Here is a 70,705-nt window from a genome sequence, read left to right as displayed (position 1 = left end):
TCTTCCCAGTAAAAAAAATAAAATATATTCATAACCCACACTGTGCCATCTCAAGTTACTGCACCAAGATAAAATTACAATGATTTTCAGTTGTTCCAAATGGACAGAATACCCTTCCTTATGATATCATGTCTTAGAAGATAGATAATTGGCTTGCTACCAATATACCCAGATGTGACTGTGGAAGAGACAGGAAAAAAATAATAATATTTATTTATTCCTTGGGTTGACCCTGTTTACACAGATGCATCACTATTAGAAAAGGTTGGTTTGGGACATTGGAATGAATTTACTTAATGGGTCTGTATGTAATTGGGTTGGAGGAAATTTTTAATTTCTACAAAAATTATTAGAATTCTATCTTATTCTCTTTTGTTAATTTTCACATGTTAACAAAGCCAACGTTTTTGTCTAGCAGACAAGATCTTAAATCCTAACAAAACTCAATTTTTTCCTTTTTTTTTTTTTTAAGTTTGAGAGTCTCATGTTCTCTCATGCTGCTTTAAATACAACTCAAAAAAAAAAAAAAAGGAGCTAAATGGGGCAGTAAGACCAGACTTTTTATTTTATTTTATTTATCTTATTTTAATTAAAAAATTAAAGATTGTTTTTATTTATTTGAGAGAGAGAGAGAGAGCATGAGTGGGGCAGGGGGATGTAGCAGCAGAGAGAGACTGAGAAGTATATTCCCTAATGAGCAGGAAGCCCGATATGGGGCTCGATCCAAGGATCCTGACTGAGATCATGACCAGAGACAAAGGCAGATACATGTGCAACATCCCTTTTTTTCTGGGAAACAATACTTGACAAGAGATGTTTGAAAAAGTACTGGGGAATCAACTTTAATCGGAGATACAAAAATTTAATGGACTTTTGTAAAGCTACAGGGATCCAAATGATGGGAATCCCAGCCCGTTTAGGTTGTGGACCACAGAGTATTCTTCTCTGTAATATTTTATTTTCTTCCATGTCTACTAACTCCAGTCCAAGTTCACTGATCTCTTTTTAGATAGTGCAAAACATGGCAAAGAATACCAAACAAGTGCCCAATATTCTACATTTATTACATCATTTCTAACATACAGAAGTGTTTTATCAAGGCTGGTTCTGTGAACGAACCTAGTTATGCTAAAGTGTATTTTGTTCTCCAAGAAATTAAATGCATGATTATCACACAATTATAAAATATTTGTGTCAAGAATTTTTATTCAAAAATTAATAAGAGAAGCAGATATTAAAATTAGTTCACATGGGTATTTGGGATATAAGCAGAGTTGTGCAGCAGAAGTGCTCTGGGCCCATAATTTGGGTTATAGAATTTATGTTCTCTAATGAAAAATCACTAACTAGCATTATTGTTAACAAGAATCTTGTGCATTATCATCAGTTTTCTACATTACAACCTCTTGCTCTACAGTTTGTAAATAACTTTGTCAATAGCAAGCTAATAAACGGGGTGACTCCAATGGATTGACATAATCTCCAGAGTTTCTGCTACATAATGCCCAGGACTCCATTGAAAGGACACCTAAGAATTTATTTTGCCCAAAAATTTGATCATTTTTTTCACTGCCCTTAACTATTTTCCAAACCTAGTCCTTTTGCTTCACCTTTCAGTCTACGGACAACCCTGTATCTGACTGACTTGTTAATTCTGGGAATGTTTTGCAGATTAATTTGCTTGCCGGAGGTGGTTCCTCTAATTGATGTCTAAGAACCCTAATTAGTTAAGAAAACATTTTTAAAACATTTTTATTGCTACTTATTATTATTATTATTATTGCTAATATCTCTATTATAAATAATTCACAAGGGCATCTTTCTGACAAAAGACAAAGAGCTGGCTACTAGTAGAAAAAGTACATTTGACTCTGTCAGTGAAAGTGGTAAAGGGATTTGAGAAAATAAGGCAAAGCACTGGAATTATGTGTTAAAACTTTAAATATTATAGACACATTTACTTAATTTCTAATACTGTTGTTGCTTATAATTAAATAAGATGTTTTCCATGAACCACGCATTACAGCAAATATATTGTTTATACAGATTAAATTTTCATCAAAAGGGACGCCTGGGTGGCTCAGTTGGTTAAGCAGCTGTCTTTGGCTCAGGTCATGATCCCAGTGTCCTGGGATCGAGTCCCGCATCGGGCTCCTTGCTCGGCCGGGAGCCTGCTTCTCCCTCTGCCTCTGCCTGCCATTCTGTCTGCCTGTGCTTGCTCTCTCGCCCACTCTCTCTGATAAAGAAATAAAATCTTAAAATAAATAAATAAATTTTCATCAAAAAATTGTAAGTGTATTTTATTGTAGGATCATGATAAGCATTTTGCAGATGAGAAAAGTGAAATTTAGAAAAGTATGTCTCTTCAAATCCCTCATACAATATCTGGCCTAGATAGAAGGATATACTATCACAATTGGGGAAGATAATTGAGATTACTTAAAATGATAAACTTTACTGTTTAGGGTTTTTTAAAAGTTTGCCACAGATTCAGATTCTTTTAAAATATATATCTATTTTGTGTAAAGAGAATGCACTGAGAAGTAAAAAGACAGTGATATATCAGTGCTACCAACTAATGGCTATAATATCATCACCTTATTTATGAACAATGAAACAGTGTGCAATATTTAAATAAATTTAAATAAATTCCTATTTATTTTATATATTTATAAATTTAAATAAATTCCTATTTATTTATTATTCAAGAAATTCCTCTAACAAACAGTATGTTTTGAAGGTTGCTAGCAGGAAAGTGTTGTACTACATGGAAGTAATCAGAAAATGGGATCTAAAAGTCTGCTTTCATGGGCGCCTGGGTGGCTCAGTGGGTTAAAATTCTGCTTTCAAGAAGCTATAACAGTAAGTACTGAGCATTAGCTATTATATGCTATGGATGAATAACTGAAATCTACATTTGAAACTAATGGTACACTATATGTTAACTAATTGAATTTTAAAAAGTTAATTTAAAAAACCACTATTTTATAAAACAATATTCCCAACAGGCTCTTTTGCTTTAAAATACTCACTTTGTAATGAGAGTCATTACTTTTGTCTAGCCAATTCTTACATCACTGTTTATCCCTTTCCTGCTTTATCCCTTCCCAGTATCAATAAAGGCTCACTTGGGTTACCTAGAAGCTATAAGAAAGCTTATACTAAATCTGGCTGTTTTTCACCAGCAATTTGACCACCATGTGCACAGGGAAGTCTATTGATAAAGGCTTTATTGCAATAAGTTGCAAATACATGGATGATTTTGAATTCTCTTTCTTGAGGGCTTGTTTCATGATAATAAGTTTAGGGTGGCTTATTGGAATGGATGTTATTAACATATCTTCATAGTTATAAGTACATGGAATTGTAAAATAGATGAATGAATGTGGCATTACTGACAACTGTCCTCATTTTGAAATCAAATTACAGTGTACTAAGATGAGGAAGCAAAGCAGATTTGGGATTATGAGTGAAATAATTTAAAAAAGTCTTAGGGGTATGATCAGACTATTGGGTAATTCAGTAGAAAAATGTCAACTGATTGAGATTCTGTGTTCCCTGATTTCAGAGAGAAGTTAGGATAAATAAGTAACACGAGGAGACTAGGAAGCCAAACATAAGTGATAATTTTGTGCCAGGGTGTGTATACATCTGTTTATCTTCTTGCTTTACCACTAAGGTTGCTCCTAGAGGAGAGTTTAAATATGTGTTGGAGCTAATCTCTGTGGATTACACAAGAAACCACATCCTACAGCTCTCCCTGAAACACCCCTTATGATTTCAATGTAATTTGGTTTTTACATTTTTAGAAATAACAAAATACTTTGAAAACTCATCTACTTTATTACCACCACAAGTGAGTCAGCTGACTCCACATTTTAACACAGTGACAGTCACAGAGGAATGGAGGAATGAGTAGAGTTATCAATATATGTGCTTTTAAGAAGTATGACAGGGTAGCAGCTACTTCCAGGAACCAAAACATGGGTCAGCAGCTGTGCAGGAAAAGTGATGGAAGAAATGACTCATTTCAGAGGAGTTCTATAACATATTAGTTCTATAATGTATCTTCAGCACCCAATTACCCGCTTTGATCTAAAGATAAGGATTTACAGTTAAGGTCCCATTTATGATTTGACTGGTAGGGTCTGAATCATTTTTACTATTGTTTTGACTATTACTTGAAACCTAGAGTAGTACTTGGGATATGTGTTGTGTATTCTGTGAACATGTGCTATTTTTAGATTAGATAACTTCTGTCTCGAACCCCTGTTAATTTGTTTGTTTTTGTTTATTTGATAGTGGTTTCAGTAAATGGATATATCTGAAAAATTGCAAAGCCACTATTAAAATAAGTTATTATTATATATAGCATGGAACTTCACATTCCTCCTTTGAATCCGACAGAGCTTCACCATATCCTTAACAACGTGGGAAAAACATGCTATTATTTTTCGTTATAAAATTTCTCCTGTTAGGCTGTGATGGTTGTCATCAGCAGTAACTCCTCTGAAGGCTTTGTCAAAAGAGTTGAAAATATTGGAAAGGTGTGAATGAAGCTGTTTGCTGAATATAAAGAAAAGAGCATTGAAATACAATTCACACTCTTACTTCTCCTTCTATGCTTTCAGATATTTGACATTTGAAAATATTGCTTCTAGAAGACATGCCCTATATAATTCTTACGTTAAGGAGCAAGTTGCTTTTATAATTTTTTTATTATTCTACCATTCAAGTATTTCCATTTAAATTAAATTCAATACCATTTAAAAAAAATCAAAAGTGCAGCCAGTATTCAATTCCTGGGCTAAATAATTTTAGAAAGCTTTGTGTTATTGAACCTACAGGGTTTTTCTGTAGTTTTAACTCTTTCTTTCTGTGATTTTTCCCATTAGTCACGTAAGTGACTGCAATATAACAGACATTGAGGATAAAGAAGGACTGAATAGAACAATCTTTGGCCTCATGAAGTTGAGAATCTAGCAAGGGAGTCAAAAAATTCACTCATTCAGAGACAATTTATTGAGTGCCTGGCCTAAGATGAGCACAACAAAACCCCAGCCCAGAGGAATCATTTTAATGGGAGAGATAGATGATAGGTAAGCCAACTTAAAAAAAAATGTACTGGTTTTTCTTTGATAGTGATGCATATTTGAACTAAATAAGCACATTTTTAAAAGAGCAGTGATTGAGAAGAGGCTTTTTAACTCAGTGGTCCGAAAGGGCCTCCCTGAAAAAGTCTGTTTTGAACAGATTTCTGAATAATATCAGCTAGGAAGCTGTGTAAAAATCTCAGGGATGGGTGATTTTTCCAGTCAAAAAACTGTAAAGGCTCCAAAGTCACAATAGAGCTATAAGTTTCTCTAATAAAGTAACTTCGGACAAAGAATGAGAAGAAATAACTAACCCAGGTTTGAAAGAAAAGGGACAGACTTTCTATGGAATTCATATTTAATTAAAGCTCTAAAGGACCAAAATACAATAGAGCAAAATTCTGGTCACGCTGATATACCTAATGAAAGTTCATAAACAAGGTGTGGGAAGCAAAGAGTGTGTGGGAATGTTGGTAAGAACAGTGGGGAAGAGTCATCCCTGAACATGTTCTTAAATGAAGCAATTCTTGTGTTGTTTTAAAGGGTAAATTGGAGTTTGCCTAAGTGATTAGAGAAGGATGCCTCAGCTTATGGAAGTTCAAAGCCATAAAGATGTGATAAACTACTGCGGACATTTTCATGTATATTTGGTGTTGATTCTAGTAATGGTGATCTAAAAACTCCTACTTAGGACAACTAAAAATCCAGACAAAATAGCTTTTAAAATTAAAAATATCAGAATGATTATAAAAATTAAGTGTGGGATTACTGGGCCAAAATACGAAATACAATGAGAGCCTAGAGATATATGCCCTGAAGCCATTTTAGCTATGAGAGCATTTGAAACTGCTAAAACACACTGAGCTGTGTTGTTAATAGACTCTTGATACTAGAGAAACAAAATTCAAAATCCAGCAGCAATCAAATTTGAGGACTTTGGTACAACCCAAATGTAAGTTGAGATCCCCAAAGCACAAGGAGAAGCAGAAATAAGACTTCTGTGTAAACTGAGAAAGTCAATCACTGAATTTGGAGTATGATTGTCTTGTAGAGTCTCAGATATAAGAGAAAATCCTGCCAAGGAGGACCATACCATTATTATTATTTTTTTTAATATAAATTTTATTTTTTATAAACATATATTTTTATCCTCAGGGGTACAGGTCTGTGAATCACCAGGTTTACACACTTCACAGCACTCACCAAAACACATACCCTCCCCAATGTCCATAGTAGCTCTTAATTATCCCTACTCAATAAGAGTTTCAAATATAATGTCTTGAACATAGCAAAATGGAACAAAGCACACAAAGAAAAACCATTAACAAGATTTGATAGACAAAATGGGATTAAGTATGATGTTAAAATGATCAACAAAGATTGTAAAATGGCTTGATTACTCTGCTCAAAGAAATGAGAGGGGAAGCAAATTGAACAAAAAACTGAAACTAAAAATGATATTGAGAAAGGTTTTATAAAATGAAACAAATGGATACTCTAGAACTTTATAGATATGACAGCTAATTTAAGATACCACAGGGGTGCCTGGGTGGCTCACTTAATTAAACCTCCTATTCTTTTTACTTTTTTTTTAACACCTTAATTTTATTTTATTTCTTTCACTTTGGCTCAGGTCATGATGTCAGGGTTGTGAAATAGAGCCCAGAGTTGGGCTCTGTCCTGAGCCTGGAGCCTGCTTAAGATTCTTTTCCCTTCTTTTTCTGTCCCTCCCTGCGCTCTCACTTGCTCACTCTCTCTTGCTTGCAAATAAATAGATAGATAGATAGATAGATAGATAGATAGATAATAGACAAAGCAAAATAAAAGCAGATTATGAAAATAAATATAAAGATTTTGAAATGAAAACAAGTTCAAAATAAAATAGAGAAGACCTACACAGCTAAAAGTTCATTCAGAAAATCTACTATTAAAGAAGTCAGTATGACACAATGTTAAGATATCAAAAGATTTGAGCATGTACTTTACAGAAAGGGTAATCCAAATGGCCACTTATATATAAAAACTGTTTATCTTTATTATGAATCTGGAATTAAATTAAATTAAATTAAAAATAAATTAAAACCTAAAATGACATACTATTACACACTTACCATATTGGGCAACAGTAAAATTGTCTTGCAAGAATGTGAAAGAATGAAAGTGCCCATAATGAAAACATTTGAGGTAAGTTGGACAATATTTAGAAAACTTAAAAATAAAAATAAAGATTTGGTCCATTCCTAGAAATACAACATGGAACTAAATGAATATTTTCACCAGGATATGCAAACAGATGATTATAGCTATTTCATTCATAACGGCAGATCAGTAGTGGTCTATTTGCACAATGTTACATTAAATAAGAGAGAATATTAACAAACTGGGACGAGGGGCTAGGTTGTTATCATAAACAGATCTTCTATGGTGCTGATTATGTTCTATTTCTCAAAATCTTTAAGTTAAAAAAGTTTTCAAATTTATATCTAGATAGATAGCTGATAGATAGACAGATATCGCAGAAGCTGCAATGCTAGGCTAAGACCAGGCTTTAAAGGGCTTTTCTAGACTCTACTAAATACTTGAAACCATTCATTATATCATAGCTCAGTGATCAAATCTCCATTTGTTTCCTCAGTTTCCTAATATTTATCTTAAGGTGACCTGATCCAGACTTTTGATCACTTTGTCTAAATATTTCTATTTTAACAAAGTCCTTTTTAACACTGAGAGACTAAAACTTAGAAAAATACTCTGATTGTTATCTCACTAGAGTGGAAAATAGATAGTTACCCATTAACTAATGATATCCATGTCTACATTAGATCCATGATATTTTTAATTCTTGGGAGCTTTTGGTTAAATGAATTTTTTAAGCTTCCTTTAAATGAAGCTTTAAGCCATCACCACATGAACAAAATTAAAGAACTAAATGAAAACAGGCCAAGTATTTACAGAGTAATAGAATGTGCCGTGGAAAGAGGACAATTCTGAAATCATAAAGCCTAAATTAGTGTGATGCATCTTTACTAGCCATGTAATCATAAACCAGTTATCTAAATGTGTTAGCCTCAGTTTTTTCACCAATGAAATGGTGATGATAATACTTATTATGCAGAGTTGTTTTGTGGGTGTGATGAAGCATGGAGCATGAGAGTCTCATATTCCATGCTAAAATGATAGCTATTTTTATACTTATAATAATTCTAATAATAGTAATTAAATTGTTCAAAATGGTAATATTCATTTATATTGAGGCATTGTATTGACTATTCATAGACACATTTACCAAAATAAATTTCATTTTACTTTACCCCCTCTGAGGATATATATTCCCTAATTCAATATGAATCTCATTATGAATAATAATTATCAGAATAAATATGCTGATTTTTCTTCTATTTATTTTGAGGGAAGTATCCTTTACTGTTGAACATAAAGAAACTTAAGCAAGTCTGTCTTATTCAAAATTTGCATGCTGCTTTCTTATGAAACTAGATGATAGAGTTGTATGAAATAAATTCATGCAGTTAAGACATTTATGTTTGGAAAACTGGGTGGTCAGTTTAGTATTTCAAAAGAAGATTTTAAATTTAAACCTTAAAGCTGAGCTCTTTCAGCCTTATTTATAGACCATCCTTCATGCTTCATAAGTACTCCTTCATTGTAAACTAAGTAATAGTTTTTGTCACAGTGTATATAACGAAAATGGATTTTATATTCTATTATTTCAGAGTTAGTTGCAGTTTCTACTTCCTTACTTCCTTTTTTGAAAAATAGATTAATTCTACAAAAAGTTTTTTCCAGCTTTATTGAAAAAAAAATCGACATATTATAATTTGTAAATTTAAGAAATGATTTCTTATAACATTGCAAACTTTTAACATTGTGTCAAATTTGTACAATTTCATAAATTGGTATACATCTTTATTGCAATATAATCTACATAAAAATGTTAATACATCTACTACCTCGTATAGTTGCCACTGTTTTTTATGCATGTATCATAAGGAATTTTAAGATCTACTCTCATAGCAACTTTTATGTATATAGTATAGTAGAGATAAACGTCAGAGGTCTTGTGGGTTTTGTTCCAGACTGCCTCAATAAAGTGATTATCTCAATAAACTAAGTCAAATTATTATTATTATTTTTTTTGGTTTCCCAGTGCATATAAAAATTATGTTTCCTAGTGCATATAAAAATTAAACACTATACTGTACTGTTCAAAAGCATTATGTTTTTAAACAAAACAATGTATATACCTTAAGTAAACTAGTTCTGAGTTTTCAGTGGGTCATAATTACTGATCACAGATCACCATAACAAATACAATAATAATGAAAAAACTTGAAATATTGCAAGAATTACCAACATGTGACAGAGAGACACAAAATGAACAAATGTTGTTAGAAAAATGGTGGCAGCAGACCTCTTTTATACAAGATTGCTATAAACTTTCAACTTGTAAGAATGTGATATATCCAAAGTTTAATAAAGGGAAGTATAATAAAAAAGTATGTATATTTTATTAACTATGATCATCATGCTGTACATTAGATCCCTAGAACTTTTTCATATTATAGTTGCAAGTTTGCACCTTTTGACCACCTTACTCCACGCCAGGTTCACCCCTTGTCAACTCAACTCTAAGTTTCCATTAGTTTGCCTTTTCCTCAGATTCTGTATGTAAGGGATATCATAATACATAAATTAAAAAAATATATAATATCTCTGAAATATTTCACTTAGTATAACACCTTCAAGATCCATCCATGCTGTTTTAAATGGCAGTATTTCTTAATTTTTCATGGTTAAGTAGTATTCCATAGTATATATTTACCATACTTATTTTATTCATTCATCCATTAATGGATACTGAAGTTATTTCCATCTCTTGCTTAGAGTTAATAATTTTATAATAAACATAAGAGTGCAGATATGTCTTTGAACAGTGACTTCGTTTCCTTTCGATATATACCTAGAAGTGGGATTACTGAATCATGTGGTAATTTTACTGTTAATAATATGAATAATCTCCATACTGTTTTCCATACAAATTTATATCCCTATCACAGTGCATAAGTTCCCCATTTTCCCCAATATTTACCAAAATTTGTTAGTTTCAATTTTTTGGTGGTATTACTCTAATAGGTAGTAATATCTTGCTGTGTTTTTCAGAGGTAAACAACAGCAACAACAACATAATGACTTTGCCCTGAGTTTTTTACGTTGAGCACTTTTTAATGCTCCTGTTGGTCATTTATATAACTTTTTTGAAAAAAAAAAAAAGTCTATTGAGATCTTATTGCTATTTTTTTAATTATATATATTTTTTCTATTTGTATCTGTTGGTTATTAACCTCTTTTCAGATATAAGATTTGTAAGTATTTTCTTACATTCTGTGGATTGTGTTTTCATTCTTTCTCTCTCTCTTTTTTTGGCAATGCAGAAACTTTAGTTTGATGTAATACCATTTATTTATTTTTGCTTTTTTTGCTTGTGTTTTTGGTCTGGTATCCAGAAAACTATTGGCAAGACCAATGTCAAGGATAATTTTTCCTATGTTTTCCTTTAGGAAATGATGTTTCATGCATCACCTTTAAGTCTTTCATCTATTTCAAGTTAAGACTTATGAGTGATATAAGGTTCCAGTTTCATACTGTTTATGTGACTATTCAGTTTTAAATATCATTTATTGAACAGACTATCTTTACCCATTACATATGTTGGCCCCTGTCAAATATTAGGTGACTGTATGAAAGGATTTATTTCTGGACTCTCAATTCTGTTCTACTTGTTTATTGGTCTGTTTTTATGCCAGTATACTTTATTGTTTTGAGCATGAGGGCTTTGTAGTATAGTTTCAAATCAAGAAGTGTAATTTCTCTTCTTCATTGTTTCTCAGAACTGCTTTGATTATTTGTTGTCTTTTATGGTCTCATATAAATTTTAGGATTCTTTACTTACTTCTGTAAAAAAATAATATTGGATTTTTTTTAAGATTTTTAATTTATTTATTTGACAGAGAGAGATGACAATCAGGCAGAGAGGCAGGCGGAGAGAGAAGAGGAAGCAGGCTTCCTGCTGAGCAGAGAGCCTAATGCGGGGCTCGATCCCAGGACCCTGGGATCATGACCTGAGCTGAAGGCAGCGGCTTAACCCACTGAGCCACCCAGGTGCCCCTAACATTGGATTTTTGATAGGAATTGGATTTACAGATGGTTTTCGGGAGTATGGACATTTTAACAATGTTAATTCTTACCATTCATAAATATGAGCTATCTTTCCATTTGTGTCTCCTTCCATTTCTTTATCAATGCCATAATTTATGGAGTACAGATCTTTCCTCTTCTTAGTTAAATCTATTCCTAAGTATTTTATAATTTTTGATGCTATTGTGAATTAGATTGTTTTCTTTAGTTTTTCAGATACTTCATCATTAGAGTGTTAAAATGCTCCTGTCTTGTGCTTACTTTGGCAGCACATATACTAAAATTGGAATGATGCAGAGAAAATTAGCGTGCTCACTGACCAAGGATGACATGAAAAACTGGGAAGCAGTCCATATTTAAAAAAATGAAACAAAACAAAATTCTTGTCTTTTATATATTGATCTTGTTATTGGCAGCTTTACTAAATTTGTTTATTCAAATTTTTTTGTGAAGTGTTTAGGATTTTTTAACATGTAAGTTCATGTTATCCAAAAAAAGAAAATTTTACCTCTTTTTTTTTTTTTTTTTGAAGTCTCTTATTTCTTTGTGTTCCATGTTTCTCTGGCTAGGACATCCAGTACTATGTCAAATGAGAGTAGTGAAAGTGGACACACTTGTCTTTTTTCTGATCTTTAAGGGGAAAACTTTCAAACTTTTTTGATTGAATATGAGATTAACTCTGGCTTGCAATATGTGTTTTTTCTTTAATGGATTTTTAAAATTATTTTTTTAAATTTTTTATAAACATATAATGTGTTTTTATCCCTAGGGGTACACGTCTGTGAATCTCCAGGTTTACACATTTCACAGCACTCACCATCACTCACCATAGCACCAGCCCTCCCCAATGTCCATACCCCCACCATCCTCTCCCAACACACCTCCCCCCAGCAACCCTCAGTCTGTTTTGTGAGATTCAGTCTTTTATGGTTTGTCTCCCTCCCAATCCCATCTTCTTTTATTTTCCTTTTCGTACGCCCAAAACCGCCTATGTTGCATCTCTACTTCATCATATCAGGGAGATCATAGGATAGTTGTCTTTCTCAGATTGATTTATTTCGCCAAGCATAATACCCTCTAGTTCCATCCACGTCATCACAAATAGCAGGATTTCATTTCTTTTGATGGCTGCATAGTATTCCATTGTGCATATATACCACATCTTATTTATTGATTCATCTGTTGAAGGACATTTAGGTTCTTTCCATAGTTTAACGATTGTGGACATTGCTGCTATAAACATTTGGGTGCATGTGCCTCTTCAGAATGCCACGTTTGTATCTGTAGGGTATATACCCAGTACTACAATCACTGGGTCATAGGGTAGTTCTATTTTCAGCTTTTTGAGGCCCTTCCACGCTGTGTTCCAGAGTGGTTGCACCAGCTTGCATTCCCACGTACAGTGTAGGAGGGTTGCCCTTTCTCCACACCCTCGCCAGCATCTGTCATTGACTGACTTGTTCATTTTAGCCATTCTGAAAGGTGTGAGGTGGTATCTCATTCTGGTTTTGATTTGTATTTCCCTGATGCCGAGTAATGTGGAGCATTTTTTCATGTGTCTGTTGGCCATTTGGATGTATTCTTTGCAGAAATGTCTATTCATGTCCTCTGCCCATTTCTTCATTGGATTATTTGTTCTTAGGGTGTTGGGTTTGATAAGCTCTTTATAGATTTTGGATACTGGCCCTTTATCTGGTATGTCATTTGCAAATATCTTCACCCAGATAACTTCTGACAGTCATCTTTTGGCTTTGTTAACTGTTTCCTTTGCTGGGCAAAAGCTTTTTGATCTGATGAAATCCCAATAGTTCATTCTTGCCCTTGCTTCCCTTGCCTTTGGCGATGTTCCTAGGAAGAAGTTGCTGCTGCTGAGGTCAAAGAGGTTGCTACCTATTCTCTCCTCAAGGATTTTAATGGATTCCTTTCTCACATTATGCTTCTTCATCCATTTCCAGTCTATGTTCATGTATGGTGTAAGGAAATGGTCCAATTTCATTTTTCTACATGTGGCTGTTGTATTTTCCCAACACCATTTGTTGAAGAGGCTGTCTTTTTTCCATTGGACATTCCTTCCTGCTTTGTTGATGATTAGTTGACCATAGAGTTGAGGGTGTATTTATGGGCTCTCTATTCTGTTTAATTGATCTATGTCTGTTTTGGGGACAGTTCCCTACTATCTTGATGATGACAACTTTGTAATAGATCTTGAGGTCTGGAATTGTGATGCCAACAACTTTGGCTTTCTTTTTCAATATTCATCTGGCTATTCGAGATATTTCCATATATATTTTAGGATTATTTGTCCCATTTCTTTGAAAAAAAAATGGATGGGATTTTGATAGGGATTGCATTAAATGTGTAGATTGCTTTAGGTAACATAGACATTTTCACAATATTTGTTCTTCCAATACAGGAGCATGGAACATTTTTCCATTTCTTTGTGTCTTCTTCAATTTCTTTCATGAGTACTTTAGAGTTTTCTGAGTATAGATTCTTTGTCTCTTTGGTTAGTGTTATTCCTAGGTATCTTAGAGTTTGGGGTGTAATTATAAATGGGATTCACTCCTTAATTTCTATTTCTTCAGTCTTGTTGGTTTAAAAAAAATGCAACCAATTTCTGTGCATTGATTTTATATCCTGACACTTTACAGAATTCCTATACAAGTTATAGCAGATTTGGAGTGGAGTCCTTTAAGTTTTCCACATACAGTATTATATCATCTGAAAACAGGGATAGTTTGACTTCTCTTTTGCCAATTTGGCAAAATTTGGATGTCTTTAATTTCTTTTTGTTGTCTGATTGCTGAGGCTAGGACTTCTAGTACGTTATTGAATAGCAGTGGTGATAACAGACATCCCTGCCATGTTCCTGATCTCAGCGGAAAAGTATTCAGTTTTTCTCCATTGAGAATGATATTTGCAGTGGGTTTATTATAGATGGCTTTGATAATATTGATGATATGTGCCCTCTATCCCTACACTTTGAAGAGTTTTAATCAGGAAGGGATACTGCACTTTGTCAAATGCTTTTTCAGCATCTATGGAGAGTATCATATGGTTCTTGTTCTTTCTTTTATTGATGTGTTGTATCACATTGATTGATTTGCAGATGTTGAACCAACCTTGTAGCCGTGGAATAAATCCCACTTGGTCGTGGTGAATAATCCTTTAATGTACTGTTGAATACTATTGGCTATTATTTTGGTGAGAATTTTCGCATCTGTGTTCATCAATGATATTGGTCTGTATTTCTCTTTTTTGATGGGATCCTTGTCTGGTTTTGGGATCAAGGTGATGCTGGCCTCAGTAAAAAAGTTTGGAAGTTTTCCTTCCATTTCTATTTTTTTTTGGAACAGTATCATTAGAATAGGAATTAATTCTTCTTTAAATGTTTGGCAGAGGGACGCCTGGGTGGCTCAGTTGGTTAAGCAGCTGCCTTCAGCTCAGGTCATGATCCCAGCGTCCTGGGATCGAGTCCCACATCTAACTCCTTGCTCCGCAGGGAGCCTGCTTCTCCCTCTGACTCTGCCTGCCACTCTGTCTGCCTGTGCTTGATCTCCCTCTCTCTCTCTGTCAAATAAATAAATAAAATCTTAAAAAAAAATTTAAATGTTTGGCAGAAATCCCCAGGGAAGCCATCTGGCCCGGGGCTTTTGTTTGTTTGGAGATTTTTGATGACTGTTTCAATCTCCGTACTTGTTATAGGTCTGTTAAGGTTTTCTATTTCTTCCTGGTTCAGTTGTGGTAGTTTATATGTCTCGAGGTATGTATCCATTTCTTCCAGATTGTTGAATTTGTTGGCATAGAGTTGCTCATAGTATGTTCTTATAATTGTTTGTATTTCTTTGGTGTTGGTTGTGATCTCTACTCTTTCATTCAAGATTTTATTTATTTGGGTTCTTTCTCTTTTCTTTTTGATAAGTCTGGAAAGGGGTTTATCAATCTTATTAATTCTTTCAAAGAACCAGCTCCTAGTTTCATTGATTTGTTCTATTGTTTTTTTGTTGTTGTTGTTCTTGGTATTTTGTGGTTTTTGTTTCTTTGTTTATTTGTTTTTATTTCATTGATTTCTGCTCTGATCTTTATTATTCCTCCTCTCCTGCTGGGTTTAGGCGTTCCTTGTTGTTCTTTCTGCAACTTCTTTAGCTGTAGGGTTATGTTGTGTATTTGAGATCTGAGAGAGAAGCGTGGTTGCACACGTCTGTCGCTGCGCTCCACAGGAGCAATTGTGGGGAAGGCGCAGCACGCCGCCACCAGAGAAGAGAAGGAGCCATGTCCTTGTGGTCGGGAAAAGGTCGGGAAGAAGGAGAGCCTGCCCTGGCAGGAACAGCGGGCCAATGGCAAGACAAATGTCTGTGCGGAGAGAGGAATATTGGCTGCTAAGGAGACATGAAGGGACGGTGGCAAGACAAATGTCTGTGCGGAGAGAGGAATCTTGGCTGCTAAGGAGACATGAAGGGACGACTAGGACAGGGATGCGTGCTCCACTCTGAGGAAGGAGTCTGGGCAGAAGGCAGGCCTGTCCTGTGCCTCTGGTCCCAAGGGGACAGAATCTCCTTGGCCACCTGTCCCAAGGGCAATCGAACTTGCCCCCAGGTGCCATACCCGGAACTCGCAGAAACAACCCCATGGAGAAATGGGCAGTCAGATGCCGACTTCCACCAAGAGGTGGCAGTGTTGTGGGTGGCAGGGGGTGTGCCTGGTAAGGAGTGGAGACAGTCACCCACAGTTCCCCATCCAAGTGCACGGGTCCTGTGCAGGGATCCTGTCGCTTCCTCTCTCCTGTGCTGAAGGCACTGGCCTAGACCCCGAGTCTGCCTGAGAGCCCGAGCAAAAGGCAAAGCCTTACCTACGCCAGGAGATGGTAATAGGCATAGAGTGCCATGCTAGGCCACGCACGCTGCTGCAGGGTTGTGACTGTGTCTGCTTTGTTCGGCATAGCAAGGTGAACCCCGGGCGCGAAATAGGAGCACGGGAATGCAAGGCCCAAGAGTAACCAGCTCTCCTGTGGCTCTTCATCCCTGCCACGACAGAGCGAACGACCAAAGCCTTGCTGAGGAAGCAGCAGCGAAGTGTGGTTCGCACCAAGCTGAAAACTTCTGCAAAAGCATAGCAGTCGCTGGGAAATCAGAGTTGGTTCTGTGGGCTGCTTTTGTTGCTTACCTTAGGCTAGTGTTCGCAGCACGATGGGAGAAACCCGCATAGAGCGAAAGCCTCATTGCCTGGGCATCCCCTCTGGGAGAGCACAGCATTCTATTGGAAATCAGAGTCGGGTCTGTGGGATGCTGCCTGCTGCTTGCCGGAGCTAGTTTCCACAGCATGGTGTAATAAACCCGCATGGAGCGAAATCCTCCTTGCCTGGGCATCCCCTCTGCCTGAGAGAGAAGCGCGGTGGAACCTGTGGAAAGAGCCTTAAGGAAAGGGACAAGTCTGTCACGGCAGAGCGATGGAAGCCTGGCTGCTAAGGATACACGAGGGGAAGATTAGGGCAGGGGAAAGGGCTCCACTCTGTGGAAGGAGTCTGGGCAGAAGGCAGGCCTGTCCTGTCCCTTGGTCCCAAGGGGACCCCATCACCTTGGCCACCTGTCCCTTCGGCAGTCGGGCTTGCTCCCAGGTGCCATACCCGGAACTCGCAGAAACAACCCCATGGAGAAACGGGCAGTCAGATGCCGTCTTCCACCAAGATATGGCAGTATTGTGGGTGGCAGGGTTTGTGCCTGGTAAGGAGTGGAGACAGTCCCCCACAGTTCCCCATCCCAGTGCACGGGCCATGTGCAGGGATCCTGTCGCCTCCTCTCTCCTGTGGTGAAGGCACTGGCCTAGACCCAGAGTCTGCCTGAGAGTCGGAGCAAAAGGCAAAGCCTTACCTACGCCAAGAGCTGGTAATGGGCACAGAGTGCCATGCTAGGACACACACGCTGCTGCAGGGTTGTGACTGTGTCTGCTTTGTTCGGCATAGCAAGGTGAACCCCGGGAGCGAAATAGGAGCACGGGAATGCAAGGCCCAAGAGGCACCAGCTCTCCCGCGGCTCTTCATCCCTGCCGCGACAGAGCGAACGACCAAAGCCTTGCTGAGGAAGCAGCAGCGAAGTGCGGTTCGCACCAAGCTGAAAACTTCTGCAAAAGCATAGCAGTCGCTGGGAAATCAGAGTTGGTTCTGTGGGCTGCTTTTGTTGCTTACCTTAGGCTAGTGTTCGCAGCACGATGGGAGAAACCCGCATAGAGCGAAAGCCTCATTGCCTGGGCATCCCCTCTGGGAGAGCACAGCATTCTATTGGAAATCAGAGTCGGGTCTGTGGGATGCTGCCTGCTGCTTGCCGGAGCTATTTTCCACAGCATGGTGTAATAAACCCGCATGGAGCGAAATCCTCTTTGCCTGGGCATCCCCTCTGCCTGAGAGAGAAGCGCGGTGGTGCCTGTGGAAAAAGCCTTAAGGAAAGGGACACGTCTGTCACGGCAGAGCGAGGAAAGCCTGGCTGCTAAGGAGACACGAGGGGAAGATTAGGGCAGGGGAAAGGGCTCCACTCTGAGGAAGGAGTCTGGGCAGAAAGCATGCCTGTCCTGAGCCTTTGGGCTCAAGGAGACAGCAGCTCCTTGGCCACCTATCCGTGGTGGAGACATGGGCTTGCCACCAGGCGCCTACCTTGAACTCGAGAAACAACACTCAGAAAGAACTGGCCATCAGATGCCGGCTTCCTCCAGGATGTGGAAGCTTGGAGGAGGCACGGGGTTTAAGGGGTAGGAGTGGGGACAGTCCCCCAAAGCTCTCTATTCAGTGCACGGGCGGTGTGCAGGGATCCTGTCACCTCTCCTTTCCTGTGGGGAAAGCACTGGCTTAGTCTGCGAGTCCGCCTGAGCGCCAGAGTAAAAGGCCAAGCGATGCCTACCCGGGAGATGTTTGTGTGCATAGAGTGCCATCCTAGGCTACGCACGCTACTGCACTTTTGTGGCTCTATCTGCTTAGTTCGGCCTGGCAGGGTGAACCCAGGACGTGAACATGGAGCCCGGGAAAGGAAGACAGAAGAGGCACCAGCTCTACCGCAGCTCTTCTTCCCTGACGAAACTGAAGCCTTGCTGAGGAAGCAGCGGCGAAGTGCTGTTCGCTCCAAGGCAAAGCCTCTGCGAAAGCACAGCATTCGCTGAGAAATGATCGGCGGGCTGCTGCTGCTTGCCTGAGCCCAGTCTCCCAGTGGGAGAAATCGCGGTGGGAGAAACCCGCATACAGTGAAAGCCTCTTTGCCTGGGCATCTCCCCTGGGAAAGCACAGTATTCGTAGGGAAATCAGAGTTGGGTTTGGGGATGCTGCTGCTGCTTGCCTGAGCTAAACTCCGCAGCACGGTAAAAGATACCCGCATGGAGCGAAATACCCTTTGCCCTAGCATCCCCTATGCCTGAGAGAGAAGCATGGTCGCACACGTCTCAGCGCGCTCCCCAGGAGCAAGTGTGGGGAAGGCGCAGCACGCCGCCCCCTGGGATGAGAAGGAGCCTTTGACCTTGGGGTCGGGAAACGCTCCGGAAGCAGAATAGCCTGCCATGGCACGAACAGCAGGCCAGTGGCAAGACAAGTGTCACCCACTCCCTGTGCTGAGAGATCGAAGCCTGGCTGATAAGGAGACATGAGGGGACGACAGGGGCAGGGGCGCATGCTCCACTCTGAGGAAGGAGTCTGGGCAGTTGGCAGGCCTGTCCTTTGCCTCTAGTCACAAGGGGAGAACATCTCCTAGGCCACCTGTCCGAAGGGCAGTCGGGCTTGCCCCCAGGTGCCATACCCGGAACTCGTAGAAACAACCTCATGGAGAAACGGGCAGTCAATTGCCGTCTTCCAACAAGATGGGGCAGTGTTGTGGGTGGCATGGGGTGTGCCTGGTAAGGAGTGGAGACAGTCCCCCACAGTTCCCCACCCCAGTGCACGGGCCCTGTGCAGGGATACTGTCGCCTCCTCTCTCCTGTGGTGAAGGCACTGGCCTAGACCCCGAGTCTGCCTGAGCGCCGGAGCAAAAGGCATAGCCTTCCGTACGCCAAGGGATGATAATAGGCATAGAGTGCCATGCTAGGCCACGCACGCTGCTGCAGGGTTGTGACTGTGTCTGCTTTGTTCGGCATAGCAAGGTGAACCCCGAGCGCGAAATAGGAGCACGGGAATGCAAGGCCCAAGAGGCACCAGCTCTCCCGCGGCTCTTCATCCCTGCCGCGACAGAGCGAACGACCAAAGCCTTGCTGAGGAAGCAGCAGCGAAGTGTGGTTCGCGCCAAGCTGACAAGCTCTGCGAAAGCATAGCAGTCGCTGGGAAATCAGAGTTGGTTCTGTGGGCTGCTTTTGTTGCTTGCCTTAGGCTAGTGTTCGCAGCACGATGGGAGAAACCCGCATAGAGCGAAAGCCTCATTGCCTGGGCATCCCCTCTGGGAGAGCACAGCATTCTATTGGAAATCAGAGTCGGGTCTGTGGGATGCTGCCTGCTGCTTGCCGGAGCTATTTTCCACAGCATGGTGTAATAAACCCGCATGGAGCGAAATCCTTTTTGCCGGGGCATCCCCTCTGCCTGAGAGAGAAGCGCGGTGGCGACTGTGGAAAGAGCCTTAAGGAAAGGGACATGTCTGTCACGGCAGAGCGAGGAAAGCCTGGCTGCTAAGGAGACACGAGGGGATGATTAGGGCAGGGGAAAGGGCTCCACTCTGAGGAAGGAGTCTGGGCAGAAAGCATGCCTGTCCTGAGCCTTTGGGCTCAAGGAGACAGCAGCTCCTTGGCCACCTATCCGTGGTGGAGACATGGGCTTGCCAGCAGGCGCCTACCCTGAACTCAAGAAACAAAACCCAGAAAGAACTGGCCATCAGATGCCGGCTTCCTCCAGGATGTGGAAGATTGGAAGAGGCAGGGGGTTTAAGGGGTAGGAGTGGGGACAGTCCCCCAAAGCTCCGTATTCAGTGCACGGGCGGTGTGCAGGGATCCTGTCACCTCTCCTTTCTTGTGGGGAAAGCACTGGCTTAGTCTGCGAGTCCGCCTGAGCGCCAGAGTAAAAGGCCAAGCGATGCCTACCCGGGAGATGTTTGTGTGCATAGAGTGCCATCCTAGGCTACGCACGCTACTGCACTTTTGTGGCTCTGTCTGCTTAGTTCGGCCTGGCAGGGTGAACCCAGGTCGCGAACATGGAGTCCGGGAAAGCAAGGCCCAAGAGGCACCAGCTCTCCCGCAGCTCTTCTTCCCTGACGCGACTGAAGCCTTGCTGAGGAAGCAGCGGCGAAGTGCTGTTTGCTCCAAGGCAAAGCGTCTGCGAAAGCACAGCATTCGCTGAGAAATGATCGGCGGGCTGCTGCTGCTTGCCTGAGCCCAGTCTCCCAGTGGGAGAAATCGCGGTGGGAGAAACCCGCATACAGTGAAAGCCTCTTTGCCTGGGCATCTCCCCTGGGAAAGCACAGCATTCGTAGGGAAATCAGAGTTGGGTTCGGGATGCTGCTGCTGCTTGCCTGAACTAGTCTCCGCAGCACGGTGGAAGATACCCGCATGGAGCGAAATACCCTTTGCCCTAGCATCCCCTCAGCCTGAGAAAGAAGCATGGTCGCACACGTCTCACTGCGCTCCCCAGGAGCAAGTGTGGGGAAGGCGCAGCACGCCGCCCCCTGGGATGAGAAGGAGCCCTTGGTCTTGGGTTCGGGAAACGCTCCGGAAACAGAATAGCCTGCCATGGCACGAACAGCAGGCCAGTGGCAAGACAAGTGTCACCCACTCCCTGTGCGGAGAGATCGAAGCCTGGCTGCTAAGGAGACATGAGGGGACGACTAGGGCAAGGGCGCGTGCTCCACTCTGAGGAAGGAGTCTGGGCAGATGGCAGGCCTGTCCTCTGCCTCTGGTCCAAAGGGGAGAACATCTCCTAGGCCACCTGTCCCAAGGGCAGTCGGGCTTGCCCCCAGGTGCCATACCCGGAACTCGCAGAAACAACCCCATGGAGAAACGGGCAATCAGATGCCGTCTTCCACCAAGATGTGGCAGTGTTGTGGGTGGCAGGGCGTGTGCCTGGTAAGGAGTGGAGACAGTCCCCCACAGTTTCCCATCCCAGTGCACGGGCCCTGTGCAGGGATCCTGTCGCCTCCTCTCTCCTGTGGTGAAGGCACTGGCCCAGACCCCGAATCTGCCTGAGAGTCGGAGCAATAGGCAAAGCCTTACCTATGCCAGGAGTTGGTAATGGGCATAGAGTGCCATGCTAGGTCACGCACGCTGCTGCAGGGTTGTGACTGTGTCTGCTTAGTTCGGCTTAGCAAGGAGAAACCCGGGCGCGAACTGGGAGTTCGGGAATGCAAGGCCCATGAGGCACCAGCTCTCCCGCGGCTCTTCATCCCTGCCGCGACAGAGCGAAGTATGAAAGTCTTGCTGAGGAAGCAGCAGCGAAGTGCGGTTCGCGCCAAGCTGACAACCTCTGCGAAAGCATAGCAGTTGCTGGGAAATCAGAGTTGGTTCTGTGGGCTGCTTTTGCTGCTTGCCTTAGCCTAGTATTCGCAGCACAATGGGAGAAACCCGCATAGAGCGAAAGCCTCTTTGCCGGGGCATCCCCTATGGGAAAACACAGCATCCTTGGGAAAACAGAGTCGGGTCTGTGGGATGCTGCCTGCTGCTTGCCAGAGCTGGTCTCCACAGCACGGTGTAATAAACCCGCATGGAGCGAAATCCTCTTTGCCTGGGCATCCCCTCTGACTGAGAGAGAAGCGCGGTGGCGCCTGTGGAAAGAGCCTTAAGGAAAGGGACACGTCTGTCACGGCAGAGCGACGGAACCCTGGCTGCTGAGGAGACACGAGGGGAAGATTAGGGCAGGGGAAAGGGCTCCACTCTGAGGAAGGAGTCTGGGCAGAAAGCATGCCTGTCCTGTGCCTCTGGTCCCAAGGGGACCGCATCACCTTGGCCACCTGTCCCGTCGGCAGTCGGGCTTGCTCCCAGGTGCCATACCCAGAACTCGCAGAAACAACCCCATGGAGAAACGGGCAGTCAGATGCCGTCTTCCACCAACAAGTGGCAGTGTTGTGGGTGGCAGGGTTTGTGCCTGGTAAGGAGTGGAGACAGTCCCCCACAGTTCCCCATTCCAGTGCACGGTCCGTGTGCAGGGATCCCTCGCCTCCTCTCTCCTGTGGTGAAGGCACTGGCCTAGACCCCGAGTCTGCCTGAGCGCCAGAGCAAAAGGCAAAGCCTTACCTACGCCAAGAGATGGTAATAGGCATAGAGTGACATGCTAGGCCACGCACGCTGCTTCAGGGTTGTGACTGTGTCTGCTTTGTTCGGCATAGCAAGGTGAACCCCGAGCGCGAAATAGGAGCACGGGAATGCAAGGCCCAAGAGGCATCAGCTCTCCCGCGGCTCTTCATCCCTGCCGCGACAGAGCGAACGACGAAAGTCTTTCTGAGGAAGCAGCAGCGAAGTGCGGTTCGCGCAAAGCTGACAACACCTGCGAAAGCATAGCAGTCGCTGGGAAATCAGAGTTGGTTCTGTGGGCTGCTTTTGCTACTTGCCTTAGCATAGTATTTCCAGCACGATGGGAGAAACCCCCATAGAGCGAAAGAGTCTTTGCCGGGGCATCCCCTATGGGAAAGCACAGCACCCTTGGGAAATCAGAGTCGGGTCTGTTGGATGCTGCCTGCTGCTTGCCAGAGCTGGTCTCCACAGCACGGTGTAATAAACCCGCATGGAGCGAAATCCTCTTTGCCTGGGCATCCCCTCTGCCTGAGAGAGAAGCGCGGTGGCGCCTGTGGAAAGAGCCTTAAGGAAAGGGACACGTCTGTCACGGCAAAGCGACGAAAGCCTGGCTTCTAAGGAGACACGAGGGGAAGATTAGGGCAGGGGAAAGGGCTCCACTCTGAGGAAGGAGTCTGGGCAGAAAGCATTCCTGTCCTGTGCCTCTGGTCCCAAGGGGAGAACATCTCCTAGGCCACCTGTCCCAAGGGCAGTCGTGCTTGCCCCCAGGTGCCATACCCGGAACTCGCAGAAACAACCCCATGGAGAAACGGGCAGTCAGATGCCGTCTTCCACCAAGATGTGGCAGTGTTGTGGGTGGCAGGGTTTGTGCCTGGTAAGGAGTGGAGACAGTCCCCCACAGTTCCCCATCCCAGTGCACGGGCCGTGTGCCGGGATCCTGTCGCCTCCTCTCTCCTATGGTGAAGGCACTGGCCTAGACCCCGAGTCTGCCTGAGCGCCGGAGCAAAAGGCAAAGCATACCTACGCCAAGAGATGGTAATAGGCATAGAGTGCCATGCTAGGCCACGCACGCTGCTGCAGGGTGTGACTGTATCTGCTTTGTTCGGCATAGCAAGGTGAACCCCGGGCGCGAAATAGGAGCACGGGAATGCAAGGCCCAAGAGGCACCAGCTCTCCCCCGGCTCTTCATCCCTGCCGCGACAGAGCGAACGACCAAAGTTTTGCTGTGGAAGCAGCAGCGAAGTGCGGTTCGCACCAAGCTGAAAACTTCTGCAAAAGCATAGCAGTCGCTGGGAAATCAGAGTTGGTTCTGTGGGCTGCTTTTGTTGCTTGCCTTAGGCTAGTGTTCGCAGCACGATGGGAGAAACCCGCATAGAGCGAAAGCCTCATTGCCTGGGCATCCCCTCTGGGAGAGCACAGCATTCTATTGGAAATCAGAGTCGGGTCTGTGGGATGCTGCCTGCTGCTTGCCGGAGCTATTTTCCACAGCATGGTGTAATAAACCCGCATGGAGCGAAATCCTCTTTGCCTGGGCATCCCCTCTGCCTGAGAGAGAAGCGCGGTGGAACCTGTGGAAAGAGCCTTAAGGAAAGGGACACGTCTGTCACAGCAGAGCAAGGAAAGCCTGGCTGCTAAAAAGACACAAGGGGAAGATTAGGGCAGGGGAAAGGGCTCCACTCTGAGGAAGGAGTCTGGGCAGAAAGCATGCCTGTCCTGAGCCTTTGGGCTCAAGGAGACAGCAGCTCCTTGGCCACCTATCCGTGGTGGAGACATGGGCTTGCCACCAGGCGCCTACCCTGAACTCGAGAAACAACTCCCAAAAAGAACTGGCCATTAGATGCCGGCTTCCTCCAGGATGTGGAAGCTTGGAGGAGGCACGGGCTTTAAGGGGTAGGAGGGGGACAGTCCCGCAAAGCTCCCTATACAGTGCATGGGCGGTGTGCAGGGATCCTGTCACCTCTCCTTTCCTGTGGGGAAAGCACTGGCTTAGTCTGCGAGTCTGCCTGAGCGCCAGAGTAAAAGGCCACGCGATGCCTACCCGGGAGATGTTTGTGTGCATAGAGTGCCATCCTAGGCTACGCACGCTACTGCACTTTTGTGGCTCTGTCTGCTTAGTTCGGCCTGGCAGGGTGAACCCAGGACGTGAACATGGAGCGCGGGAAAGCAAGACAGAAGAGGCACCAGCTCTACCGCAGCTCTTCTTCCCTGACGAAACTGAAGCCTTGCTGAGGAAGCAGCGGCGAAGTGCTGTTCGCTCCAAGGCAAAGCCCCTGTGAATGCACAGAATTCGCTGAGAAATGTTCGGCGGGCTGCTGCTGCTTGCCTGAGCCCAGTCTCCCAGTGGGAGAATTCGCAGTGGGAGAAACCCGCATACAGTGAAAGCCTCTTTGCCTGGGCATCTCCCCTGGGAAAGCACAGCATTCTTTGGGAAATCAGAGTTGGGTTTGGGGATGCTGCTGCTGCTTGCGTGAGCTAGCCTCCGCAGCACAGTAAAAGATACCCGCATGGAGCGAAATACCCTTTGCCCTAACATCCCTTCTGCCTGAGAGAGAAGCACGGTCGCACACGTCTCACCGCGCGCCCCAGGAGGAAGTGTGGGGAAGGCGCAGCACGCCGCCCTCTGGGATGAGAATGAGCCTTTGGCCTTGGGGTCGGGAAACGCTCCAGAAGCAGAATAGCCTGCTATGGCACAAACAGCAGGCCAGTGGCAAGACAAGTGTCACCCGCTCCCTGTGCGGAGAGATCGAAGCCTGGCTGCTAAGGAGACATGAGGGGACGACTAGGGCAGGGGCGCGTGCTCCACTCTGAGGAAGGAGTCTGGGCAGATGGCAGGCCTGTCCTGTGCCTCTGGTCCCAAGGGGAGAACATCTCCTAGGCCACCTGTCCCAAGGGCAGTCGGGCTTGCCCCCAGGTGCCATACCCGGAACTCGCAGAAACAACCCCATGGAGAAACGGGCAGTCAGATGCCGTCTTCCACCAAGATGTGGCAGTGTTGTGGGTGGCAGGGGGTGTGCCTGGTAAGGAGTGGAGACAGTTCCCCACAGTTCCGCATCCCAGTGCATGGGCCCTGTGCAGGGATCCTGTCGCCTCCCCTCACGTGTGGTGAAGGCACTGGCCTAGACCCCGTGTCTGCCTGAGAGTCGGAGCAAAAGGCAAAGCCTTACCTACGCCAGGAGTTGGTAATGGGCATAGAGTGCCATGCTAGGCCACGCACGCTGCTGCAGGGTTGTGACTGTGTCTGCTTAGTTCGGCTTAGCAAGGTGAACCCCGGGCGCGAACTGGGAGTTCGGGAATGCAAGGCCCAAGAGCCACCAGCTCTCCCGCGGCACTTCATCCCTGCCACGACAGAGCGAACGACGAAAGTCTTGCTGAGGAAGCAGCAGCGAAGTGCGGTTCGCGCCAAGCTGACAACCTCTCCGAAAGCATAGCAGTCGCTGGGAAATCAGAGTTGGTTCTGTGGGCTGCTTTTGCTACTTGCCTTAGCCTAGTGTTCGCAGCACGATGGGAGAAACCCGCATAGAGCAAAAGCCTCTTTGCCGGGGCCTCCCCTATGGGAAAGCACAGCATCCTTGGGAAATCAGAGACGGGTCTGTGGGATGCTGCATGCTGCTTGCCAGAGCTGGTCTCCACAGCACGGTGTAATAAACCCGCATGGAGCAAAATCCTCTTTGCCTTGGCATCCCCTCTGCCTGAGAGAGAAGCGCGGTGGCGCCTGTTGAAAGAGCCTTAAGGAAAGGGACACGTCTGTCACGGCAGAGCGACGGAAGCCTGGCTGCTAAGGAGACACGAGGGGACGATTAGGGCAGAGGAAAGGGCTCCACTCTGAGCAAGGAGTCTGGGCAGAAAGCATGCCTGTCCTGTGCCTCTGGTCCCAAGGGGACCGCATCACCTTGGCCACCTGTCCCGTCGGCAGTCGGGCTTGCTCCCAGGTGCCATACCCAGAACTCGCAGAAACAACCCCATGGAGAAACGGGCAGTCAGATGCCGTCTTCCACCAAGATGTGGCAGTGTTGTGGGTGGCAGGGTTTGTGCCTGGTAAGGAGTGGAGACAGTCCCCCACATTTCACCATCCCAGTGCACGGGCCGTGTGCAGGGATCCTTCGCCTCCTCTCTCCTATGGTGAAGGCACTGGCCTAGACCCCGAGTCTGCCTGAGCGCCGGAGCAAAAGGCAAAGCCTTACCTACGCCAAGAGATGGTAATAGGCATAGAGTGCCATGCTAGGCCACGCACGCTGCTGCAGGGTTGTGACTGTATCTGCTTTGTTCGGCATAGCAAGGTGAACCCCGGGCGGAAATAGGAGCACGGGAATGCAAGGCCCAAGAAGCACCAGCTCTCCTGCGGCTCTTCATCCCTGCCACGACAGAGCGAACGACCAAAGTTCTGCTGTGGAAGCAGCAGCGAAGTGCGGTTCGCACCAAGCTGAAAACTTCTGCAAAAGCATAGCAGTCGCTGGGAAATCAGAGTTGGTTCTGTGGGCTGCTTTTGTTGCTTGCCTTAGGCTAGTGTTCTCAGCAGGATGGGAGAAACCCGCATAGAGCGAAAGCCTCATTTCCTGGGCATCCCCTCTGGGAGTGCACAGCATTCTATTGGAAATCAGAGTCGGGTCTGTGGGATGCTGCCTGCTGCTTGCCGGAGCTATTCCACAGTATGGTGTAATAAACCCGCATGGAGCGAAATCCTCTTTGCCTGGGCATCCCCTCTGCCTGAGAGATAAGCGCGGTGGTGCCTGTGGAAAGAGCTTTAAGGAAAGGGACACGTCTATCACGGCAGAGCAAGGAAAGCCTGGCTGCTAAGGAGACACGAGGGGAAGATTAGAGCAGGGGAAAGGGCTCCACTCTGAGGAAGGAGTCTGGGCAGAAAGCATGCCTGTCCTGAGCCTTTGGGCTCAAGGAGACAGCAGCTCCTTGGCCACCTATCCGTGGTGGAGACATGGGCTTGCCACCAGGCGCCTACCCTGAACTCAAGAAACAACTCCCAGAAAGAACTGGCCATTAGATGCTGGCTTCCTCCAGGATGTGGAAGCTTGGAGGAGGCACGGGCTTTAAGGGGTAGGAGTGGGGACAGTCCCCCAAAGCTCCCTATACTGTGCACGGGCGGTGTGCAGGGATCCTGTCACCTCTCCTTTCCTGTGGGGAAAGCACTGGCTTAGTCTGCGAGTCCGCCTGAGCGCCAGAGTAAAAGGCCAAGCGATGAGTACCCGGGAGATGTGTGTGTGCATAGAGTGCCATCCTAGGCTACGCACGCTACTGCACTTTGTGGCTCTGTCTGCTTAGTTCGGCCTGGCAGGGCGAACCCAGGACGTGAACATGGAGCCCGGGAAAGGAAGACAGAAGAGGCACCAGCTCTACCGCAGCTCTTCTTCCCTGACGAAACTGAAGCCTTGCTGAGGAAGCAGCGGCGAAGTGCTGTTCGCTCCAAGGCAAAGCCTCTGCGAAAGCACAGCATTCGCTGAGAAATGTTCGGCGGGCTGCTGCTGCTTGCCTGAGCCCAGTCTCCCAGTGGGAGAAATCGCAGTGGGAGAAACCGGCATACAGTGAAAGCCTCTTTGCCTGGGCATCTCCCCTGGGAAAGCACAGCATTCTTTGGGAAATCAGAGTTGGGTTTGGGGATGCTGCTGCTGCTTGCGTGAGCTAGCCTCAACAGCACAGTAAAAGATACCCGCATGGAGCGAAATACCCTTTGCCCTAACATCCCCTCTGCCTGAGAGAGAAGCACAGTCGCACACGTCTCCCCGCGCGCCCCAGGAGGAAGTGTGGGGAAGGCGCAGCACGCCGCCCCCTGGGATGAGAAGGAGCCCTTGGCCTTGGGGTCGGGAAACGCTCCAGAAGCAGAATAGCCTGCTATGGCACAAACAGCAGGCCAGTGGCAAGACACTTGTCACCCGCTCCCTGTGCGGAGAGATCGAAGCCTGGCTGCTAAGGAGACATGAAGGGACGACTAGGGCAGGGGCGCGTGCTCCACTCTGAGGAAGGAGTCTGGGCAGATGGCAGGCCTGTCCTGTGCCTCTGGTCCCAAGGGGAGAACATCTCCTAGGCCACCTGTCCCAAGGGCAGTCGGGCTTGCCCCCAGGTGCCATACCCGGAACTCGCAGAAACAACCCCATGGAGAAACGGGCAGTCAGATGCCGTCTTCCACCAAGATGTGGCAGTGTTGTGGGTGGCAGGGGGTGTGCCTGGTAAGGAGTGGAGACAGTTCCCCACAGTTCCCCATCCCAGTGCATGGGCCCTGTGCAGGGATCCTGTCGCCTCCTCTCACCTGTGGTGAAGGCACTGGCCTAGACCCCGTGTCTGCCTGAGAGTCGGAGCAAAAGGCAAAGCCTTACCTATGCCAGGAGTTGGTAATGGGCATAGAGTGCCATGCTAGGCCACGCCCGCTGCTGCAGGGTTGTGACTGTGTCTGCTTAGTTGGGTTTAGCAAGGTGAACCCCGGGCGCGAGCTGGGAGTTCGGGAATGCAAGGCCCAAGAGGCACCAGCTCTCCCGCGGCTCTTCATCCCTGCCGCGACAGAGCGAACGACGAAAGTCTTTCTGAGGAAGCAGCAGCGAAGTGCGGTTCGCGCCAAGCTGACAACCTCGCCGAAAGCATAGCAGTCCCTGGGAAATCAGAGTTGGTTCTTTGGGCTGATTTTGGTACTTGCCTTAGCCTAGTGTTCGCAGCACGATGGGAGAAACCCGCATCGAGCGAAAGCCTCTTTGCCGGGGCATCCCCTATGGGAAAGCACAGCATCCTTGGGAAATCAGAGTCGGGTCTGTGGGATGCTGCCTGCTGCTTGCCAGAGCTGGTCTCCACAGCATGGTTTAATAAACCCGCATGGAGCGAAATCCTCTTTGCCTGGGCATCCCCTCTGCCTGAGAGAGAAGCGCGGTGGCGCCTGTTGAAAGAGCCTTAAGGAAAGGGACACGTCTGTCACGGCAGAGCGACGGAAGCCTGGCTGCTAAGGAGACACGAGGGGAAGATTAGGGCAGGGGAAAGGGCTCCACTCAGAGGAAGGAGTCTGGGCAGAAAGCATGCCTGTCCTGTGCCTCTGGTCCCAAGGGGACCGCATCACCTTGGCCACCTGTCCCATCGGCAGTCGGGCTTGCTCCCAGGTGCCATACCCGGAACTCCCAGAAACAACCCCATGGAAAAACGGGCAGTCAGATGCCGTCTTCCACCAAGATGTGGCAGTGTTGTGGGTGGCAGGGTTTGTGCCTGGTAAGGAGTGGAGACAGTCCCCCACAGTTCCCCATCCCAGTGCACGGGCCTTGTGCCGGGATCCTGTCGCCTCCTCTCTCCTATGGTGAAGGCACTGGCCTAGACCCCGAGTCTGCCTGAGCGCCGGAGCAAAAGGCAATGCCTTACCTACGCCAAGAGATGGTAATAGGCAGAGAGTGCCATGCTAGGCCACGCACGCTGCTGCAGGGTTGTGACTGTGTCTGCTTTGTTCGGCATAGCAAGGTGAACCCCGGGCGCGAAATAGGAGCACGGGAATGCAAGGCCCAAGAGGCACCAGCTCTCCCGCGGCTCTTCATCCCTGCCGCGACAGAGCGAACGACCAAAGATTTGCTGAGGAAGCAGCAGGGAAGTGCGATTCGCACCAAGCTGAAAACTTCTGCAAAAGCATAGCAGTCGCTGGGAAATCAGAGTTGGTTCTGTGGGCTGCTTTTGTTGCTTGCCTTAGGCTAGTGTTCGCAGCACGATGGGAGAAACCCGCATAGAGGGAAAGCCTCATTGCCTGGGCATCCCCTCTGGGAGAGCACAGCATTCTATTGGAAATCAGTGTCGGGTCTGTGGGATGCTGCCTGCTGCTTGCTGCAGCTATTCCACAGCATGATGTAATAAACCCGCATGGAGCGAAATCCTCTTTGCCTGGGCATCCCCTCTGCCTGAGAGAGAAGCGCGGTGGTGCCTGTGGAAAGAGCTTTAAGGAAAGGGACACGTCTATCACGGCAGAGCGAGGAAAGCCTGGCTGCTAAGGAGACACAAGGGGAAGATTAGGGCAGGGGAAAGGGCTCCACTTTGAGGAAGGATTCTGGGCAGAAAGCATGCCTGTCTGAGCCTTTGGGCTCAAGGAGACAGCAGCTCCTTGGCTACCTATCCGTGGTGGAGACATGGGCTTGCTACCAGGCGCCTACCCTGAACTCAAGAAACAACTCCCAGAAAGAACTGGCCATTAGATGCCGGCTTCCTCCAGGATGTGGAAGCTTGGAGGAGGCACGGGCTTTAAGGGGTAGGAGTGGGGACAGTCCCCCAAAGCTCCCTATACAGTGCACGGGCGGTGTGCAGGGATCCTGTCACCTCTCCTTTCCTGTGGGGAAAGCACTGGCTTAGTCTGCGAGTCCGCCTGAGCGCCAGAGTAAAAGGCCAAGCGATGAGTACCCGGGAGATGTGTGTGTGTATAGAGTGCCATCCTAGGCTACGCACGCTACTGCACTTTGTGGCTCTGTCTGCTTAGTTCGGCCTGGCAGGGCGAACCCAGGACGTGAACATGGAGCCCGGGAAAGGAAGACAGAAGAGGCACCAGCTCTACCGCAGCTCTTCTTCCCTGACGAAACTGAAGCCTTGCTGAGGAAGCAGCGGCGAAGTGCTGTTCGCTCCAAGGCAAAGCCTCTGCGAAAGCACAGCATTCGCTGACAAATGTTCGGCGGGCTGCTGCTGCTTGCCTGAGCCCAGTCTCCCAGTGGGAGAAATCGCAGTGGGAGAAACCGGCATACAGTGAAAGCCTCTTTGCCTGGGCATCTCCCCTGGGAAAGCACAGCATTCTTTGGGAAATCAGAGTTGGGTTTGGGGATGCTGCTGCTGCTTGCGTGAGCTAGCCTCCGCAGCACAGTAAAAGATACCCGCATGGAGCGAAATACCCTTTGCCCTAACATCCCCTCTGCCTGAGAGAGAAGCACGGTCGCACACGTCTCACCGCGTGCCCCAGGAGGAAGTGTGGGGAAGGCGCAGCATGCCGCCCCCTGGGATGAGAAGGAGCCTTTGGCCTTGGGGTCGGGAAACGCTCCAGAAGCAGAATAGCCTGCTATGGCACAAACAGCAGGCCAGTGGCAAGACAAGTGTCACCCGCTCCCTGTGCGGAGAGATCGAAGCCTGGCTGCTAAGGAGACATGAGGGGACGACTAGGGCAGGGGCGCGTGCTCCACTCTGAGGAAGGAGTCTGGGCAGATGGCAGGCCTGTCCTGTGCCTCTGGTCCCAAGGGGAGAACATCTCCTAGGCCACCTGTCCCAAGGGCAGTCGGGCTTGCCCCCAGGTGCCATACCCGGAACTCGCAGAAACAACCCCATGGAGAAACGGGCAGTCAGATGCCGTCTTCCACCAAGATGTGGCAGTGTTGTGGGTGGCAGGGGGTGTGCCTGGTAAGGAGTGGAATCAGTTCCCCACAGTTCCCCATCCCAGTGCATGGGCCCTGTGCAGGGATCCTGTCGCCTCCCCTCACCTGTGGTGAAGGCACTGGCCTAGACCCCGTGTCTGCCTGAGAGTCGGAGCAAAAGGCAAAGCCTTACCTACGCCAGGAGTTGGTAATGGGCATAGAGTGCCATGCTAGGCCACGCACGCTGCTGCAGGGTTGTGACTGTGTCTGCTTAGTTCGGCTTAGCAAGGTGAACCGGGCGCGAACTGGGAGTTCGGGAATGCAAGGCCCAAGAGGCACCAGCTCTCCCGCGGCTCTTCATCCCTGCCGCGACAGAGCGAACGACGAAAGTCTTGCTGAGGAAGCAGAAGCGAAGTGCGGTTCGCGCCAAGCTGACAACCTCTCCGAAAGCATAGCAGTCGCTGGGAAATCAGAGTTGGTTCTGTGGGCTGATTTTGGTACTTGCCTTAGCCTAGTGTTCGCAGCACGATGGGAGAAACCCGCATAGAGCGAAAGCCTCTTTGCCGGGGCATCCTCTATGGGAAAGCACAGCATCCTTGGGAAATCAGAGTCGGGTCTGTGGGATGCTGCCTGCTGCTTGCCAGAGCTGGTCTCCACAGCACGGTGTAATAAACCCGCATGGAGCGAATTCCTCTTTGCCTGGGCATCCCCTCTGCCTGAGAGAGAAGCGGTGGTGCCTGTGGATAGAGCTTTAAGGAAAGGGACACGTCTGTCACGGCAGAGCGAGGAAAGCCTGGCTGCTAAGAGGACACGAGGGGAAGATTAGGGCAGGGGAAAGGGCTCCACTCTGAGGAAGGAGTCTGGGCAGAAAGCATGCCTGTCCTAAGCCTTTGGGCTCAAGGAGACAGCAGCTCCTTGGCCTCCTATCCGTGGTGGAGACATGGGCTTGCCACCAGGCGCCTACCCTGAACTCAAGAAACAACTCCCAGAAAGAACTGGCCATTAGATGCCGGCTTCCTCCAGGATGTGGAAGCTTGGAGGAGGCACGGGCTTTAAGGGTAGGAGTGGGGACAGTCCCCCAAAGCTCCCTATACAGTGCACGGGCGGTGTGCAGGGATCCTGTCACCTATCATTCCTGTGGGGAAAGCACTGGCTTAGTCTGCGAGTCCGCCTGAGCGCCAGAGTAAAAGGCCACGCGATGCCTACCCGGGAGATGTTTGTGTGCATAGAGTGCCATCCTAGGCTCCGCACGCTACTGCACTTTGTGGCTCTGTCTGCTTAGTTCGGCCTGGCAGGGTGAACCGAGGACGTGAACATGGAGCCCGGGAAAGGAAGACAGAAGAGGCACCAGCTCTACCGCAGCTCTTCTTCCCTGACGAAACTGAAGCCTTGCTGAGGAAGCAGCGGCGAAGTGCTGTTCGCTCCAAGGCAAAGCCTCTGCGAAAGCACAGCATTCGCTGAGAAATGTTCGGCAGGCTGCTGCTGCTTGCCTGAGCCCAGTCTCCCAGTGGGAGAAATCGCAGTGGGAGAAACCCGCATACAGTGAAAGCCTCTTTGCCTGGGCATCTCCCCTGGGAAAGCACAGCATTCGTAGGGAAATCAGAGTTGGGTTTGGGGATGCTGCTGCTGCTTGCCTGAGCTAGTCTCCGCAGCACGGTGGAAGATACCGCATGGAGTGAAATACGCTTTGCCCTAGCATCCCCTATGCCTGTGAGAGAAGCATGGTCGCACACGTCTGTCACCGCGCTCCCCAGGAGGAAGTGTGGGGAAGGCGCAGCACGCCGCCCCCTGGGATGAGAAGCAGCCCTTGGCCTTGGGGTCGGGAACGCTTGGGAAGCAGGATAGCCTGCCGTGGCACGAACAGCAGGCCAGTGGCAAGACAAGTGTCACCCGCTCCCTGTGCGGAGAGATCGAAGCCTGGCTGCTAAGGAGACATGAAGGGACGACTAGGGCAGAGGCGCGTGCTCCACTCTGAGGAAGGAGTCTGGGCAGATGGCAGGCCTGTCCTGTGCCTCTGGTCCAAAGGGGAGAGCATCTCCTAGGCCACCTGTCCCAAGGGCAGTCGGGCTTGCCCCCAGGTGCCATACCCGGAACTCGCAGAAACAACCCCATGGAGAAACGGGCAGTCAGATGCCGTCTTCCACCAAGATGTGGCAGTGTTGTGGGTGGCCCAGTGCATGGGCCCTGTGCAGGGATCCTGTCGCCTCCCCTCACCTGTGGTGAAGGCACTGCCCTAGACCCCGAGTTTGCCTGAGAGTCGGAGCAAAAGGCAAAGCCTTACCTACGCCAGGAGTTGGTAATGGGCATAGAGTGCCATGCTAGGCCACGCAAGCCGCTGCAGGGTTGTGACTGTGTCTGCTTAGTTCGGCTTAGCAAGGTGAAACCGGGCGCGAACTGGGAGCCCGGGAATGCAAGGCCCATGAGGCACCAGCTCTCCTGCGGCTCTTCATCCCTGCCGCGACAGAGCGAACGATGAAAGTCTTGCTGAGGAAGCAGCAGCGAAGTGCGGTTCGCGCCAAGCTGACAACCTCTGCGAAAGCATAGCAGTCGCTGGGAAATCAGAGTTGGTTCTGTGGGCTGCTTTTGCTGCTTGCCTTAGCCTAGTATTCGCAGCACAATGGGAGAAACCCGCATAGAGCGAAAGCCTCTTTGCCGGGGCATCCCCTATGGGAAAACACAGCATCCTTGGGAAAACAGAGTCGGGTCTGTGGGATGCTGCCTGCTGCTTGCCAGAGCTGGTCTCCACAGCACGGTGTAATAAACCCGCATGGAGCGAAATCCTCTTTGCCTGGGCATCCCCTCTGCCTGAGAGAGAAGCGCAGTGGCGCCTGTGGAAAGAGCCTTAAGGAAAGGGACACGTCTGTCACGGCAGAGCGACGGAAGCCTGGCTGCTGAGGAGACACGAGGGGAAGATTAGGGCAGGGGAAAGGGCTCCACTCTGAGGAAGGAGTCTGGGCAGAAAGCATGCCTGTCCTGTGCCTCTGGTCCCAAGGGGACCGCATCACCTTGGCCACCTGTCCCGTCGGCAGTCGGGCTTGCTCCCAGGTGCCATACCCAGAACTCGCAGAAACAACCCCATGGAGAAACGGGCAGTCAGATGCCGTCTTCCACCAACAAGTGGCAGTGTTGTGGGTGGCAGGGTTTGTGCCTGGTAAGGAGTGGAGACAGTCCCCCACAGTTCCCCATTCCAGTGCACGGTCCGTGTGCAGGGATCCCTCGCCTCCTCTCTCCTGTGGTGAAGGCACTGGCCTAGACCCCGAGTCTGCCTGAGCGCCAGAGCAAAAGGCAAAGCCTTACCTACGCCAAGAGATGGTAATAGGCATAGAGTGATATGCTAGGCCACGCACGCTGCTTCAGGGTTGTGACTGTGTCTGCTTTGTTCGGCATAGCAAGGTGAACCCCGGGCGCGAAATAGGAGCACGGGAATGCAAGGCCCAAGAGGCATCAGCTCTCCCGCGGCTCTTCATCCCTGCCGCGACAGAGCGAAAGACGAGTCTTTGTGAGGAAGCAGCAGCGAAGTGCGGTTCGCGCAAAGCTGACAACACCTGCGAAAGCATAGCAGTCGCTGGGAAATCAGAGTTGGTTCTGTGGGCTGCTTTTGCTACTTGCCTTAGCATAGTATTTTCAGCACGATGGGAGAAACCCGCATAGAGCGAAAGAGTCTTTGCCGGGGCATCCCCTCTGCCTGAGAGAGAAGCGCGGTGGCGACTGTGGAAAGAGCCTTAAGGAAAGGGACATGTCTGTCACGGCAGAGCGAGGAAAGCCTGGCTGCTAAGGAGACACGAGGGGATGATTAGGGCAGGGGAAAGGGCTCCACTCTGAGGAAGGAGTCTGGGCAGAAAGCATGCCTGTCCTGAGCCTTTGGGCTCAAGGAGACAGCAGCTCCTTGGCCACCTATCCGTGGTGGAGACATGGGCTTGCCAGCAGGCGCCTACCCTGAACTCAAGAAACAAAACCCAGAAAGAACTGGCCATCAGATGCCGGCTTCCTCCAGGATGTGGAAGATTGGAAGAGGCAGGGGGTTTAAGGGGTAGGAGTGGGGACAGTCCCCCAAAGCTCCGTATTCAGTGCACGGGCGGTGTGCAGGGATCCTGTCACCTCTCCTTTCTTGTGGGGAAAGCACTGGCTTAGTCTGCGAGTCCGCCTGAGCGCCAGAGTAAAAGGCCAAGCGATGCCTACCCGGGAGATGTTTGTGTGCATAGAGTGCCATCCTAGGCTACGCACGCTACTGCACTTTTGTGGCTCTGTCTGCTTAGTTCGGCCTGGCAGGGTGAACCCAGGTCGCGAACATGGAGTCCGGGAAAGCAAGGCCCAAGAGGCACCAGCTCTCCCGCAGCTCTTCTTCCCTGACGCGACTGAAGCCTTGCTGAGGAAGCAGCGGCGAAGTGCTGTTTGCTCCAAGGCAAAGCGTCTGCGAAAGCACAGCATTCGCTGAGAAATGATCGGCGGGCTGCTGCTGCTTGCCTGAGCCCAGTCTCCCAGTGGGAGAAATCGCGGTGGGAGAAACCCGCATACAGTGAAAGCCTCTTTGCCTGGGCATCTCCCCTGGGAAAGCACAGCATTCGTAGGGAAATCAGAGTTGGGTTCGGGATGCTGCTGCTGCTTGCCTGAACTAGTCTCCGCAGCACGGTGGAAGATACCCGCATGGAGCGAAATACCCTTTGCCCTAGCATCCCCTCAGCCTGAGAAAGAAGCATGGTCGCACACGTCTCACTGCGCTCCCCAGGAGCAAGTGTGGGGAAGGCGCAGCACGCCGCCCCCTGGGATGAGAAGGAGCCCTTGGTCTTGGGTTCGGGAAACGCTCCGGAAACAGAATAGCCTGCCATGGCACGAACAGCAGGCCAGTGGCAAGACAAGTGTCACCCACTCCCTGTGCGGAGAGATCGAAGCCTGGCTGCTAAGGAGACATGAGGGGACGACTAGGGCAAGGGCGCGTGCTCCACTCTGAGGAAGGAGTCTGGGCAGATGGCAGGCCTGTCCTCTGCCTCTGGTCCAAAGGGGAGAACATCTCCTAGGCCACCTGTCCCAAGGGCAGTCGGGCTTGCCCCCAGGTGCCATACCCGGAACTCGCAGAAACAACCCCATGGAGAAACGGGCAATCAGATGCCGTCTTCCACCAAGATGTGGCAGTGTTGTGGGTGGCAGGGCGTGTGCCTGGTAAGGAGTGGAGACAGTCCCCCACAGTTTCCCATCCCAGTGCACGGGCCCTGTGCAGGGATCCTGTCGCCTCCTCTCTCCTGTGGTGAAGGCACTGGCCCAGACCCCGAATCTGCCTGAGAGTCGGAGCAATAGGCAAAGCCTTACCTATGCCAGGAGTTGGTAATGGGCATAGAGTGCCATGCTAGGTCACGCACGCTGCTGCAGGGTTGTGACTGTGTCTGCTTAGTTCGGCTTAGCAAGGAGAAACCCGGGCGCGAACTGGGAGTTCGGGAATGCAAGGCCCATGAGGCACCAGCTCTCCCGCGGCTCTTCATCCCTGCCGCGACAGAGCGAAGTATGAAAGTCTTGCTGAGGAAGCAGCAGCGAAGTGCGGTTCGCGCCAAGCTGACAACCTCTGCGAAAGCATAGCAGTTGCTGGGAAATCAGAGTTGGTTCTGTGGGCTGCTTTTGCTGCTTGCCTTAGCCTAGTATTCGCAGCACAATGGGAGAAACCCGCATAGAGCGAAAGCCTCTTTGCCGGGGCATCCCCTATGGGAAAACACAGCATCCTTGGGAAAACAGAGTCGGGTCTGTGGGATGCTGCCTGCTGCTTGCCAGAGCTGGTCTCCACAGCACGGTGTAATAAACCCGCATGGAGCGAAATCCTCTTTGCCTGGGCATCCCCTCTGACTGAGAGAGAAGCGCGGTGGCGCCTGTGGAAAGAGCCTTAAGGAAAGGGACACGTCTGTCACGGCAGAGCGACGGAACCCTGGCTGCTGAGGAGACACGAGGGGAAGATTAGGGCAGGGGAAAGGGCTCCACTCTGAGGAAGGAGTCTGGGCAGAAAGCATGCCTGTCCTGTGCCTCTGGTCCCAAGGGGACCGCATCACCTTGGCCACCTGTCCCGTCGGCAGTCGGGCTTGCTCCCAGGTGCCATACCCAGAACTCGCAGAAACAACCCCATGGAGAAACGGGCAGTCAGATGCCGTCTTCCACCAACAAGTGGCAGTGTTGTGGGTGGCAGGGTTTGTGCCTGGTAAGGAGTGGAGACAGTCCCCCACAGTTCCCCATTCCAGTGCACGGTCCGTGTGCAGGGATCCCTCGCCTCCTCTCTCCTGTGGTGAAGGCACTGGCCTAGACCCCGAGTCTGCCTGAGCGCCAGAGCAAAAGGCAAAGCCTTACCTACGCCAAGAGATGGTAATAGGCATAGAGTGACATGCTAGGCCACGCACGCTGCTTCAGGGTTGTGACTGTGTCTGCTTTGTTCGGCATAGCAAGGTGAACCCCGAGCGCGAAATAGGAGCACGGGAATGCAAGGCCCAAGAGGCATCAGCTCTCCCGCGGCTCTTCATCCCTGCCGCGACAGAGCGAACGACGAAAGTCTTTCTGAGGAAGCAGCAGCGAAGTGCGGTTCGCGCAAAGCTGACAACACCTGCGAAAGCATAGCAGTCGCTGGGAAATCAGAGTTGGTTCTGTGGGCTGCTTTTGCTACTTGCCTTAGCATAGTATTTCCAGCACGATGGGAGAAACCCCCATAGAGCGAAAGAGTCTTTGCCGGGGCATCCCCTATGGGAAAGCACAGCACCCTTGGGAAATCAGAGTCGGGTCTGTTGGATGCTGCCTGCTGCTTGCCAGAGCTGGTCTCCACAGCACGGTGTAATAAACCCGCATGGAGCGAAATCCTCTTTGCCTGGGCATCCCCTCTGCCTGAGAGAGAAGCGCGGTGGCGCCTGTGGAAAGAGCCTTAAGGAAAGGGACACGTCTGTCACGGCAAAGCGACGAAAGCCTGGCTTCTAAGGAGACACGAGGGGAAGATTAGGGCAGGGGAAAGGGCTCCACTCTGAGGAAGGAGTCTGGGCAGAAAGCATTCCTGTCCTGTGCCTCTGGTCCCAAGGGGAGAACATCTCCTAGGCCACCTGTCCCAAGGGCAGTCGTGCTTGCCCCCAGGTGCCATACCCGGAACTCGCAGAAACAACCCCATGGAGAAACGGGCAGTCAGATGCCGTCTTCCACCAAGATGTGGCAGTGTTGTGGGTGGCAGGGTTTGTGCCTGGTAAGGAGTGGAGACAGTCCCCCACAGTTCCCCATCCCAGTGCACGGGCCGTGTGCCGGGATCCTGTCGCCTCCTCTCTCCTATGGTGAAGGCACTGGCCTAGACCCCGAGTCTGCCTGAGCGCCGGAGCAAAAGGCAAAGCATACCTACGCCAAGAGATGGTAATAGGCATAGAGTGCCATGCTAGGCCACGCACGCTGCTGCAGGGTGTGACTGTATCTGCTTTGTTCGGCATAGCAAGGTGAACCCCGGGCGCGAAATAGGAGCACGGGAATGCAAGGCCCAAGAGGCACCAGCTCTCCCCCGGCTCTTCATCCCTGCCGCGACAGAGCGAACGACCAAAGTTTTGCTGTGGAAGCAGCAGCGAAGTGCGGTTCGCACCAAGCTGAAAACTTCTGCAAAAGCATAGCAGTCGCTGGGAAATCAGAGTTGGTTCTGTGGGCTGCTTTTGTTGCTTGCCTTAGGCTAGTGTTCGCAGCACGATGGGAGAAACCCGCATAGAGCGAAAGCCTCATTGCCTGGGCATCCCCTCTGGGAGAGCACAGCATTCTATTGGAAATCAGAGTCGGGTCTGTGGGATGCTGCCTGCTGCTTGCCGGAGCTATTTTCCACAGCATGGTGTAATAAACCCGCATGGAGCGAAATCCTCTTTGCCTGGGCATCCCCTCTGCCTGAGAGAGAAGCGCGGTGGAACCTGTGGAAAGAGCCTTAAGGAAAGGGACACGTCTGTCACAGCAGAGCAAGGAAAGCCTGGCTGCTAAAAAGACACAAGGGGAAGATTAGGGCAGGGGAAAGGGCTCCACTCTGAGGAAGGAGTCTGGGCAGAAAGCATGCCTGTCCTGAGCCTTTGGGCTCAAGGAGACAGCAGCTCCTTGGCCACCTATCCGTGGTGGAGACATGGGCTTGCCACCAGGCGCCTACCCTGAACTCGAGAAACAACTCCCAAAAAGAACTGGCCATTAGATGCCGGCTTCCTCCAGGATGTGGAAGCTTGGAGGAGGCACGGGCTTTAAGGGGTAGGAGGGGGACAGTCCCGCAAAGCTCCCTATACAGTGCATGGGCGGTGTGCAGGGATCCTGTCACCTCTCCTTTCCTGTGGGGAAAGCACTGGCTTAGTCTGCGAGTCCGCCTGAGCGCCAGAGTAAAAGGCCACGCGATGCCTACCCGGGAGATGTTTGTGTGCATAGAGTGCCATCCTAGGCTACGCACGCTACTGCACTTTTGTGGCTCTATCTGCTTAGTTCGGCCTGGCAGGGTGAACCCAGGACGTGAACATGGAGCGCGGGAAAGCAAGACAGAAGAGGCACCAGCTCTACCGCAGCTCTTCTTCCCTGACGAAACTGAAGCCTTGCTGAGGAAGCAGCGGCGAAGTGCTGTTCGCTCCAAGGCAAAGCCCCTGTGAATGCACAGAATTCGCTGAGAAATGTTCGGCGGGCTGCTGCTGCTTGCCTGAGCCCAGTCTCCCAGTGGGAGAATTCGCAGTGGGAGAAACCCGCATACAGTGAAAGCCTCTTTGCCTGGGCATCTCCCCTGGGAAAGCACAGCATTCTTTGGGAAATCAGAGTTGGGTTTGGGGATGCTGCTGCTGCTTGCGTGAGCTAGCCTCCGCAGCACAGTAAAAGATACCCGCATGGAGCGAAATACCCTTTGCCCTAACATCCCTTCTGCCTGAGAGAGAAGCACGGTCGCACACGTCTCACCGCGCGCCCCAGGAGGAAGTGTGGGGAAGGCGCAGCACGCCGCCCTCTGGGATGAGAATGAGCCTTTGGCCTTGGGGTCGGGAAACGCTCCAGAAGCAGAATAGCCTGCTATGGCACAAACAGCAGGCCAGTGGCAAGACAAGTGTCACCCGCTCCCTGTGCGGAGAGATCGAAGCCTGGCTGCTAAGGAGACATGAGGGGACGACTAGGGCAGGGGCGCGTGCTCCACTCTGAGGAAGGAGTCTGGGCAGATGGCAGGCCTGTCCTGTGCCTCTGGTCCCAAGGGGAGAACATCTCCTAGGCCACCTGTCCCAAGGGCAGTCGGGCTTGCCCCCAGGTGCCATACCCGGAACTCGCAGAAACAACCCCATGGAGAAACGGGCAGTCAGATGCCGTCTTCCACCAAGATGTGGCAGTGTTGTGGGTGGCAGGGGGTGTGCCTGGTAAGGAGTGGAGACAGTTCCCCACAGTTCCGCATCCCAGTGCATGGGCCCTGTGCAGGGATCCTGTCGCCTCCCCTCACGTGTGGTGAAGGCACTGGCCTAGACCCCGTGTCTGCCTGAGAGTCGGAGCAAAAGGCAAAGCCTTACCTACGCCAGGAGTTGGTAATGGGCATAGAGTGCCATGCTAGGCCACGCACGCTGCTGCAGGGTTGTGACTGTGTCTGCTTAGTTCGGCTTAGCAAGGTGAACCCCGGGCGCGAACTGGGAGTTCGGGAATGCAAGGCCCAAGAGCCACCAGCTCTCCCGCGGCACTTCATCCCTGCCACGACAGAGCGAACGACGAAAGTCTTGCTGAGGAAGCAGCAGCGAAGTGCGGTTCGCGCCAAGCTGACAACCTCTCCGAAAGCATAGCAGTCGCTGGGAAATCAGAGTTGGTTCTGTGGGCTGCTTTTGCTACTTGCCTTAGCCTAGTGTTCGCAGCACGATGGGAGAAACCCGCATAGAGCAAAAGCCTCTTTGCCGGGGCCTCCCCTATGGGAAAGCACAGCATCCTTGGGAAATCAGAGACGGGTCTGTGGGATGCTGCATGCTGCTTGCCAGAGCTGGTCTCCACAGCACGGTGTAATAAACCCGCATGGAGCAAAATCCTCTTTGCCTTGGCATCCCCTCTGCCTGAGAGAGAAGCGCGGTGGCGCCTGTTGAAAGAGCCTTAAGGAAAGGGACACGTCTGTCACGGCAGAGCGACGGAAGCCTGGCTGCTAAGGAGACACGAGGGGACGATTAGGGCAGAGGAAAGGGCTCCACTCTGAGCAAGGAGTCTGGGCAGAAAGCATGCCTGTCCTGTGCCTCTGGTCCCAAGGGGACCGCATCACCTTGGCCACCTGTCCCGTCGGCAGTCGGGCTTGCTCCCAGGTGCCATACCCAGAACTCGCAGAAACAACCCCATGGAGAAACGGGCAGTCAGATGCCGTCTTCCACCAAGATGTGGCAGTGTTGTGGGTGGCAGGGTTTGTGCCTGGTAAGGAGTGGAGACAGTCCCCCACATTTCACCATCCCAGTGCACGGGCCGTGTGCAGGGATCCTTCGCCTCCTCTCTCCTATGGTGAAGGCACTGGCCTAGACCCCGAGTCTGCCTGAGCGCCGGAGCAAAAGGCAAAGCCTTACCTACGCCAAGAGATGGTAATAGGCATAGAGTGCCATGCTAGGCCACGCACGCTGCTGCAGGGTTGTGACTGTATCTGCTTTGTTCGGCATAGCAAGGTGAACCCCGGGCGGAAATAGGAGCACGGGAATGCAAGGCCCAAGAAGCACCAGCTCTCCTGCGGCTCTTCATCCCTGCCACGACAGAGCGAACGACCAAAGTTCTGCTGTGGAAGCAGCAGCGAAGTGCGGTTCGCACCAAGCTGAAAACTTCTGCAAAAGCATAGCAGTCGCTGGGAAATCAGAGTTGGTTCTGTGGGCTGCTTTTGTTGCTTGCCTTAGGCTAGTGTTCTCAGCAGGATGGGAGAAACCCGCATAGAGCGAAAGCCTCATTTCCTGGGCATCCCCTCTGGGAGTGCACAGCATTCTATTGGAAATCAGAGTCGGGTCTGTGGGATGCTGCCTGCTGCTTGCCGGAGCTATTCCACAGTATGGTGTAATAAACCCGCATGGAGCGAAATCCTCTTTGCCTGGGCATCCCCTCTGCCTGAGAGATAAGCGCGGTGGTGCCTGTGGAAAGAGCTTTAAGGAAAGGGACACGTCTATCACGGCAGAGCAAGGAAAGCCTGGCTGCTAAGGAGACACGAGGGGAAGATTAGAGCAGGGGAAAGGGCTCCACTCTGAGGAAGGAGTCTGGGCAGAAAGCATGCCTGTCCTGAGCCTTTGGGCTCAAGGAGACAGCAGCTCCTTGGCCACCTATCCGTGGTGGAGACATGGGCTTGCCACCAGGCGCCTACCCTGAACTCAAGAAACAACTCCCAGAAAGAACTGGCCATTAGATGCTGGCTTCCTCCAGGATGTGGAAGCTTGGAGGAGGCACGGGCTTTAAGGGGTAGGAGTGGGGACAGTCCCCCAAAGCTCCCTATACTGTGCACGGGCGGTGTGCAGGGATCCTGTCACCTCTCCTTTCCTGTGGGGAAAGCACTGGCTTAGTCTGCGAGTCCGCCTGAGCGCCAGAGTAAAAGGCCAAGCGATGAGTACCCGGGAGATGTGTGTGTGCATAGAGTGCCATCCTAGGCTACGCACGCTACTGCACTTTGTGGCTCTGTCTGCTTAGTTCGGCCTGGCAGGGCGAACCCAGGACGTGAACATGGAGCCCGGGAAAGGAAGACAGAAGAGGCACCAGCTCTACCGCAGCTCTTCTTCCCTGACGAAACTGAAGCCTTGCTGAGGAAGCAGCGGCGAAGTGCTGTTCGCTCCAAGGCAAAGCCTCTGCGAAAGCACAGCATTCGCTGAGAAATGTTCGGCGGGCTGCTGCTGCTTGCCTGAGCCCAGTCTCCCAGTGGGAGAAATCGCAGTGGGAGAAACCGGCATACAGTGAAAGCCTCTTTGCCTGGGCATCTCCCCTGGGAAAGCACAGCATTCTTTGGGAAATCAGAGTTGGGTTTGGGGATGCTGCTGCTGCTTGCGTGAGCTAGCCTCAACAGCACAGTAAAAGATACCCGCATGGAGCGAAATACCCTTTGCCCTAACATCCCCTCTGCCTGAGAGAGAAGCACAGTCGCACACGTCTCACCGCGCGCCCCAGGAGGAAGTGTGGGGAAGGCGCAGCACGCCGCCCCCTGGGATGAGAAGGAGCCCTTGGCCTTGGGGTCGGGAAACGCTCCAGAAGCAGAATAGCCTGCTATGGCACAAACAGCAGGCCAGTGGCAAGACACTTGTCACCCGCTCCCTGTGCGGAGAGATCGAAGCCTGGCTGCTAAGGAGACATGAAGGGACGACTAGGGCAGGGGCGCGTGCTCCACTCTGAGGAAGGAGTCTGGGCAGATGGCAGGCCTGTCCTGTGCCTCTGGTCCCAAGGGGAGAACATCTCCTAGGCCACCTGTCCCAAGGGCAGTCGGGCTTGCCCCCAGGTGCCATACCCGGAACTCGCAGAAACAACCCCATGGAGAAACGGGCAGTCAGATGCCGTCTTCCACCAAGATGTGGCAGTGTTGTGGGTGGCAGGGGGTGTGCCTGGTAAGGAGTGGAGACAGTTCCCCACAGTTCCCCATCCCAGTGCATGGGCCCTGTGCAGGGATCCTGTCGCCTCCTCTCACCTGTGGTGAAGGCACTGGCCTAGACCCCGTGTCTGCCTGAGAGTCGGAGCAAAAGGCAAAGCCTTACCTATGCCAGGAGTTGGTAATGGGCATAGAGTGCCATGCTAGGCCACGCCCGCTGCTGCAGGGTTGTGACTGTGTCTGCTTAGTTGGGTTTAGCAAGGTGAACCCCGGGCGCGAGCTGGGAGTTCGGGAATGCAAGGCCCAAGAGGCACCAGCTCTCCCGCGGCTCTTCATCCCTGCCGCGACAGAGCGAACGACGAAAGTCTTTCTGAGGAAGCAGCAGCGAAGTGCGGTTCGCGCCAAGCTGACAACCTCGCCGAAAGCATAGCAGTCCCTGGGAAATCAGAGTTGGTTCTTTGGGCTGATTTTGGTACTTGCCTTAGCCTAGTGTTCGCAGCACGATGGGAGAAACCCGCATCGAGCGAAAGCCTCTTTGCCGGGGCATCCCCTATGGGAAAGCACAGCATCCTTGGGAAATCAGAGTCGGGTCTGTGGGATGCTGCCTGCTGCTTGCCAGAGCTGGTCTCCACAGCATGGTTTAATAAACCCGCATGGAGCGAAATCCTCTTTGCCTGGGCATCCCCTCTGCCTGAGAGAGAAGCGCGGTGGCGCCTGTTGAAAGAGCCTTAAGGAAAGGGACACGTCTGTCACGGCAGAGCGACGGAAGCCTGGCTGCTAAGGAGACACGAGGGGAAGATTAGGGCAGGGGAAAGGGCTCCACTCAGAGGAAGGAGTCTGGGCAGAAAGCATGCCTGTCCTGTGCCTCTGGTCCCAAGGGGACCGCATCACCTTGGCCACCTGTCCCATCGGCAGTCGGGCTTGCTCCCAGGTGCCATACCCGGAACTCCCAGAAACAACCCCATGGAAAAACGGGCAGTCAGATGCCGTCTTCCACCAAGATGTGGCAGTGTTGTGGGTGGCAGGGTTTGTGCCTGGTAAGGAGTGGAGACAGTCCCCCACAGTTCCCCATCCCAGTGCACGGGCCTTGTGCCGGGATCCTGTCGCCTCCTCTCTCCTATGGTGAAGGCACTGGCCTAGACCCCGAGTCTGCCTGAGCGCCGGAGCAAAAGGCAATGCCTTACCTACGCCAAGAGATGGTAATAGGCAGAGAGTGCCATGCTAGGCCACGCACGCTGCTGCAGGGTTGTGACTGTGTCTGCTTTGTTCGGCATAGCAAGGTGAACCCCGGGCGCGAAATAGGAGCACGGGAATGCAAGGCCCAAGAGGCACCAGCTCTCCCGCGGCTCTTCATCCCTGCCGCGACAGAGCGAACGACCAAAGATTTGCTGAGGAAGCAGCAGGGAAGTGCGATTCGCACCAAGCTGAAAACTTCTGCAAAAGCATAGCAGTCGCTGGGAAATCAGAGTTGGTTCTGTGGGCTGCTTTTGTTGCTTGCCTTAGGCTAGTGTTCGCAGCACGATGGGAGAAACCCGCATAGAGGGAAAGCCTCATTGCCTGGGCATCCCCTCTGGGAGAGCACAGCATTCTATTGGAAATCAGTGTCGGGTCTGTGGGATGCTGCCTGCTGCTTGCCGGAGCTATTCCACAGTATGGTGTAATAAACCCGCATGGAGCGAAATCCTCTTTGCCTGGGCATCCCCTCTGCCTGAGAGAGAAGCGCGGTGGTGCCTGTGGAAAGAGCTTTAAGGAAAGGGACACGTCTATCACGGCAGAGCGAGGAAAGCCTGGCTGCTAAGGAGACACAAGGGGAAGATTAGGGCAGGGGAAAGGGCTCCACTTTGAGGAAGGATTCTGGGCAGAAAGCATGCCTGTCTGAGCCTTTGGGCTCAAGGAGACAGCAGCTCCTTGGCTACCTATCCGTGGTGGAGACATGGGCTTGCTACCAGGCGCCTACCCTGAACTCAAGAAACAACTCCCAGAAAGAACTGGCCATTAGATGCCGGCTTCCTCCAGGATGTGGAAGCTTGGAGGAGGCACGGGCTTTAAGGGGTAGGAGTGGGGACAGTCCCCCAAAGCTCCCTATACAGTGCACGGGCGGTGTGCAGGGATCCTGTCACCTCTCCTTTCCTGTGGGGAAAGCACTGGCTTAGTCTGCGAGTCCGCCTGAGCGCCAGAGTAAAAGGCCAAGCGATGAGTACCCGGGAGATGTGTGTGTGTATAGAGTGCCATCCTAGGCTACGCACGCTACTGCACTTTGTGGCTCTGTCTGCTTAGTTCGGCCTGGCAGGGCGAACCCAGGACGTGAACATGGAGCCCGGGAAAGGAAGACAGAAGAGGCACCAGCTCTACCGCAGCTCTTCTTCCCTGACGAAACTGAAGCCTTGCTGAGGAAGCAGCGGCGAAGTGCTGTTCGCTCCAAGGCAAAGCCTCTGCGAAAGCACAGCATTCGCTGACAAATGTTCGGCGGGCTGCTGCTGCTTGCCTGAGCCCAGTCTCCCAGTGGGAGAAATCGCAGTGGGAGAAACCGGCATACAGTGAAAGCCTCTTTGCCTGGGCATCTCCCCTGGGAAAGCACAGCATTCTTTGGGAAATCAGAGTTGGGTTTGGGGATGCTGCTGCTGCTTGCGTGAGCTAGCCTCCGCAGCACAGTAAAAGATACCCGCATGGAGCGAAATACCCTTTGCCCTAACATCCCCTCTGCCTGAGAGAGAAGCACGGTCGCACACGTCTCACCGCGTGCCCCAGGAGGAAGTGTGGGGAAGGCGCAGCATGCCGCCCCCTGGGATGAGAAGGAGCCTTTGGCCTTGGGGTCGGGAAACGCTCCAGAAGCAGAATAGCCTGCTATGGCACAAACAGCAGGCCAGTGGCAAGACAAGTGTCACCCGCTCCCTGTGCGGAGAGATCGAAGCCTGGCTGCTAAGGAGACATGAGGGGACGACTAGGGCAGGGGCGCGTGCTCCACTCTGAGGAAGGAGTCTGGGCAGATGGCAGGCCTGTCCTGTGCCTCTGGTCCCAAGGGGAGAACATCTCCTAGGCCACCTGTCCCAAGGGCAGTCGGGCTTGCCCCCAGGTGCCATACCCGGAACTCGCAGAAACAACCCCATGGAGAAACGGGCAGTCAGATGCCGTCTTCCACCAAGATGTGGCAGTGTTGTGGGTGGCAGGGGGTGTGCCTGGTAAGGAGTGGAATCAGTTCCCCACAGTTCCCCATCCCAGTGCATGGGCCCTGTGCAGGGATCCTGTCGCCTCCCCTCACCTGTGGTGAAGGCACTGGCCTAGACCCCGTGTCTGCCTGAGAGTCGGAGCAAAAGGCAAAGCCTTACCTACGCCAGGAGTTGGTAATGGGCATAGAGTGCCATGCTAGGCCACGCACGCTGCTGCAGGGTTGTGACTGTGTCTGCTTAGTTCGGCTTAGCAAGGTGAACCGGGCGCGAACTGGGAGTTCGGGAATGCAAGGCCCAAGAGGCACCAGCTCTCCCGCGGCTCTTCATCCCTGCCGCGACAGAGCGAACGACGAAAGTCTTGCTGAGGAAGCAGAAGCGAAGTGCGGTTCGCGCCAAGCTGACAACCTCTCCGAAAGCATAGCAGTCGCTGGGAAATCAGAGTTGGTTCTGTGGGCTGATTTTGGTACTTGCCTTAGCCTAGTGTTCGCAGCACGATGGGAGAAACCCGCATAGAGCGAAAGCCTCTTTGCCGGGGCATCCTCTATGGGAAAGCACAGCATCCTTGGGAAATCAGAGTCGGGTCTGTGGGATGCTGCCTGCTGCTTGCCAGAGCTGGTCTCCACAGCACGGTGTAATAAACCCGCATGGAGCGAATTCCTCTTTGCCTGGGCATCCCCTCTGCCTGAGAGAGAAGCGGTGGTGCCTGTGGATAGAGCTTTAAGGAAAGGGACACGTCTGTCACGGCAGAGCGAGGAAAGCCTGGCTGCTAAGAGGACACGAGGGGAAGATTAGGGCAGGGGAAAGGGCTCCACTCTGAGGAAGGAGTCTGGGCAGAAAGCATGCCTGTCCTAAGCCTTTGGGCTCAAGGAGACAGCAGCTCCTTGGCCTCCTATCCGTGGTGGAGACATGGGCTTGCCACCAGGCGCCTACCCTGAACTCAAGAAACAACTCCCAGAAAGAACTGGCCATTAGATGCCGGCTTCCTCCAGGATGTGGAAGCTTGGAGGAGGCACGGGCTTTAAGGGTAGGAGTGGGGACAGTCCCCCAAAGCTCCCTATACAGTGCACGGGCGGTGTGCAGGGATCCTGTCACCTATCATTCCTGTGGGGAAAGCACTGGCTTAGTCTGCGAGTCCGCCTGAGCGCCAGAGTAAAAGGCCACGCGATGCCTACCCGGGAGATGTTTGTGTGCATAGAGTGCCATCCTAGGCTCCGCACGCTACTGCACTTTGTGGCTCTGTCTGCTTAGTTCGGCCTGGCAGGGTGAACCGAGGACGTGAACATGGAGCCCGGGAAAGGAAGACAGAAGAGGCACCAGCTCTACCGCAGCTCTTCTTCCCTGACGAAACTGAAGCCTTGCTGAGGAAGCAGCGGCGAAGTGCTGTTCGCTCCAAGGCAAAGCCTCTGCGAAAGCACAGCATTCGCTGAGAAATGTTCGGCAGGCTGCTGCTGCTTGCCTGAGCCCAGTCTCCCAGTGGGAGAAATCGCAGTGGGAGAAACCCGCATACAGTGAAAGCCTCTTTGCCTGGGCATCTCCCCTGGGAAAGCACAGCATTCGTAGGGAAATCAGAGTTGGGTTTGGGGATGCTGCTGCTGCTTGCCTGAGCTAGTCTCCGCAGCACGGTGGAAGATACCGCATGGAGTGAAATACGCTTTGCCCTAGCATCCCCTATGCCTGTGAGAGAAGCATGGTCGCACACGTCTGTCACCGCGCTCCCCAGGAGGAAGTGTGGGGAAGGCGCAGCACGCCGCCCCCTGGGATGAGAAGCAGCCCTTGGCCTTGGGGTCGGGAACGCTTGGGAAGCAGGATAGCCTGCCGTGGCACGAACAGCAGGCCAGTGGCAAGACAAGTGTCACCCGCTCCCTGTGCGGAGAGATCGAAGCCTGGCTGCTAAGGAGACATGAAGGGACGACTAGGGCAGAGGCGCGTGCTCCACTCTGAGGAAGGAGTCTGGGCAGATGGCAGGCCTGTCCTGTGCCTCTGGTCCAAAGGGGAGAGCATCTCCTAGGCCACCTGTCCCAAGGGCAGTCGGGCTTGCCCCCAGGTGCCATACCCGGAACTCGCAGAAACAACCCCATGGAGAAACGGGCAGTCAGATGCCGTCTTCCACCAAGATGTGGCAGTGTTGTGGGTGGCCCAGTGCATGGGCCCTGTGCAGGGATCCTGTCGCCTCCCCTCACCTGTGGTGAAGGCACTGCCCTAGACCCCGAGTTTGCCTGAGAGTCGGAGCAAAAGGCAAAGCCTTACCTACGCCAGGAGTTGGTAATGGGCATAGAGTGCCATGCTAGGCCACGCAAGCCGCTGCAGGGTTGTGACTGTGTCTGCTTAGTTCGGCTTAGCAAGGTGAAACCGGGCGCGAACTGGGAGCCCGGGAATGCAAGGCCCATGAGGCACCAGCTCTCCTGCGGCTCTTCATCCCTGCCGCGACAGAGCGAACGATGAAAGTCTTGCTGAGGAAGCAGCAGCGAAGTGCGGTTCGCGCCAAGCTGACAACCTCTGCGAAAGCATAGCAGTCGCTGGGAAATCAGAGTTGGTTCTGTGGGCTGCTTTTGCTGCTTGCCTTAGCCTAGTATTCGCAGCACAATGGGAGAAACCCGCATAGAGCGAAAGCCTCTTTGCCGGGGCATCCCCTATGGGAAAACACAGCATCCTTGGGAAAACAGAGTCGGGTCTGTGGGATGCTGCCTGCTGCTTGCCAGAGCTGGTCTCCACAGCACGGTGTAATAAACCCGCATGGAGCGAAATCCTCTTTGCCTGGGCATCCCCTCTGCCTGAGAGAGAAGCGCAGTGGCGCCTGTGGAAAGAGCCTTAAGGAAAGGGACACGTCTGTCACGGCAGAGCGACGGAAGCCTGGCTGCTGAGGAGACACGAGGGGAAGATTAGGGCAGGGGAAAGGGCTCCACTCTGAGGAAGGAGTCTGGGCAGAAAGCATGCCTGTCCTGTGCCTCTGGTCCCAAGGGGACCGCATCACCTTGGCCACCTGTCCCGTCGGCAGTCGGGCTTGCTCCCAGGTGCCATACCCAGAACTCGCAGAAACAACCCCATGGAGAAACGGGCAGTCAGATGCCGTCTTCCACCAACAAGTGGCAGTGTTGTGGGTGGCAGGGTTTGTGCCTGGTAAGGAGTGGAGACAGTCCCCCACAGTTCCCCATTCCAGTGCACGGTCCGTGTGCAGGGATCCCTCGCCTCCTCTCTCCTGTGGTGAAGGCACTGGCCTAGACCCCGAGTCTGCCTGAGCGCCAGAGCAAAAGGCAAAGCCTTACCTACGCCAAGAGATGGTAATAGGCATAGAGTGATATGCTAGGCCACGCACGCTGCTTCAGGGTTGTGACTGTGTCTGCTTTGTTCGGCATAGCAAGGTGAACCCCGGGCGCGAAATAGGAGCACGGGAATGCAAGGCCCAAGAGGCATCAGCTCTCCCGCGGCTCTTCATCCCTGCCGCGACAGAGCGAAAGACGAGTCTTTGTGAGGAAGCAGCAGCGAAGTGCGGTTCGCGCAAAGCTGACAACACCTGCGAAAGCATAGCAGTCGCTGGGAAATCAGAGTTGGTTCTGTGGGCTGCTTTTGCTACTTGCCTTAGCATAGTATTTTCAGCACGATGGGAGAAACCCGCATAGAGCGAAAGAGTCTTTGCCGGGGCATCCCCTATGGGAAAGCACAGCACCCTTGGGAAATCAGAGTCGGGTCTGTTGGATGCTGCCTGCTGCTTGCCAGAGCTGGTCTCCACAGCACGGTGTAATAAACCCGCATAGAGCGAAATCCTCTTTGCCTGGGCATCCCCTCTGCCTGAGAGAGAAGCGCGGTGGCGCCTGTGGAAAGAGCCTTAAGGAAAGGGACACGTCTGTCACGGCAAAGCGAGGAAAGCCTGGCTGCTAAGGAGACACGAGGGGAAGATTAGGGCAGGGGAAAGGGCTCCACTCTGAGGAAGGAGTCTGGGCAGAAAGCATTCCTGTCCTGTGCCTCTGGTCCCAAGGGGAGAACATCTCCTAGGCCACCTGTCCCAAGGGAAGTCGTGCTTGCCCCCAGGTGCCATACCCGGAACTCGCAGAAACAACCCCATGGAGAAACGGGCAGTCAGATGCCGTCTTCCACCAAGATGTGGCAGTGTTGTGGGTGGTAGGGTTTGTGCCTGGTAAGGAGTGGAGACAGTCCCCCACAGTTCCCCATCCCAGTGCACGTGCCGTGTGCCGGGATCCTGTCGCCTCCTCTCTCCTATGGTGAAGGCACTGGCCTAGACCCCGAGTCTGCCTGAGCGCCGGAGCAAAAGGCATAGCCTTACGTACGCCAAGGGATGATAATAGGCATAGAGTGCCATGCTAGGCCACGCACGCTGCTGCAGGGTTGTGACTGTGTCTGCTTTGTTCGGCATAGCAAGGTGAACCCCGGGCGCGAAATAGGAGCACGGGAATGCAAGGCCCAAGAGACACCAGCTCTCCCGCGGCTCTTCATCCCTGCCGCGACAGAGCGAACGACCAAAGCCTTGCTGAGGAAGCAGCAGCGAAGTGTGGTTCGCGCCAAGCTGACAACTTCTGCGAAAGCATAGCAGTCGCTGGGAAATCAGAGTTGGTTCTGTGGGCTGCTTTTGTTGCTTGCCTTAGGCTAGTGTTCGCAGCACGATGGGAGAAACCCGCATAGAGCGAAAGCCTCATTGCCTGGGCATCCCCTCTGGGAGAGCACAGCATTCTATTGGAAATCAGAGTCGGGTCTGTGGGATGCTCCCTGCTGCTTGCCGGAGCTATTTTCCACAGCATGGTGTAATAAACCCGCATGGAGCGAAATCCTTTTTGCCGGGGCATCCCCTCTGCCTGAGAGAGAAGCGCGGTGGCGACTGTGGAAAGAGCCTTAAGGAAAGGGACATGTCTGTCACGGCAGAGCGAGGAAAGCCTGGCTGCTAAGGAGACACGAGGGGATGATTAGGGCAGGGGAAAGGGCTCCACTCTGAGGAAGGAGTCTGGGCAGAAAGCATGCCTGTCCTGAGCCTTTGGGCTCAAGGAGACAGCAGCTCCTTGGCCACCTATCCGTGGTGGAGACATGGGCTTGCCACCAGGCGCCTACCCTGAACTCAAGAAACAAAACCCAGAAAGAACTGGCCATCAGATTCCGGCTTCCTCCAGGATGTGGAAGATTGGAAGAGGCAGGGGGTTTAAGGGGTAGGAGTGGGGACAGTCCCCCAAAGCTCCGTATTCAGTGCACGGGCGGTGTGCAGGGATCCTGTCACCTCTCCTTTCTTGTGGGGAAAGCACTGGCTTAGTCTGCGAGTCCGCCTGAGCGCCAGAGTAAAAGGCCAAGCGATGCCTACCCGGGAGATGTTTGTGTGCATAGAGTGCCATCCTAGGCTACGCACGCTACTGCACTTTTGTGGCTCTGTCTGCTTAGTTCGGCCTGGCAGGGTGAACCCAGGTCGCGAACATGGAGTCCGGGAAAGCAAGGCCCAAGAGGCACCAGCTCTCCCGCAGCTCTTCTTCCCTGACGCGACTGAAGCCTTGCTGAGGAAGCAGCGGCGAAGTGCTGTTTGCTCCAAGGCAAAGCGTCTGCGAAAGCACAGCATTCGCTGAGAAATGATCGGCGGGCTGCTGCTGCTTGCCTGAGCCCAGTCTCCCAGTGGGAGAAATCGCGGTGGGAGAAACCCGCATACAGTGAAAGCCTCTTTGCCTGGGCATCTCCCCTGGGAAAGCACAGCATTCGTAGGGAAATCAGAGTTGGGTTCGGGATGCTGCGGCTGCTTGCCTGAGCTAGTCTCCGCAGCACGGTGGAAGATACCCGCATGGAGTAAAATACCCTTTGCCCTAGCATCCCCTCTGCCTGAGAGAGAAGCATGGTCGCACACGTCTCACCGCGCTCCCCAGGAGCAAGTGTGAGGAAGGCGCAGCACGCCGCCCCCTGGGATGAGAAGGAGCCCTTGGCCTTGGGGTCGGAAACGCTCCGGAAGCAGAATAGCCTGCCATGGCACGAACAGCAAGCCAGTGGCAAGAAAAGTGTCACCCACTCCCTGTGCGGAGAGATCGAAGCCTGGCTGCTAAGGAGACATGAGGGGACGACTAGGGCAGGGGCGCTTGCTCCACTCTGAGGAAGGAATCTGGGCAGATGGCAGGCCTGTCCTGTGCCTCTGGTCCCAAGTGGAGAACATCTCCTAGGCCACCTGTCCCGTTGGCAGTCGGGCTTGCTCCCAGGTGCCATACCCGGAACTCGCAGAAACAACCCCATGGAGAAACGGGCAGTCAGATGCCGTCTTCCACCAAGATGTGGCAGTGTTGTGGGTGGCAGGGTTTGTGCCTGGTAAGGAGTGGAGACAGTCCCCCACAGTTCCCCATCCCAGTGCACGGGCCGTGTGCCGGGATCCTGTCGCCTCCTCTCTCCTATGGTGAAGGCACTGGCCTAGACCCCGAGTCTGCCTGAGCGCCGGAGCAAAAGGCAAAGCCTACCTACGCCAAGAGATGGTAATAGGCATAGAGTGCCATGCTAGGCCACGCACGCTGCTGCAGGGTTGTGACTGTGTCTGCTTTGTTCGGCATAGCAAGGTGAACCCCGGGCGCGAAATAGGAGCACGGGAATGCAAGGCCCAAGAGGCACCAGCTCTCCCGCGGCTCTTCATCCCTGCCGCGACAGAGCGAACGACCAAAGCCTTGCTGTGGAAGCAGCAGCGAAGTGCGGTTCGCAATAGCTGAAAACTTCTGCAAAAGCATAGCAGTCGCTGGGAAATGAGAGTTGGTTCTGTGGGCTGCTTTTGTTGCTTGCCTTAGGCTAGTGTTCGCAGCACGATGGGAGAAACCCGCATAGAGCGAAAGCCTCATTGCCTGGGCATCCCCTCTGGGAGAGCACAGCATTCTATTGGAAATCAGAGTCGGGTCTGTGGGATGCTGCCTGCTGCTTGCCGGAGCTATTTTCCACAGCATGGTGTAATAAACCCGCATGGAGCGAAATCCTCTTTGCCTGGGCATCCCCTCTGCCTGAGAGAGAAGCGCGGTGGAACCTGTGGAAAGAGCCTTAAGGAAAGGGACACGTCTATCACGGCAGAGCGAGGAAAGCCTGGCTGCTAAGGAGACACAAGGGGAAGATTAGGGCAGGGGAAAGGGCTCCACTTTGAGGAAGGAGTCTGGGCAGAAAGCGTGCCTGTCCTGAGCCTTTGGGCTCAAGGAGACAGCAGCTCCTTGGCCACCTATCAGTGGTGGAGACATGGGCTTGCTACCAGGCGCCTACCCTGAACTCGAGAAACAACTCCCAGAAAGAACTGGCCATTAGATGCCGGCTTCCTCCAGGATGTGGAAGCTTGGAGGAGGCACGGGCTTTAAGGGGTAGGAGTGGGGACAGTCCCCCAAAGCTCCCTATACAGTGCACGGGCGGTGTGCAGGGATCCTGTCACCTCTCCTTTCCTGTGGGGAAAGCACTGGCTTAGTCTGCGAGTCCGCCTGAGCGCCAGAGTAAAAGGCCAAGCGATGAGTACCCGGGAGATGTGTGTGTGTATAGAGTGCCATCCTAGGCTACGCACGCTACTGCAGTTTGTGGCTCTGTCTGCTTAGTTCGGCCTGGCAGGGCGAACCCAGGACGTGAACATGGAGCCCGGGAAAGGAAGACAGAAGAGGCACCAGCTCTACCGCAGCTCTTCTTCCCTGACGAAACTGAAGCCTTGCTGAGGAAGCAGCGGCGAAGTGCTGTTCGCTCCAAGGCAAAGCCCCTGCGAAAGCACAGCATTCGCTGAGAAATGTTCGGCGGGCTGCTGCTGCTTGCCTGAGCCCAGTCTCCCAGTGGGAGAAATCGCAGTGGGAGAAACCCGCATACAGTGAAAGCCTCTTTGCCTGGGCATCTCCCCTGGGAAAGCACAGCATTCTTTGGGAAATCAGAGTTGGGTTTGGGGATGCTGCTGCTGCTTGCGTGAGCTAGCCTCCGCAGCACAGTAAAAGATACCCGCATGGAGCGAAATACCCTTTGCCCTAACATCCCCTCTGCCTGAGAGAGAAGCACGGTCGCACACGTCTCACCGCGCGCCCCAGGAGGAAGTGTGGGGAAGGCGCAGCATGCCGCCCCCTGGGATGAGAAGGAGCCTTTGGCCTTGGGGTCGGGAAACGCTCCAGAAGCAGAATAGCCTGCTATGGCACAAACAGCAGGCCAGTGGCAAGACAAGTGTCACCCGCTCCCTGTGCGGAGAGATCGAAGCCTGGCTGCTAAGGAGACATGAGGGGACGACTAGGGCAGGGGCGCGTGCTCCACTCTGAGGAAGGAGTCTGGGCAGATGGCAGGCCTGTCCTGTGCCTCTGGTCCCAAGGGGAGAACATCTCCTAGGCCACCTGTCCCAAGGGCAGTCGGGCTTGCCCCCAGGTGCCATACCCGGAACTCGCAGAAACAACCCCATGGAGAAACGGGCAGTCAGATGCCGTCTTCCACCAAGATGTGGCAGTGTTGTGGGTGGCAGGGGGTGTGCCTGGTAAGGAGTGGAGACAGTTCCCCACAGTTCCCCATCCCAGTGCATGGGCCCTGTGCAGGGATCCTGTCGCCTCCCCTCACCTGTGGTGAAGGCACTGGCCTAGACCCCGTGTCTGCCTGAGAGTCGGAGCAAAAGGCAAAGCCTTACCTACGCCAGGAGTTGGTAATGGGCATAGAGTGCCATGCTAGGCCACGCACGCTGCTGCAGGGTTGTGACTGTGTCTGCTTAGTTCGGCTTAGCAAGGTGAAACCCGGGCGCGAACTGGGAGTTCGGGAATGCAAGGCCCAAGAGGCACCAGCTCTCCCGCGGCTCTTCATCCCTGCCGCGACAGAGCGAACGACGAAAGTCTTGCTGAGGAAGCAGCAGCGAAGTGCGGTTCGCGCCAAGCTGACAACCTCTCCGAAAGCATAGCAGTCGCTGGGAAATCAGAGTTGGTTCTGTGGGCTGCTTTTGCTACTTGCCTTAGCCTAGTGTTCGCAGCACAATGGGAGAAACCCGCATAGAGCGAAAGCCTCTTTGCCGGGGCATCCCCTATGGGAAAGCACAGCATCCTTGGGAAATCAGAGTCGGGTCTGTGGGATGCTGCCTGCTGCTTGCCAGCTGGTCTCCACAGCATGGTGTAATATATCCGCATGGAGCGAAATCCTCTTTGCCTGGGCATCCCCTCTTCCTGAGGAGAAGCGCGGTGGCGCCTGTTGAAAGAGCCTTAAGGAAAGGGACACGTCTGTCATGGCAGAGCGACGGAAGCCTGGCTGCTAAGGAGACACGTGGGGAAGATTAGGGCAGGGGAAAGGGCTCCACTCTGAGGAAGGAGTCTGGGCAGAAAGCATGCCTGTCCTGTGCCTCTGGTCCCAAGGGGACCGCATCACCTTGGCCACCTGTCCCATCGGCAGTCGGGCTTGCTCCCAGGTGCCATACCCGGAACTCGCAGAAACAACCCCATGGAGAAACGGGCAGTCAGATGCCGTCTTCCACCAAGATGTGGCAGTGTTGTGGGTGGCAGGGTTTGTGCCTGGTAAGGAGTGGAGACAGTCCCCCACAGTTCCCCATCCCAGTGCACGGGCCGTGTGCCGGGATCCTGTCGCCTCCTCTCTCCTATGGTGAAGGCACTGGCCTAGACCCCGAGTCTGCCTGAGCGCCGGAGCAAAAGGCAAAGCCTTACCTACGCCAAGAGATGGTAATAGGCATAGAGTGCCATGCTAGGCCACGCACGCTGCTGCAGGGTTGTGACTGTGTCTGCTTTGTTCGGCATAGCAAGGTGAACCCCGGGCGCGAAATAGGAGCACGGGAATGCAAGGCCCAAGAGGCACCAGCTCTCCCGCGGCTCTTCATCCCTGCCGCGACAGAGCGAACGACCAAAGTTTTGCTGAGGAAGCAGCAGGGAAGTGCGATTCGCACCAAGCTGGAAACTTCTGCAAAAGCATAGCAGTCGCTGGGAAATCAGAGTTGGTTCTGTGGTCTGCTTTTGTTGCTTGCCTTAGGCTAGTGTTCGCAGCACGATGGGAGAAACCCGCATAGAGCGAAAGCCTCATTGCCTGGGCATCCCCTCTGGGAGAGCACAGCATTCTATTGGAAATCAGTGTCGGGTCTGTGGGATGCTGCCTGCTGCTTGCCGGAGCTATTCCACAGCATGGTGTAATATACCCGCATGGAGCGAAATCCTCTTTGCCTGGGCATCCCCTCTGCCTGAGAGAGAAGCGTGGTGGTGCCTGTGGAAAGAGCTTTAAGGAAAGGGACACGTCTATCACGGCAGAGCGAGGAAAGCCTGGCTGCTAAGGAGACACAAGGGGAAGATTAGGGCAGGGGAAAGGGCTCCACTTTGAGGAAGGAGTCTGGGCAGAAAGCATGCCTGTCCTGAGCCTTTGGGCTCAAGGAGACAGCAGCTCCTTGGCCACCTATCAGTGGTGGAGACATGGGCTTGCTACCAGGCGCCTACCCTGAACTCAAGAAACAACTCCCAGAAAGAACTGGCCATTAGATGCCGGCTTCCTCCAGGATGTGGAAGCTTGGAGGAGGCACGGGCTTTAAGGGGTAGGAGTGGGGACAGTCCCCCAAAGCTCCCTATACAGTGCACGGGCAGTGTGCAGGGATCCTGTCACCTCTCCTTTCCTGTGGGGAAAGCACTGGCTTAGTCTGCGAGTCCGCCTGAGCGCCAGAGTAAAAGGCCAAGCGATGAGTACCCGGGAGATGTGTGTGTGTATAGAGTGCCATCCTAGGCTACGCACGCTACTGCAGTTTGTGGCTCTGTCTGCTTAGTTCGGCCTGGCAGGGCGAACCCAGGACGTGAACATGGAGCCCGGGAAAGGAAGACAGAAGAGGCACCAGCTCTACCGCAGCTCTTCTTCCCTGACGAAACTGAAGCCTTGCTGAGGAAGCAGCGGCGAAGTGCTGTTCGCTCCAAGGCAAAGCCCCTGCGAAAGCACAGCATTCGCTGAGAAATGTTCGGCGGGCTGCTGCTGCTTGCCTGAGCCCAGTCTCCCAGTGGGAGAAATCGCAGTGGGAGAAACCCGCATACAGTGAAAGCCTCTTTGCCTGGGCATCTCCCCTGGGAAAGCACAGCATTCTTTGGGAAATCAGAGTTGGGTTTGGGGATGCTGCTGCTGCTTGCGTGAGCTAGCCTCCGCAGCACAGTAAAAGATACCCGCATGGAGCGAAATACCCTTTGCCCTAACATCCCCTCTGCCTGAGAGAGAAGCACGGTCGCACACGTCTCACCGCGCGCCCCAGGAGGAAGTGTGGGGAAGGCGCAGCATGCCGCCCCCTGGGATGAGAAGGAGCCTTTGGCCTTGGGGTCGGGAAACGCTCCAGAAGCAGAATAGCCTGCTCTGGCACAAACAGCAGGCCAGTGGCAAGACAAGTGTCACCCGCTCCCTGTGCGGAGAGATCGAAGCCTGGCTGCTAAGGAGACATGAGGGGACGACTAGGGCAGGGGCGCGTGCTCCACTCTGAGGAAGGAGTCTGGGCAGATGGCAGGCCTGTCCTGTGCCTCTGGTCCCAAGGGGAGAACATCTCCTAGGCCACCTGTCCCAAGGGCAGTCGGGCTTGCCCCCAGGTGCCATACCCGGAACTCACAGAAACAACCCCATGGAGAAACGGGCAGTCAGATGCCGTCTTCCACCAAGATGTGGCAGTGTTGAGGGTGGCAGGGGGTGTGCCTGGTAAGGAGTGGAGACAGTTCCCCACAGTTCCCCATCCCAGTGCATGGGCCCTGTGCAGGGATCCTGTCGCCTCCCCTCACCTGTGGTGAAGGCACTGGCCTAGACCCCGTGTCTGCCTGAGAGTCGGAGCAAAAGGCAAAGCCTTACCTACGCCAGGAGTTGGTAATGGGCATAGAGTGCCATGCTAGGCCACGCACGCTGCTGCAGGGTTGTGACTGTGTCTGCTTAGTTCGGCTTAGCAAGGTGAACCCCGGGCGCGAAATGGGAGTTCGGGAATGCAAGGCCCAAGAGGCACCAGCTCTCCCGCGGCTCTTCATCCCTGCCGCGACAGAGCGAACGACGAAAGTCTTGCTGAGGAAGCAGCAGCGAAGTGTGGTTCGCGCCAAGCTGGCAACCTCTCCGAAAGCATAGCAGTCGCTGGGAAATCAGAGTTGGTTCTGTGGGCTGCTTTTGCTACTTGCCTTAGCCTAGTGTTCGCAGCACGATGGGAGAAACCCGCATAGAGCGAAAGCCTCTTTGCCGGGGCATCCCCTATGGGAAAGCACAGCATCCTTGGGAAATCAGAGTCGGGTCTGTGGGATGCTGCCTGCTGCTTGCCAGCTGGTCTCCACAGCATGGTGTAATATATCCGCATGGAGCGAAATCCTCTTTGCCTGGGCATCCCCTCTGCCTGAGAGAGAAGCGCGGTGGCGCCTGTGGAAAGAGCCTTAAGGAAAGGGACACGTCTGTCATGGCAGAGCGACGGAAGCCTGGCTGCTAAGGAGACACGAGGGGAAGATTAGGGCAGGGGAAAGGGCTCCACTCTGAGGAAGGAGTCTGGGCAGAAAGCATGCCTGTCCTGTGCCTCTGGTCCCAAGGGGACCGCATCACCTTGGCCACCTGTCCCATCGGCAGTCGGGCTAGCTCCCAGGTGCCATACCCGGAACTCGCAGAAACAACCCCATGGAAAAACGGGCAGTCAGATGCCGTCTTCCACCAAGATGTGGCAGTGTTGTGGGTGGCAGGGTTTGTGCCTGGTAAGGAGTGGAGACAGTCCCCCACAGTTCCCCATCCCAGTGCACGGGCCGTGTGCCGGGATCCTGTCGCCTCCTCTCTCCTATGGTGAAGGCACTGGCCTAGACCCCGAGTCTGCCTGAGCGCCGGAGCAAAAGGCAAAGCCTTACCTACGCCAAGAGATGGTAATAGGCATAGAGTGCCATGCTAGGCCACGCACGCTGCTGCAGGGTTGTGACTGTGTCTGCTTTGTTCGGCATAGCAAGGTGAACCCCGGGCGCGAAATAGGAGCACGGGAATGCAAGGCCCAAGAGGCACCAGCTCTCCCGCGGCTCTTCATCCCTGCCGCGACAGAGCGAACGACCAAAGTTTTGCTGAGGAAGCAGCAGGGAAGTGCGATTCGCACCAAGCTGGAAACTTCTGCAAAAGCATAGCAGTCGCTGGGAAATCAGAGTTGGTTCTGTGGTCTGCTTTTGTTGCTTGCCTAAGGCTAGTGTTCGCAGCACGATGGGAGAAACCCGCATAGAGCGAAAGCCTCATTGCCTGGGCATCCCCTCTGGGAGAGCACAGCATTCTATTGGAAATCAGTGTCGGGTCTGTGGGATGCTGCCTGCTGCTTGCCGGAGCTATTCCACAGCATGGTGTAATATACCCGCATGGAGCGAAATCCTCTTTGCCTGGGCATCCCCTCTGCCTGAGAGAGAAGCGCGGTGGTGCCTGTGGAAAGAGCTTTAAGGAAAGGGACACGTCTATCACGGCAGAGCGAGGAAAGCCTGGCTGCTAAGGAGACACAAGGGGAAGATTAGGGCAGGGGAAAGGGCTCCACTTTGAGGAAGGAGTCTGGGCAGAAAGCGTGCCTGTCCTGAGCCTTTGGGCTCAAGGAGACAGCAGCTCCTTGGCCACCTATCAGTGGTGGAGACATGGGCTTGCTACCAGGCGCCTACCCTGAACTCAAGAAACAACACCCAGAAAGAACTGGCCATTAGATGCCGGCTTCCTCCAGGATGTGGAAGCTTGGAGGAGGCACGGGCTTTAAGGGGTAGGAGTGGGGACAGTCCCCCAAAGCTCCCTATACAGTGCACGGGCGGTGTGCAGGGATCCTGTCACCTCTCCTTTCCTGTGGGGAAAGCACTGGCTTAGTCTGCGAGTCCGCCTGAGCGCCAGAGTAAAAGGCCAAGCGATGCCTACCCGGGAGATGTTTGTGTGCATAGATTGCCATCCTAGGCTACGCACGCTACTGCACTTTGTGGCTCTGTCTGCTTAGTTCGGCCTGGCAGGGCGAACCCAGGACGTGAACATGGAGCCCGGGAAAGGAAGACAGAAGAGGCACCAGCTCTACCGCAGCTCTTCTTCCCTGACGAAACTGAAGCCTTGCTGAGGAAGCAGCGGCGAAGTGCTGTTCGCTCCAAGGCAAAGCCTCTGCGAAAGCACAGCATTCGCTGAGAAATGTTCGGCGGGCTGCTGCTGCTTGCCTGAGCCCAGTCCCCAGTGGGAGAAATCGCAGTGGGAGATACCGGCATACAGTGAAAGCCTCTTTGCCTGAGCATCTCCCCTGGGAAAGCACAGCATTCTTTGGGAAATCAGAGTTGGGTTTGGGGATGCTGCTGCTGCTTGCGTGAGCTAGCCTCCGCAGCACAGTAAAAGATACCCGCATGGAGCGAAATACCCTTTGCCCTAACATCCCCTCTGCCTGAGAGAGAAGCACGGTCGCACACGTCTCACCGCGCGCCCCAGGAGGAAGTGTGGGGAAGGCGCAGCACGCCGCCCCCTGGGATGAGAAGGAGCCCTTGGCCTTGGGGTCGGGAAACGCTCCAGAAGCAGAATAGCCTGCTATGGCACAAACAGCAGGCCAGTGGCAAGACACGTGTCACCCGCTCCCTGTGCGGAGAGATCGAAGCCTGGCTGCTAAGGAGACATGAAGGGACGACTAGGGCAGGGGCGCGTGCTCCACTCTGAGGAAGGAGTCTGGGCAGATGGCAGGCCTGTCCTGTGCCTCTGGTCCCAAGGGGAGAACATCTCCTAGGCCACCTGTCCCAAGGGCAGTCGGGCTTGCCCCCAGGTGCCATACCCGGAACTCGCAGAAACAACCCCATGGAGAAACGGGCAGTCAGATGCCGTCTTCCACCAAGATGTGGCAGTGTTGTGGGTGGCAGGGGGTGTGCCTGGTAAGGAGTGGAGACAGTTCCCCACAGATCCCCATCCCAGTGCATGGGCCCTGTGCAGGGATCCTGTCGCCTCCTCTCACCTGTGGTGAAGGCACTGGCCTAGACCCCGTGTCTGCCTGAGAGTCGGAGCAAAAGGCAAAGCCTTACCTACGCCAGGAGTTGGTAATGGGCATAGAGTGCCATGCTAGGCCACGCACGCTGCTGCAGGGTTGTGACTGTGTCTGCTTAGTTGGGCTTAGCAAGGTGAACCCCGGGCGCGAGCTGGGAGTTCGGGAATGCAAGGCCCAAGAGGCACCAGCTCTACCGCGGCTCTTCATCCCTGCCGCGACAGAGCGAACGACGAAAGTCTTTCTGAGGAAGCAGCAGCGAAGTGCGGTTCGCGCCAAGCTGACAACCTCGCCGAAAGCATAGCAGTCCCTGGGAAATCAGAGTTGGTTCTTTCGGCTGATTTTGGTACTTGCCTTAGCCTAGTGTTCGCAGCACGATGGGAGAAACCCGCATAGAGCGAAAGCCTCTTTGCCGGGGCATCCCCTATGGGAAAGCACAGCATCCTTGGGAAATCAGAGTCGGGTCTGTGGGATGCTGCCTGCTGCTTGCCAGAGCTGGTCTCCACAGCATGGTGTAATAAACCCGCATGGAGCGAAATCCTCTTTGCCTGGGCATCCCCTCTGCCTGAGAGAGAAGCGCGGTGGCGCCTGTTGAAAGAGCCTTAAGGAAAGGGACACGTCTGTCACGGCAGAGCGACGGAAGCCTGGCTGCTAAGGAGACACGAGGGTAAGATTAGGGCAGGGGAAAGGGCTCCACTCAGAGGAAGGAGTCTGGGCAGAAAGCATGCCTGTCCTGTGCCTCTGGTCCCAAGGGGACCGCATCACCTTGGCCACCTGTCCCATCGGCAGTCGGGCTTGCTCCCAGGTGCCATACCCGGAACTCGCAGAAACAACCCCATGGAAAAACGGGCAGTCAGATGCCGTCTTCCACCAAGATGTGGCAGTGTTGTGGGTGGCAGGGTTTGTGCCTGGTAAGGAGTGGAGACAGTCCCCCACAGTTCCCCATCCCAGTGCACGGGCCGTGTGCCGGGATCCTGTCGCCTCCTCTCTCCTATGGTGAAGGCACTGGCCTAGACCCCGAGTCTGCCTGAGCGCTGGAGCAAAAGGCAATGCCTTACCTACGCCAAGAGATGGTAATAGGCAGAGAGTGCCATGCTAGGCCACGCACGCTGCTGCAGGGTTGTGACTGTGTCTGCTTTGTTCGGCATAGCAAGGTGAACCCCGGGCGCGAAATAGGAGCACGGGAATGCAAGGCCCAAGAGGCACCAGCTCTCCCGCGGCTCTTCATCCCTGCCGCGACAGAGCGAACGACCAAAGATTTGCTGAGGAAGCAGCAGGGAAGTGCGATTCGCACCAAGCTGAAAACTTCTGCAAAAGCATAGCAGTCGCTGGGAAATCAGAGTTGGTTCTGTGGGCTGCTTTTGTTGCTTGCCTTAGGCTAGTGTTCGCAGCACGATGGGAGAAACCCGCATAGAGGGAAAGCCTCATTGCCTGGGCATCCCCTCTGGGAGAGCACAGCATTCTATTGGAAATCAGTGTCGGGTCTGTGGGATGCTGCCTGCTGCTTGCTGCAGCTATTCCACAGCATGATGTAATAAACCCGCATGGAGCGAAATCCTCTTTGCCTGGGCATCCCCTCTGCCTGAGAGAGAAGCGTGGTGGTGCCTGTGGAAAGAGCTTTAAGGAAAGGGACACGTCTATCACGGCAGAGCGAGGAAAGCCTGGCTGCTAAGGAGACACAAGGGGAAGATTAGGGCAGGGGAAAGGGCTCCACTTTGAGGAAGGAGTCTGGGCAGAAAGCATGCCTGTCTGAGCCTTTGGGCTCAAGGAGACAGCAGCTCCTTGGCTACCTATCCGTGGTGGAGACATGGGCTTGCTACCAGGCGCCTACCCTGAACTCAAGAAACAACTCCCAGAAAGAACTGGCCATTAGATGCCGGCTTCCTCCAGGATGTGGAAGCTTGGAGGAGGCACGGGCTTTAAGGGGTAGGAGTGGGGACAGTCCCCCAAAGGTCCCTTTACAGTGCACGGGCGGTGTGCAGGGATCCTGTCACCTCTCCTTTCCTGTGGGGAAAGCACTGGCTTAGTCTGCGAGTCCGCCTGAGCGCCAGAGTAAAAGGCCAAGCGATGAGTACCCGGGAGATGTGTGTGTGTATAGAGTGCCATCCTAGGCTACGCACGCTACTGCACTTTGTGGCTCTGTCTGCTTAGTTCGGCCTGGCAGGGCGAACCCAGGACGTGAACATGGAGCCCGGGAAAGGAAGACAGAAGAGGCACCAGCTCTACCGCAGCTCTTCTTCCCTGACGAAACTGAAGCCTTGCTGAGGAAGCAGCGGCGAAGTGCTGTTCGCTCCAAGGCAAAGCCTCTGCGAAAGCACAGCATTCGCTGACAAATGTTCGGCGGGCTGCTGCTGCTTGCCTGAGCCCAGTCTCCCAGTGGGAGAAATCGCAGTGGGAGAAACCGGCATACAGTGAAAGCCTCTTTGCCTGGGCATCTCCCCTGGGAAAGCACAGCATTCTTTGGGAAATCAGAGTTGGGTTTGGGGATGCTGCTGCTGCTTGCGTGAGCTAGCCTCCGCAGCACAGTAAAAGATACCCGCATGGAGCGAAATACCCTTTGCCCTAACATCCCCTCTGCCTGAGAGAGAAGCACGGTCGCACACGTCTCACCGCGTGCCCCAGGAGGAAGTGTGGGGAAGGCGCAGCATGCCGCCCCCTGGGATGAGAAGGAGCCTTTGGCCTTGGGGTCGGGAAACGCTCCAGAAGCAGAATAGCCTGCTATGGCACAAACAGCAGGCCAGTGGCAAGACAAGTGTCACCCGCTCCCTGTGCGGAGAGATCGAAGCCTGGCTGCTAAGGAGACATGAGGGGACGACTAGGGCAGGGGCGCGTGCTCCACTCTGAGGAAGGAGTCTGGGCAGATGGCAGGCCTGTCCTGTGCCTCTAGTCCCAAGGGGAGAACATCTCCTAGGCCACCTGTCCCAAGGGCAGTCGGGCTTGCCCCCAGGTGCCATACCCGGAACTCGCAGAAACAACCCCATGGAGAAACGGGCAGTCAGATGCCGTCTTCCACCAAGATGTGGCAGTGTTGTGGGTGGCAGGGGGTGTGCCTGGTAAGGAGTGGAATCAGTTCCCCACAGTTCCCCATCCCAGTGCATGGGCCCTGTGCAGGGATCCTGTCGCCTCCCCTCACCTGTGGTGAAGGCACTGGCCTAGACCCCGTGTCTGCCTGAGAGTCGGAGCAAAAGGCAAAGCCTTACCTACGCCAGGAGTTGGTAATGGGCATAGAGTGCCATGCTAGGCCACGCACGCTGCTGCAGGGTTGTGACTGTGTCTGCTTAGTTCGGCTTAGCAAGGTGAACCGGGCGCGAACTGGGAGTTCGGGAATGCAAGGCCCAAGAGGCACCAGCTCTCCCGCGGCTCTTCATCCCTGCCGCGACAGAGCGAACGACGAAAGTCTTGCTGAGGAAGCAGAAGCGAAGTGCGGTTCGCGCCAAGCTGACAACCTCTCCGAAAGCATAGCAGTCGCTGGGAAATCAGAGTTGGTTCTGTGGGCTGATTTTGGTACTTGCCTTAGCCTAGTGTTCGCAGCACGATGGGAGAAACCCGCATAGAGCGAAAGCCTCTTTGCCGGGGCATCCTCTATGGGAAAGCACAGCATCCTTGGGAAATCAGAGTCGGGTCTGTGGGATGCTGCCTGCTGCTTGCCAGAGCTGGTCTCCACAGCACGGTGTAATAAACCCGCATGGAGCGAATTCCTCTTTGCCTGGGCATCCCCTCTGCCTGAGAGAGAAGCGGTGGTGCCTGTGGATAGAGCTTTAAGGAAAGGGACACGTCTGTCACGGCAGAGCGAGGAAAGCCTGGCTGCTAAGAGGACACGAGGGGAAGATTAGGGCAGGGGAAAGGGCTCCACTCTGAGGAAGGAGTCTGGGCAGAAAGCATGCCTGTCCTAAGCCTTTGGGCTCAAGGAGACAGCAGCTCCTTGGCCTCCTATCCGTGGTGGAGACATGGGCTTGCCACCAGGCGCCTACCCTGAACTCAAGAAACAACTCCCAGAAAGAACTGGCCATTAGATGCCGGCTTCCTCCAGGATGTGGAAGCTTGGAGGAGGCACGGGCTTTAAGGGTAGGAGTGGGGACAGTCCCCCAAAGCTCCCTATACAGTGCACGGGCGGTGTGCAGGGATCCTGTCACCTATCATTCCTGTGGGGAAAGCACTGGCTTAGTCTGCGAGTCCGCCTGAGCGCCAGAGTAAAAGGCCACGCGATGCCTACCCGGGAGATGTTTGTGTGCATAGAGTGCCATCCTAGGCTCCGCACGCTACTGCACTTTGTGGCTCTGTCTGCTTAGTTCGGCCTGGCAGGGTGAACCGAGGACGTGAACATGGAGCCCGGGAAAGGAAGACAGAAGAGGCACCAGCTCTACCGCAGCTCTTCTTCCCTGACGAAACTGAAGCCTTGCTGAGGAAGCAGCGGCGAAGTGCTGTTCGCTCCAAGGCAAAGCCTCTGCGAAAGCACAGCATTCGCTGAGAAATGTTCGGCAGGCTGCTGCTGCTTGCCTGAGCCCAGTCTCCCAGTGGGAGAAATCGCAGTGGGAGAAACCCGCATACAGTGAAAGCCTCTTTGCCTGGGCATCTCCCCTGGGAAAGCACAGCATTCGTAGGGAAATCAGAGTTGGGTTTGGGGATGCTGCTGCTGCTTGCCTGAGCTAGTCTCCGCAGCACGGTGGAAGATACCGCATGGAGTGAAATACGCTTTGCCCTAGCATCCCCTATGCCTGTGAGAGAAGCATGGTCGCACACGTCTGTCACCGCGCTCCCCAGGAGGAAGTGTGGGGAAGGCGCAGCACGCCGCCCCCTGGGATGAGAAGCAGCCCTTGGCCTTGGGGTCGGGAACGCTTGGGAAGCAGGATAGCCTGCCGTGGCACAAACAGCAGGCCAGTGGCAAGACAAGTGTCACCCGCTCCCTGTGCGGAGAGATCGAAGCCTGGCTGCTAAGGAGACATGAAGGGACGACTAGGGCAGAGGCGCGTGCTCCACTCTGAGGAAGGAGTCTGGGCAGATGGCAGGCCTGTCCTGTGCCTCTGGTCCAAAGGGGAGAGCCTCTCCTAGGCCACCTGTCCCAAGGGCAGTCGGGCTTGCCCCCAGGTGCCATACCCGGAACTCGCAGAAACAACCCCATGGAGAAACGGGCAGTCAGATGCCGTCTTCCACCAAGATGTGGCAGTGTTGTGGGTGGCCCAGTGCATGGGCCCTGTGCAGGGATCCTGTCGCCTCCCCTCACCTGTGGTGAAGGCACTGCCCTAGACCCCGAGTTTGCCTGAGAGTCGGAGCAAAAGGCAAAGCCTTACCTACGCCAGGAGTTGGTAATGGGCATAGAGTGCCATGCTAGGCCACGCAAGCCGCTGCAGGGTTGTGACTGTGTCTGCTTAGTTCGGCTTAGCAAGGTGAAACCGGGCGCGAACTGGGAGCCCGGGAATGCAAGGCCCATGAGGCACCAGCTCTCCTGCGGCTCTTCATCCCTGCCGCGACAGAGCGAACGATGAAAGTCTTGCTGAGGAAGCAGCAGCGAAGTGCGGTTCGCGCCAAGCTGACAACCTCTGCGAAAGCATAGCAGTCGCTGGGAAATCAGAGTTGGTTCTGTGGGCTGCTTTTGCTGCTTGCCTTAGCCTAGTATTCGCAGCACAATGGGAGAAACCCGCATAGAGCGAAAGCCTCTTTGCCGGGGCATCCCCTATGGGAAAACACAGCATCCTTGGGAAAACAGAGTCGGGTCTGTGGGATGCTGCCTGCTGCTTGCCAGAGCTGGTCTCCACAGCACGGTGTAATAAACCCGCATGGAGCGAAATCCTCTTTGCCTGGGCATCCCCTCTGCCTGAGAGAGAAGCGCAGTGGCGCCTGTGGAAAGAGCCTTAAGGAAAGGGACACGTCTGTCACGGCAGAGCGACGGAAGCCTGGCTGCTGAGGAGACACGAGGGGAAGATTAGGGCAGGGGAAAGGGCTCCACTCTGAGGAAGGAGTCTGGGCAGAAAGCATGCCTGTCCTGTGCCTCTGGTCCCAAGGGGACCGCATCACCTTGGCCACCTGTCCCGTCGGCAGTCGGGCTTGCTCCCAGGTGCCATACCCAGAACTCGCAGAAACAACCCCATGGAGAAACGGGCAGTCAGATGCCGTCTTCCACCAACAAGTGGCAGTGTTGTGGGTGGCAGGGTTTGTGCCTGGTAAGGAGTGGAGACAGTCCCCCACAGTTCCCCATTCCAGTGCACGGTCCGTGTGCAGGGATCCCTCGCCTCCTCTCTCCTGTGGTGAAGGCACTGGCCTAGACCCCGAGTCTGCCTGAGCGCCAGAGCAAAAGGCAAAGCCTTACCTACGCCAAGAGATGGTAATAGGCATAGAGTGATATGCTAGGCCACGCACGCTGCTTCAGGGTTGTGACTGTGTCTGCTTTGTTCGGCATAGCAAGGTGAACCCCGGGCGCGAAATAGGAGCACGGGAATGCAAGGCCCAAGAGGCATCAGCTCTCCCGCGGCTCTTCATCCCTGCCGCGACAGAGCGAAAGACGAGTCTTTGTGAGGAAGCAGCAGCGAAGTGCGGTTCGCGCAAAGCTGACAACACCTGCGAAAGCATAGCAGTCGCTGGGAAATCAGAGTTGGTTCTGTGGGCTGCTTTTGCTACTTGCCTTAGCATAGTATTTTCAGCACGATGGGAGAAACCCGCATAGAGCGAAAGAGTCTTTGCCGGGGCATCCCCTCTGCCTGAGAGAGAAGCGCGGTGGCGACTGTGGAAAGAGCCTTAAGGAAAGGGACATGTCTGTCACGGCAGAGCGAGGAAAGCCTGGCTGCTAAGGAGACACGAGGGGATGATTAGGGCAGGGGAAAGGGCTCCACTCTGAGGAAGGAGTCTGGGCAGAAAGCATGCCTGTCCTGAGCCTTTGGGCTCAAGGAGACAGCAGCTCCTTGGCCACCTATCCGTGGTGGAGACATGGGCTTGCCAGCAGGCGCCTACCCTGAACTCAAGAAACAAAACCCAGAAAGAACTGGCCATCAGATGCCGGCTTCCTCCAGGATGTGGAAGATTGGAAGAGGCAGGGGGTTTAAGGGGTAGGAGTGGGGACAGTCCCCCAAAGCTCCGTATTCAGTGTACGGGCGGTGTGCAGGGATCCTGTCACCTCTCCTTTCTTGTGGGGAAAGCACTGGCTTAGTCTGCGAGTCCGCCTGAGCGCCAGAGTAAAAGGCCAAGCGATGCCTACCCGGGAGATGTTTGTGTGCATAGAGTGCCATCCTAGGCTACGCACGCTACTGCACTTTTGTGGCTCTGTCTGCTTAGTTCGGCCTGGCAGGGTGAACCCAGGTCGCGAACATGGAGTCCGGGAAAGCAAGGCCCAAGAGGCACCAGCTCTCCCGCAGCTCTTCTTCCCTGACGCGACTGAAGCCTTGCTGAGGAAGCAGCGGCGAAGTGCTGTTTGCTCCAAGGCAAAGCGTCTGCGAAAGCACAGCATTCGCTGAGAAATGATCGGCGGGCTGCTGCTGCTTGCCTGAGCCCAGTCTCCCAGTGGGAGAAATCGCGGTGGGAGAAACCCGCATACAGTGAAAGCCTCTTTGCCTGGGCATCTCCCCTGGGAAAGCACAGCATTCGTAGGGAAATCAGAGTTGGGTTCGGGATGCTGCTGCTGCTTGCCTGAACTAGTCTCCGCAGCACGGTGGAAGATACCCGCATGGAGCGAAATACCCTTTGCCCTAGCATCCCCTCAGCCTGAGAAAGAAGCATGGTCGCACACGTCTCACTGCGCTCCCCAGGAGCAAGTGTGGGGAAGGCGCAGCACGCCGCCCCCTGGGATGAGAAGGAGCCCTTGGTCTTGGGTTCGGGAAACGCTCCGGAAACAGAATAGCCTGCCATGGCACGAACAGCAGGCCAGTGGCAAGACAAGTGTCACCCACTCCCTGTGCGGAGAGATCGAAGCCTGGCTGCTAAGGAGACATGAGGGGACGACTAGGGCAAGGGCGCGTGCTCCACTCTGAGGAAGGAGTCTGGGCAGATGGCAGGCCTGTCCTCTGCCTCTGGTCCAAAGGGGAGAACATCTCCTAGGCCACCTGTCCCAAGGGCAGTCGGGCTTGCCCCCAGGTGCCATACCCGGAACTCGCAGAAACAACCCCATGGAGAAACGGGCAATCAGATGCCGTCTTCCACCAAGATGTGGCAGTGTTGTGGGTGGCAGGGCGTGTGCCTGGTAAGGAGTGGAGACAGTCCCCCACAGTTTCCCATCCCAGTGCACGGGCCCTGTGCAGGGATCCTGTCGCCTCCTCTCTCCTGTGGTGAAGGCACTGGCCCAGACCCCGAATCTGCCTGAGAGTCGGAGCAATAGGCAAAGCCTTACCTATGCCAGGAGTTGGTAATGGGCATAGAGTGCCATGCTAGGTCACGCACGCTGCTGCAGGGTTGTGACTGTGTCTGCTTAGTTCGGCTTAGCAAGGAGAAACCCGGGCGCGAACTGGGAGTTCGGGAATGCAAGGCCCATG

The sequence above is a fragment of the Mustela nivalis genome (assembly GCF_964662115.1).
Source record: "Mustela nivalis genome assembly, chromosome: 13".
NCBI lineage: Eukaryota > Metazoa > Chordata > Mammalia > Carnivora > Mustelidae > Mustela > Mustela nivalis.
Note: the sequence above shows the minus strand (reverse complement) of the source record.